The following is a 52740-nucleotide window of genomic DNA, read 5'->3' on the forward strand; positions in this document are numbered from 1 at the left end:
AGTTCGAGTAGAGTGAACTGTCTCTGAAGGTCTGTGGTTCGAGATACTGTGAACTCGAGTGACTGAGATAGAAGAACTGTGAACTAAGAACTGATAGTTCTGATTTGTAAATAGTGCTTTGTAAATATTAGTTAAGATTAACAGTTCATTGTTGTTCGTACTAGTCCGAGTAAATTGTCATTGTCGTCGGTGGAGTTTTATAACGAATATTGTGTTGAGTGAAAATCCAATTGTTGACGAGAGCGTTTAAGGCGAATTGTAGAAAGGAATTATTGTTGGAAGAATAAAACCCTGTTGTGAGTTAAATAAATTTACATTGGTGTCAGAAGTGGGATTCGAACCCACGCCCACAAAGTGGGCACTTCTGGAAGGGTCGGGAAGGTCCATTCCCCCTTACTCCGCATGCAGCAGTTGCGCGTGCACTCTCCCCTCGTCGCGTGGGCCTTTCCCCTCTCCGCCGCGCGCCGTCCCTCATGCTTCATGAAGCCCGCGCGATATGCTCTCTCTCGCGGAACGCTGGTCGTGAGTTCTAATCTCACGTCGCTGTCACACTATATAACGTCTTTGACAGAGCCGGGATCATCTGTGAAATTAGTCTCATCATAGTTGATGATTTGAGAAAATGCAACACCTTCCAGTGACATCTGATGATTGTCAAAGTATGCCTGCAAAGTTTCTCGTGTCTAAGCAGCCCTAGAGCTCTTAATATTTTGGGAAAATTTCGCTGTTAGTTCAGGATGGCGTTTCATGAAACAATGAAACCATTCCACTCCTGGTCTATTATATTTAAATCTTTTCTCTATAACACCTTTCTTGTTCAAATACTGTTGAACAATGGCTGTTATGCCCAAACTCTGAAGTGCGAACCCCCAGTTGGCACATAAAATGAGACATTCAACAAGGCAATTTTCCTCATTCTGATTTAAAACAGGTTGTCTGCCATACTGCAAAAGCTTTTGTCCTTCTTTCGACCATCTTTGAAGTGCGGTGTATGGCACCGCGTAACATTCAGATGCCTTACGGATGGACATCTCACCAGATTTTACTTTCCTTAAACCCACGTACAAATATTTCTCATTGTAATTCATATTTCCCTCAGAGCCAGGTTTTTTTAATGTAGTGTCTCGGGATGATCCGCTTTACCCTGCAATTCACAGAAAACTGTACTTTGTTTAACAACTCAAAAAATACATATCGCAATAGAAACATGTTGAGGCTATGAACTAGTTGTATAACCATGCTATAACTTGCGGCTAATGTTTCTTGTGTAGCTAGCAAAGTTTCGTCTCCACAATGCTTTGTTTTCACTCAACATAGAATTTAAAACAAAACGAACTTCGTTCAAACATTTGTTAAAAATATACTTAAAACTTTTTTCTCAAAGAATTTAACAGATAAGGATAAACCGAAGACTCTCTCTTCTAGAAATCCCTCTAAAAATAGTTTTCTTTGCATGTGTGATCCATGTGGCGCTGACTTAGCTAAGCTATACACATGTGATTCTCTTTACCCCAGTTTACGGTAACAATCTGTCTTCGCGGAGTTTTAAGTTACATGTAGCCTACGGCCCTGACCAAGTCTTCTACAGTACTGACTTGTGTCTCCGTCTCTATGCCTGTTGCGTAACCTGGACACTACACAAGGAGAAACATCAAACTTACTAGTCACTTGTCGAAGAGATGGATTTTCTCGTAAGAGAAGTAGAGCATGATACACTTCAAACTCATTTAAATGTCTCATTTTGTCAGAAGCTTTAACAGAAGCAGACAAACAAGATGGCGGCCGTACAGTTGCAACGAGCTAGGTTGCAATGTCTACAACAGTTCCCATATTTTACGGAAATTCAGAGGTAACAGAAGAAAATAAGTGCGAATGTTGTTATAAGCTGAAGAAAGAACTTCTCAGAACAAAAGAGGAACTATTATCAATGAAGGAAATGTTAATATTTTAGACAATCAGTTGAAAACCAGTGATGCGTAAATTAGGCCCACAAGTGACATTCAAAGTCAGCACGAAGACTAGTGGATAACAGTAAAACATCGCAGGAATACGACAGAAATCAGGAAAGTACAGCAGCAAGCAATTCCTGTTATTGTGAACAGATTTGTATTGCCGTGTGCAAATTCACGGGCCAGCATAAAAGAAGAAAGTCCTGGAACTTCGGGAAATTCCAGTAGGCCTAAACCAAGACGGCGTAAAATGCAAGTACTAGGAGACAGTCATGCTAGAGGTTATGCGCAGCTTATAAGGGAAAAGATGTCTAATAACTTTAAAGTTGGTGCATTTGTAAAGCCAAATGGCAGGTCTAAGGATGTTGTGGACACAGATATTACTAACATGACAAATAATTATATGGTCGTATTGTGTACAGGAATCAATGACATTGCAAAGAATTGTACAGATGAAGGACTCAACAGCATTGTTAAGTTCATTCAAGATAACAAACAAACGAACTTCTTAGTTTTGCAAGCACCTCACAGACATGATTTAGTGGAGTGGTCATGTGTAAACCAAGAGGTGAAGAGATTCAACAGAAAACTGGGCAAGAGACTTAAGTTATATGAGCATGTTAGTGTCGTGAGTGTACAGTTAGAAAGAAGTGACTTCACTAGACATGTATTACATATGAATACATTATTACAAAAACAGCCCAATTTATTTTCAATGAAATAGAATTAAGGACACATTTGCTACTATTTCAAATGTTTATAGACTCCAAAAAACGACCCATGTCAAGTGCAGTAGCCACAAGGATAAACACCAGTTGTACGGAAACAGCTGACATATGTTGTTCCATTTATTTTTATTGTTCTCCTGAAAAATAGTAATTTTGACAAGGGTTGTTTTTGTAATAATGTCTTCATATGAACAGCAAGGGGAAAAATCAGTTAGCTATGTGAAACAGTAGCAGATACTATAAATAAGGAATTTTCATCGACGGAAAGTGCTGCAATTGAATCTCTCCAATGAGATTGAAGTGACGACACGTACCACCGTAGGTGATGGTCGACCTAGCAGCATTGATGATGGAAAAGAGGAAACTCTGACTCCAGCGACCACTGAGGGACCATTGCGAGTATCGACGGAAAGTGCTGCAATTGCATCGAGTGGAGGGATTGAAGTGACGACACGTACCAATGTAGATGATGATCGACCTGGCAGCACTGATGTCATAAAAGAGGAAACTCCGACTCCAGTGACCACTGAGGAACCATCGCGAGTATCAACTAGGAACAGAAGACCTCCCCAAAAGTTGTCTTGATTTTTTATAAGTAAAGTACAGGGTGTTAATGATAGTGCAGGTATTTCTAATGAAAATAATGAGAACACTAGTAAATTTGAAATATTTCATCAAAATGTGCAAAGTCTACATAGGTAACAAGAAAGAAGTCGACCTGGTTGGCGAGTTGGAATAGTGCTGGCCTTCTATGCCGAAGGCTGCAGTTTTGATCCCGGGCCAGGTCGATGGCATTTAAGTGTGCTTAAATGCGACCGGCTCATGTCAGTAGATTTACTGGCATGTAAAAGTACCTGCGGGACAAAATTCTGGCACATCCGGCGATGCTGATATAACCTCTGCAGTTGCGAGTGTCGTTAAATAAAACATAACAATAACAAGAAAGAAAACCTTGAAATACTATTCACTGATAAATCTTTTGATTTTGATGTCTTATGTTTTACTGAGCATTGGTTAAACCAAGATGATATAGACCTCTATAAGTTTAATAATTTTTCTCTTTTATCAAAATTCTGTAGGAAAAGCAAAAAACATGGAGGCTCATGTATATTTGTAAAAAACAAGTATAGAAGCAATACCATTTACATTATTTGATCATCTTAATATTGAAGATCATTTTGAAGCTAGCATGGTGGAATATCCCCAGTTGAAACTAATTTAATCTGTATATAAGACTCCTAGCAGCAATATCCAGATCCTTATTCACAAATTGGATATAATAATTCATACTTTGCGAAAGAGAAACAAAATTATGATAATTTAGGTTGATACAAATGTAGATTTTTTAAACAATAATAATAATAATAATAGTAATAATAATAGTAATAATAATAATAATAATAATTCGAAATTACAACTGGTATTAAACACATGGTTTAGAGCAATAGTAAATATCCCAACAAGAATAGGAAGCAGCAGTCAGTCAGCAGTTGATCACATAATACTAAACAAGGATTTGTGGAACTACAGTTTTAATGTTATAACAACTGGGTTCTCTGATCATGATGCTCACATCTTGCAGTTACATCTAGAAGATAGGAGTAAAAATAACTTTAACAGTTCTGCTGTATGCAATAAAGTAAGATCTTTTAAGGAAGAAAATATTCAATATCTGAATCATCTACTTGAGAGAGAATCTTGCAACTCCATATTCAAACAAACATAGGTAAAACTTGCATACAGTGAATTCTTTAAAACATTCAATTACTATGAGACAGCATTGCCTGAAATTAATATCAAATTTACAGGGAATACAAAAAACTGGGTCACTACAGGAATACGGGAATCCGGATAAAGACTAAGATTTCTTTACTAAATATTAAAAGGGGGGAATGTCTCAAAAACGTTTAAAGATTATTATTACCATTACAAGAAAATTTATAATAAAGTAATAAGTCAAGCCAAGAAACTGCACAATGATAAATTTATAAATTGAGCCGGGAACAAGTCAACAGCTATGTGGTAACTGTTAAAGATGAACTGGGACAAAATACGAGTAGTAATGATATAAATAAATATCAAACTAAAATGTGATGGTGGAGAAATATATGACCCCAATAAAAGAGCAAACATATTTAACGATTATTATGTAGGTATTGCAGAAACTATTCTGGGGAAGTGTACATAGATTAAAAACAATAATATAACAAAACACAAGGATAATTATAATAGCATATTCCTAAATCCTACTAATGAAACAAATTACGGAAATTCTTAATGAATCTATCGACAAGAAAGAATAGGAATAGCAATTGATCTAGTGGATCACACAATTTTGTTGGAAAAATTAAAAGCTATTGGAATTGGAGGCTTGGCACACAGTTGGTTTACTTCTTACCTGGAAAACCGTGAACAAAGGACAGAGATCACTTGCAAAGAAAATGGTAAAATAATAGATTATCTGTCTGAAAAAAGTGTATAGGGTATGGTGTTCCACAGGGCTCAATTCTTGGACCATTTCTCTTTTTGATATATGTATATAAACGATTCAGAGTCATACATCAGTCATGGAGAACCAACTTTCTTTGCAGATGATACCAGTATCTTTTTATCAGGAAAAGATGTGAATACAGTGCGTTTTCTTATAGAAAAGACAATAATTCAACTAGTGGAATGGTTTGAGAGAAACATTCTGGTAATCAATAAGTCGAAAACCATAGCCATTTCTTTTCATCATTCACAAAACAATAATTCTGAATGGCCAGTCGTAGAGTATCAAAATGAAACAATTCAATATTCTAACAATACAGAATTTCTTGGTATATGGCTAGATGAACATTTAAAATTGCCCGTACAACTTCAGGAACAAAGGAAGAAATTAAGTAAAATTTGCTTTGCCTTGCGATTACTAATAAGAGCATCATCTATTGAATCTGCTCGCACATTGTACTTTGCATACTTTGACACTATTTTAACGTATGGTATAATCTTTTGGGGTAATTCACTTAATGCAATCCAAATATTTAATTTACAAAAGAGAGCTATTAGAGCCATAGTTCAAGTGTCTCAAACTACCAGCTGCAGACCATTCTTTAAAAAATTACATATCTTTCCATTACCCTGTATTTATATTTATGAAACTTTAAATTTTATCAAATATAATTTGTATAGCATTCCTAGAAATTCAGACACACAGCAGTACAATACAAGAAATAAAGATAATACTTTTATTGAAAGTTTTAACACAACTCTATATTATAACAGTTTCATTCATGTTGCTCTTCTTATGTATATAGCCTACCAAATTATGTTAAAGATATATCTGCACATCAAAAATTTAAGAAAGCTGTTTACGAAATTTTAATCAAAAACTGCCATTACAGTGTGAATGAATTTATTGAAAATTGTTATAATTGAATAGAAAAAGAATGCCTTACTTAAAAAAAAATTTACTTCCTCTTTTCCAGATCCTGACTTCGAGAAGGATGTCTTCTCATGAAGGACGCGTTGATTGAAATTGACTCCAGGCTGCTAAATGAAATGTCCTGACTTCAAGACATACTGCAAACGGGACTTACAGCCGAAATCGACTGACGTGTAGTTTTCTTCAATCAAGTCCCAAGTTTTGTATATTTGTACTTGTGTTGTTATAGTTATTACTTTTATGTATATTGTGTAATTAATAGTTTGTAAATATGGCATGTCTCATGTCATGTATATGATCAGTCGATGCAATAAATGATTATGATTATACAAGGCAATAATCAGCACTGGTTACCATAGCAATGTCAGAAAAGTTACCAATTAGAAGTTGTCAGATTTCTTATATCAGACAATTACTTTGAATTCAGGCCATGAATCTTTAAAATTCTTATCCATAGACGAAATTTATGTATCAATGTACCAGTATATATTTACCAATAATCACCACCACAGCTTCAAAAAACAATAACTATACCGGTACCTACAATTTATTATAATGTTCCCCTAATTGTTTTGAGCAGTGTACTTATAATTTCAACGAGTTTCAGAAAGCTGTACTTGTAAGCTTATAATTATTTAAAGATGTCTGTAGGTGACTTTTCTTTTGCAAAGATGAGGTGCATCTTTCGACGAATCGAGACGTATTCTTTTACCTTCGTCATAGTTACGAGTGCAAGTTTGGATTTAGTCACACGTTTCAAAACGCACCTGAGTTTTTTTTTTTTTTATTTATTTTTACTCTATAGCATCTATTAGATGATTTATGGTTGTGCTAACAGATGGAGTTACTTGTCAACAATGTGACACTGAAACATGTGTTCAGGTTACTGCCCAGCGACAGTGCTGATGTATTTTTATATTTGTGATTAATTAATATTAATTAATATTAACCCGGCACACTCACAATCACACTCACATTCATACAAATTTCCAGACTCTAGACACCCAGAGAGCCTAGCCCGGGAATCGAATTGGGGACCTCATGATCTGGATGCCAGCATGCTGACCAACAGACCACAGAGGCAGTCAAAACGCACCTTAGTGTTCTGCAGGCTTCATATTACAGGGACTTGATATTCTGTCTGATGAAAGACAAGGGTCTGGTTTCTCTTAATGTGATGCTCAGACTCCTATTAGGGTGACTGTACCAGTGGCTGAATGGTCACCAATGGATGAACAGTAACAATTTAGCTCCATTTTATAAGGTTTGGGGGAAATTTTGTATTTCCCCACAAAGGATATTTGTAATTTAAAGATTGGTGAACCTGTTCCACTATTTTCAATTGAGTTTCTTTGTGCTTTCATACTGTGGTTGTAATTTAAGAGAACACGTGCAGAATTCCTTCTTCTCACAAAGGATTAAGATTAACAAATGGTGAGTGACTTACTTTCAGTTACTATTTATTTACATTAAGTTAATTGATATTTCTGTCAATATTCCGATTCCTTTGGATACTATAGAGCTTGAAAAGCTTGTCTGCCACCATGTTTAACAAAATTCTTGTTGTATTCTTATTTAATGGGCATGTTCAATTACTGGAACACACTAAATAGTGCAGATCCAGTAATTGAACAGATGTTCATCTATTGGTGCTTTTGAAGAAATGCTCTTATATAAGTTAATTACAAATATATTCTCAGGAAAAAAGTATATAGAATCATAATTTGAGGTTAGGATGAGCATGTGTTGCTTGGATCCAGTAGTTGAACACTTGTTTTGGTGTTCAACCATTGGTGTGTTCAAGTACTGGAACCCCTCAAAAGCAGTAATAGACAACTTACAAAGCAAGCTTATAGAACTATTCTTGTTTTTCCCCTCCCACAGACAGACGAAATGGATGAATTAAATGTAGACCTAGGTCATGCCCCTGACACAGGACAAATGTTAAAGGAGAAAAAAAAACAGTTATTCCGATACTCCGAAGATACAATGTTAGCAGCAGTACAGGCCGTTAATGAAGGATTAAGTCTTCGGAAAGCATCGAGAGATTTTAATGTTCCTCTGAGCACACTCTCCAATAAAGTAAAAGGTAAAGTTCCTATGACAAGAAAAATGGGGCCGCAAACTATTCTTTCTAAGGAGGAAGAAAGTTTATTGGTGAGCTGGATTCATGCCTATGCCAAGAAAGGTTATCCTGTGAAATGACAAACATTAATTGAGACTGTTGGTGATGTAGTGAAAGAAGATGGTAGAGAAATGCCCTTTACTGATGGTACTCCTGGAAGAAAGTGGTTTTCAGCTTTTATGAAAAGGCATCCATCAGTATCTGAACATCGTGCTGAAAGTATAAATGCTGCTCGTGCCAGGGTTACTGAAAAACACATCAGAGAATGGTTTGAAGAACTACGTACTTATCTCGAAAGTGAAAATGCTTTGGACATTCTTGATAATCCAAGCCGGCTTTTCAATGCAGACGAAAGTGGCTTTCAGACATGTCCAAAGACAGGACGAGTTCTTGGACCAATATCATTCGACAATTTATATGAAATAAAGACTGGAAATGAAAAGGAAGCCATTACAGTTATGGCTAATTTCAATGCATCTGGAGAAACTGCTCCTGCAATGATAGTTTTTCCATTACAAAGAATACCGAGGGACGTTTCAGAAAACATGGACCCAAACTGGGGTATTGCCAGGTCTAGAAATAGCTGGATGACTGGGGCTATTTATTTTGAATACATTGCCAATATTTTCTACCCTTGGCTTAAGGCTAGAAACATAAAATTCCTTGTACTTCTGCTAGTAGATGGCCACAAGTCACATACAACTTACAATGTGGCAAAATACTGTTCAGATCATCAGATTTTGCACTTCGCACTTTTGCCCAATGCTACCCACATCTTGCAGCCTGCAGATGTTAGCATATTTCGTCCACTTAAATCTGGATGGAAAAATGTTATGTATGAATGGAAAAAAAATAACAATAATAAGGTTGTAAACAAAGCCATATTTGGAAGACTGTTAGCAACAGTATTTCGTGACAAGGCAACTCCAGATGTAATTAAAAATGGATTTAGGAAATGTGGTGTTTATCCTTTTGACCCCAATGCAGTTGACTATGCTAGGTGTATGTCAAGTGAAAACAGGAAATGCCCACCAGCTGTGATGACTGAGGAATCTGTAAAATCAGCAGAGTTCAAGATTGAACATCTACTTCTCTTTGAATCTTTAATGAAAGCCGGTAGAGCTGAACAGTTCAGAGAAGCTGAAAAAACTGGCTGGGAAGGACCATTAGAAGCTAAAGAATTGTTTGATGTCTGGAAGAAAATAAGGAACAAGTGTATTGTAACTGAACAGAGGAGTGACAGAATTATTGCAAATGAAGTTACTTCTGAAGTAGCAGAAAATATCAATTCCACTACCCCAACAATGAGCCTAGGAAGTAATTCAGAATTGCAGAATAATGACTTCGAGCAAGAGCCATGCTCAAGTGTAACATTAACCCCTGTAAAGAGTATGACTCCAGAGGTTAAAAATGCTCATCAAGTCCTTCAAGTAAAAAAGTCAAGGATTAGTCCTTCATTTGGCAATCATGTCACTTGGCCAACAGATTCTCCACCTGCTAAAGGAGGAAGAAAGAAGGAACGCTTGCCGCATGCAACAACATCCAAAAAATGGCTAGATTGGGTACAACAAAAGGAGGAAATTAAAGCAGTTAAAGAAAATACAAAGAAAAGAAAACTGCAAGCCAAAGAATCAGCTAAAAAAGATCCTGAAAGAGATGCACAGACAGTTCCTGAAAAAATTAAATGGAGAACAAGGAAAGAAAAGAGGAGATTTGAAGAAACAGACTCTGAAACCAGTGAGGAATGGGTGGAAAGTGGTGACAGCCTGGATGATGTTACTCTGCTTCCGTCATCTGAAGAAGAAGGAAATGAGAAAGAAGAAGGCATTAATGAAGACAGAGGTGTCTGGAAAGAAGGAGATTTTGTTCTTGTGAATTTTCCGGGAAAGAAAAATATATCATACAACTATGTATGTATCATACAGAAAGTTCTAAATGATGAAATACAAGTAATGGCTTTAAAGAACTGTGATGAAAGCTGTATGGTATTTAGAACTGATGAAGATGATGTCAGTGTTGTGGTCATCTCTCAGATTTTAAAAAAACTAGATGATCCTAATATTACAGGAACAGAAGGAAGAATTAGGTACCAGTTTCTTCACAGCATATCTGTAGGAAGACAAAACTGAAGATGAACTTTGAAGAGGACATTATGGTGATATTTTAATACTGTTCAACTAATGATGTCGTTACTGTACAACTTCTGGGACGGGTTGTTCAGCTACTGGTGAAATGTGACTTTTTTTTCTTTAACATAAAACATTTATAGATGTATTTTTGTTAACTTAAGGTTCTTACTATGCTTTTGTAGAGTAAAATTTGCTCTTTCAGACACATTTTTCAAATGTTACATTAAAATAACAATTTAAGTTATATTAAAATTTAAGTATGAAAAATGTCTTAAGTGTTCAACCACTGGTACTGCCACCCTATATGGAGAAATGGAATGTCAAGTAGTGGTTGAAAATGGAATAATTTACGATTCTTATGTACATAATAGAGTCGAAAAATCGGAATAAGTTTTAAAAACGAAAGTCGCGTCGTAATAATGACATAATGAAATGTTCTTCAATAAATCGGTGATTGTCTTCATCCAATACCAATGACCAGGAGATGGTAATGGTAATTTGCAATCTTTTTAGCCTGACCGCTTTTAATATCTTTGTTCACGGCTCCTTCGATCATACTGGATGCTGTATGTAAGTCTGAACTTGAAAGTGAGAATAGGCCATCACTAATTTTGGATTCGTTTTGTATTGTAATAGGCTACTTCATAGATGTAAGTAATATGTCCATGAATATTGCTAGTTTTGTCTTCAGTGTAATTATTGTAATAATTTCAGTTTTGTTTATCCTCTTATTGTACGAGCATTTCCACATCACAGTTTTACAATTCATGCTGCTTTTGTAAGGTCGATGTAATTTAGGCTACTATTTGTGGCAATTTTCATTGCCAATAATTATTTTGTTTTGCACAAGGTTGGAATTTTGGAGGAAGAGGAAAAGGACGGTAACCGTGAAATTTGTCCCTGAATTCTTGCAGATCGTTGAAATAGGGTTGAATTCTCTCGTGGGACAAATTTAATATTTGATAATTGTGGGGAGCGATTCCATCATCGATTTTTTAATATATTTTCTAACAACCTCTAATTTTCACCCCCCTTTTTCAAAAGAACTTAGAAAAAGAAGTAACGAGATGACCTACCTAACCTAAATTTCGACTAAGGCATCAGTGTACCGAGCTATTAAAGTAGGACAGATTGATGTCTATATCGACATTTAGGTTAAGTTATGTCATCCCCTACTTTTTTCTTAGATTTTTTTTTTTAATTTGCGGTTCTCAGAAAAAAAATCTAAAATCATTGGCGGAGTGGATCTCCACAATTACCTTTAAATGGGTTGTCATGACAATTATTGAAAATTGATTTTAAACTGTCAACATCCAGTAGACACTTCGAGTATGATTATGTACACTTTGGATCAAAATCAGTGTCCAGCCTTTAGGAAATGTAGAGCGTACATTTTGTTCTTTTAGAGATAACAGGTATGAAATTGATACTGAAGTTGGAAATGAAATATCTATCTGTAGATTAAGAAACTGAATAAGCCTAAATTTCATTGAGTTAACGAACTGTTCATTCGTATTACTAGTAATTAGTAGGCCTATATCTCTCTGACAAAAAACACACGAGTAAAAATTAAAACAAGTTAAAGGATGACTTTTGTCGTAATTAAAACAAATTAATGAATACAAAATTTATAAATGGATTATAAGAACATTAAACCAAAATATGCTTCTTTTTAAATGATTTTGCACATAATGAAGAATAGAAACTAGAGACAATGTCAAGAGTGTAGAAAAAATGTAGCTGGTGCACAGTTGGATGGATTTTTAAATTTTATTGGGTTATTTTACGACGCTGTATCAACATCTAGGTTATTTAGCATCTGAATGATATGAAGGTGATAATGCCGGTGAAATGAGACCGGGGTCCAACACCGAAAGTTACCCAGCATTTGCTCGTATTGGGTTGAGGGAAAACCCCGGAAAAATCTGAACCAGGTAACTTGCCCCTACCGGGAATCGAACCTGGGCCACCTGGTGCTGACCGTTACTCCACAGGTGTGGACCAGTTGGATGGATGGGCAATGTAGCTGGAATAAATAACTTGGCCCTGCTATCAAACAGATGTTTACAAAACTTTGTATTTTGTTTTGTTTACAGATAGCAAACTTGTTTTGTGTAGAAAGTCGGAATATGTTTGGATGGGAAAGCTACCCCTTTGTTGTTGTTTAGGCAACTATCCGGAGACAGGTCTCAAATTGATACCAACAAGACATAACTTATGAGACAACTAGGTCAGGAGATAATGGGGTAAGGTGTCCAGTTCCTTTCTGCCTCCATTACATACGTCGCCAATTAACTACATATTACATTAATCATACTTCAGATGCATACATACAATTCTTCTTCCTCTGACACATATCGTGAAGTGAGATGTACTGCCTGATAATAGACGTACATATCAGCCAGAACCTTTTAAAAGTATACGAAGATACTAACTTCTATCCTATCTAGCAGATTTTCACAATATATAGTATATTAGGCTTCCAGGTTATAAGGTCCATAACAAAATGTCCACAACTACAAATGGTCCACAAACTAAATAGTCCAACATTTCAAGTCCTACATACAATTTGTCCATGGAGTGGAAAAGCCCAACATCTATGTGGTCCACCATATTATAAAGCCCATCATATCAGAAGGTCCATCATACGAAAGGTCCATACAGAAAGTTCCAACATACAAAGTTGTTCAACAGAGATGATTCACTAACAAACCTCCCGGCCCTGTTGTCAGACAGGAACTTGCTGGAGTTCATAACGAAATTATCGTAAGTCTTAAAAAAAAAAATGCAGTAATCAAAATTGTTCCTTATCAGCAGAAGGTAAATCGTCCTCCACTTTCTCAATCAATTAGAGAAATTGACATTGTTGAACCCTACAACAAAACACTGAGGGGAGAAAACGTTATGTTCTTTGATTCAGGTGTTAATGATGAAGGACAAGTATTAATGTTTGCCACCGATAGAAATTTAGAACTTTTGGCTGCAAGTGACACGATTTTCAGTGATGGTATGTTCAAGACTGTACTAAACCAATTCTTTTAGTTTTTCACAGTACATGGCATTGTCGGAGGTTTTGTATTTCCTTTAGTATATTACCTAACTGCAAATAAGACTGAAAATACTTATCGCATAATGAGATAAAAAATTATTCAGCACATTTAAATCTCATTTGCAATCCTACCTATACAATGTATGATTTTGAAATCGCCTATATGAGTGCTTATCAACTGGCATTCCCTCAGGCAGTAGTGAGTGGTGTCTTTTCCACTTCAATCAAGCAATATGGAGAGATGTAGTCAATAGGGGTCCGAGGGCACAATATTTTGATATTGAGAACCCTGAAGTAAGAAACCAAATACAGGAAATTATGGGACTGCAGTTTATTCCGCTAAATGACTTGCAATTTGTTTGGGATTTATTAAATGAAATATTTGTGGACAATGTCTTGGACTTGCATCTTACATTGAAATTACATATATTGCTACTGGTCATCCGGAAAGAGGGCGAAGGCAAGCAGTCCCCCTAGATTTTCTCCTGCAACATGGAACGTCTATGAATTAGTAATTAATGGCAGACCAGACAACATACGAATAATGTGGTTGAAGGAGTCCACTCTCAATTCCAACGACTTGTGGTGGCACATCACGTGAACATTTGGCGATTCATTAGCCATTTGCAACAACAGCAATCGGAAATACAACATTTAGTAACCCAGGTTCTTGGTGGGCATACAAATATTAAGCGGCCAGTAAATAAACGGTATATCAATAATGAATTTTCAACATTGACGGTAATTACCAAGATTATAAAGATAGAAATGAAAGTTTTCGATATTTTACCTTCGAGCGATATCATACCATATGAAATTATATAGTGACCCTCAAGATGAAGAATAGATGCATCTTTTGTATTACATATGTAATATGTATAAGATAATTAAAATGACAATAAATTTCTCGGCACTTTCCTTGCACTTTTCCTTGTCGGACATTTTAGAGAAATGAACGAATTTATTTGTGGACATTTTTAAGAAGAGGACTTGCTGACAGTGGCCTATTCAGGTAAGGACATTTTTATGGCATGGACGAATTTTCTACGTGGACATTTGTAAATGTTGGACATTTTCGTAGAAAGGACCTATTGCAAAGTGGACCATATTTCACTTAACCTATATTAGTTAAAAGTACCATATACTTGTTTTCTGTCCCAAGTCTTGTTGCATTTGGATAAGGACAACTTACTTCTTTATAGAGGTGAATTTTTAGAAAAGAATATCTTCACTCCTATGTAACAGATTTTCACAAATATAGTACAGTGCGTATACTAACTGGCTCTGCAGTGAAGCAAGTGGCAGTATTCAACCCGGCAGCGATGTAAAGTTGGTACTGTGTAGTGCCTGTTTTGAACGTAGGAATATTACATCTCCTCTCTCACTCCCTCCCACCTTCCACCATTCAATGCGGCCAAGGTCATTGACTTTACCTGCATGATACCAACACAACTCCTCGTGTCCCTGCATTCTGCTTGCCACTTCTCCTGCAGAGCCAGTTAATGTCCGATTCCGGTCCACACCTGTGGAGTAACGGTCAGCGCGTCTGGCCGCGAAACCAGGTGGCCCGGGTTCGAATCCCGGTCGGGGCAAGTTACCTGGTTGAGGTTTTTTCCGGGGTTTTCCCTCAACCCAATACGAGCAAATGCTGGATAACTTTCGGTGCTGGACCCCGGACTAATTTCACCGGCATTATCACCTTCATTTCATTCAGACGCTAAATAACCTAGATGTTGATACAGCGTCGTAAAATAACCCAATAAAAAATGTCCGATTCCTCTGCCGCACCTTGTATTAAAAATGACCAAAAATGCCGAAAAAATATAAAAAAATGACCTATTAGTTCAAAAACGTAAAAAAATGCAATATAAGAAATAATTTTTGTATGTTTATATTAACATAGAAAGGATTTCTATATTAATAGGCATCCTTCTAATGTGAAAAATAAGATGACTTTCATAAACATCCGCCCCCTAATTATTATCATCATCATTAAACTAGTATAGTTCTCAGTTTATTTTGCCTTAAGACAATCAGTAGCATTATTCGAGGAAAAGAGTATGATTAAAAATCATTTATAATGGCCAAATAGTCCACGACTATGGTTATTTTTTTATTGGGTTATTTTACGACGCTGTATCAACATCTAGGTTATTTAGCGTCTGAATGAAATGAAGGTGATAACGCCGGTGAAATGAGTCCAAGGTCCAGCACCAAAAGTTACCCAGCAGACAATGGTTAATTATTACTGCTGAATATTGACACATATACGATTTGCATTATTTAGGTTACAACATACGCAGCAATATGATTTTAATGTTGCGCGTGCCTAGTTTAGTGTAACGTCCTCCCATCATCTTCCAAGCCAAATCAAATATTATTACGACATTACGAGTAATAAACAAATAATAATTACTACAATTGAGTTGCTCAATTTCAAAACTCACTAACTCCAAAAATGACATATCAATTCTATCTTGATCCCCACTTTTTCCCCTAAAAAAAGATGTAAAGTTTGTGTACCAAAACTCATCAATTCCCTGTCAAACTATGGATATAAAAATGGTCACTGCAACGAAACTATCCAAATCCAGTCTCTACTGCTCCAAAACTAATTCTTTGGATCCTCAGTTATTGTTCCTAAACTTTCAAATTCCATTAGAATTGTCTGCCAATAAGAACATAATGGCCACAAAACTAACTAACTCCCTTGCAGTGCACATTTCTTCTTTGAAGTACACTTAACATCTGGTATGTTTCATGGTGTGAGAAAAAAGTGCACAGTGAGTGAATTTTGAAATTCATAAGAGATCAGAAACATTCTTTGAACTATTGAGAGAAGACAGTGACAATGCCATTACGTATTCTTTTTGTTGCAAAAAGAATATAATCTTTCCAAAGATGACAGATCACTCTGCCTATTTCCTGAGGCTGTTTTATGTAAACAACTTCACAATGTGTTTGGGCTCTTCACACTCTCAACGGAGAACTGAAAACACATTTATATAGAAATGGACAGAAATGAAAGGTCAAAAAGGATCCAGTAAAATCACTTCGTGTAGGCCTATACGTCACAGACTGTCAAACACAGTCTACTCAGACAATGTTGACACCATCAGGTTATTTGCAGATGGTGCTTGTGGGCAGAACAAAAACACCATCATAATCACTGCACTGCTGAACTGGTTACTGGCAGAAGCACAAAAATATATCAGAACTATTCTGTTGCACTTCCCTGTGCCTGGGCATTCCTACATACCCCCAGATAGAGCATTTGGTCTGATCGAAAGAAAGATGCGTAAAAATTGAAAACATCATTCATCCCAATGAGTACATCGAAATCTTCAAGTAGTCCGGCACTGTCACGAGAGTGGGGTTGGATTTTGAAGTCCATGACTGGAAGACAGCAACAAGGTTGACCGTAAAGAGGCCAAGCAACGGTTTTTTCCATGTAAAAGGTTTATACTCCAAAGACGAAGAAATAATGTTGGTTTGGTGCAAGAGGAGGTGGCATACACAATAGATTTGAACGTTCATCGTTCAATAGCCAAGAAGGACCAGCGAGTTGGAAATCACTGTCCATGGACAAAAGTAAATTCTGTTCCTCTAAATCCAAATAAAGTGAAGGATGTTAAAAAGCTACTAGAGAAGCACTACGGGGACCAGTGAATGATGCTTGAATCATTCAGATACTATGTAAATCTTCCACGTGAATTCTCAGGATGTTGGTGCCCCTTCTGATGATGCTAATGATAATGTCCTTGACATGGAAAATGATGAAGACGAACCTAGGAGACGGTGTTTTGATTGTTGAAGGTGCTTATGTTATGTAAAAACTTAGGTCATAAATTCTGTAAAGTACAAGTTCATAAAAATGTATGCACCACCTTTTTATTATTTAATACTTATTGTCTGCATTACTATATTTCTATCTATTTTTCCATACGTGTTTTCAATAAATATTTCTATAAAGTTTGATTCTGAAACTCAACTTTTCAAAATAATTTTACAACAAATTGATCTAAATCCTCTATAAACTTTTTCAAAACTCACCGAATCCTCATTCCTCTTCCAAAACACTCCAACCCCATATTTTATCTTCATTTTTCTCAGTTTGTATTAAATATTGATCTACAATGCTTGTGGAAACTCAGTGTTATGCTTCCCTGGAAGTATTAACACAAAAGTTGAAACTAAAAAGTCTGTAGTCTAAGCACAGCAGTTATGGAAAAGTTATGCTTTGTGAGTTGGCGAGTTTTGGAAGTGAGAAACTCAATTATTCGTTGTGATAAAGTACAAATATCACTGCATGGTGTACAGAAGATTTTACTTTATGTTTTCATTAAATTGACATGTCATGAGTGACGACAGAAAACAGCTCACGGAAGCGAGATGCAGACATTACTAAAAATAAATGTGGATCGCGGAGAGCAGATGCGCATGTGTCTATGGGCAACAAAATCCTTAAAAAAAAAAAAAAAAAAAAAATCGTCCCTGAGATTCCTGAGATATTTGTTTATGTTTTGGGAAATCGTCAAATGCAGAAACCATTTCTAATCACATATATTGCAATATTGCAGACTAACTTCCTAAGTAATTTAATTCTAACTCCTAATTTAAAAACTGTTTACACACACTAAAATGGCATAGCATTTTCTATTACTATCCACTACAGGTTAATCAGAAGGCCTATTAGATATTTATTTCACCACTGCAAGGTGTGCAAGAAAAATCGCAGAATTGTATAATTATGTATTGTGACTGCACTTTGCATTAGTAAATATCATAACACTTCAACTTCAATATATTAAAAAAAAAAAAAAGAGAGAGGGAAAAGTTAGGCCCACTTACAAATGATTAAATTAACAAGTCATGGAAATGGAATTTAATAATAATAATAATAATAATAATAATAATAATAATAATAATAAATACGCGAAAAGGGTAGACTACAGTGTTCATGTAAAATGTATTAAAGTTTCTTTCATTATTTCCGAAAAGGTAGTGTGTATGAATTGAACAACAGGAAGTTAGTACCTTAGTTTATAATATGTAATATCTTTTAATATCAAGAATGACAGTCATTCATTTTAGTATAATTGAGACGCAGAAGTTTTGAAATTACGTCTATTGACCGTAAAATATTGTACGAAGCAATTAATAAGCAGCAGCGAGTCCTTTAAATGTCAGTGTCATTTAAGACGTGTTCTGCTATGAATATCTAGAACCGAACAGCGCTCCGAGCGGCGGAATTGGCATTACGCGGGAACCACTTTTGACCCGTATTTCAAGCGCTATGCACCAGCTTGTATAATCTCGTAAGCAACGCTTTCACTACTCCCACTTTTCATTCTCTCACCTTACACACTTCACTGCACTGTCTTTCTCACATACTTCTGTCTTTTACCCTCTGTCTACTTTATTCTACAAATTACTCCATATTAAATTGAAATACACAACTTACCTTCGAATGCGCCGGAATTCGATCTTAGGACCTTTCGTGTAGTGAACCACCATCATACCCATTATGCTACGAATTCGTTGATGAATAAACCCTTAAAAATTATACTTAGACACAATTAACATAAAATATTTTCAAACGCATTAAATATGCAACTCCATTATTATATAATGGAACTGAATTCATTACTTTGCTACTAACTTTCTTACATTAAAATATAAAAATAGTCCACACCTGTGAAGTAACGGTTAGCACGTCTGGCTGAGAAACCAGGTGGCCCCGGTTCGATTCCGGATTGAGGCAAGTTACCTGGGTGAGGTTTTTTTTCCGGGGGTTTCCCTCAACCCAATATGAGCAAATGCTGGGTAACTTTAGGTGCTGGATCCCGGACTCATTTCACCGGCATAATTACCTTCATCTCATTCAGACGCTAAATAACCTCAGATGTTGATAAAGCGTCGTAAGATAACCTACTAAAATAAAAAATAAAATATAACAAATAGATCACTAACTATTGAACTTATTATACAAAAAAAAAGTAATATCATAAATATCCAAAAGATGGCGTTACTCCACTTAATTGTCTTGTTATAGGTATATTAAATCGATACTATCTTGACTACACCCTGTAGTATTATGATGGGTAGTGCATCAAATATACATGTGCCACCCGCATCACAGAAGACCATAGACTTCGCGAATTATGCAAAGTCATCGACACAGATAACGAAGATGTGTAAATTGGTGCATCAAATAAGGCTTAATTCCAGATAAAACACCAAAAAACATGTACTATTGTGGTGCTGCAGAAAAAGAAGTATGGCAAGTAAGATCGAAATATTAAAATTTTCCGTACTGCCTTAAATGTAAACAGTATAAAACACAGTGTACAATAACAACAGACACGTGGTTGTTCGAAAACTTTAAAATCAGTATCTTACGTACTTTAGCATTAGTTTACTTTTGGTTAATGGGTGTGCAAAACAAGCTGATCAAATGTTTTTCGACTTCATAAACAACATTAAAAAAGCATATCCCGGCTATGGACAAACAGCATTAACACCCAGAACTTACACCAACACAGAACAACAACACTGAGGTAAGTTAAATTGTGAAAATTTTATGAAAACAATTTTTCCTACTTGCAATATTGTATGTAGATACACTGTGTGCGATGCTAAGAACACGTCCTGGGCAAACTACGTGAATTCATTGAAAAAGAACGTCCCAGCTAACATCTAATGGGACAAAGTCCGTCGAATAATGGGGAAACGTAGTTCTGTAATTCTGGGCCGTCTGAATAATTGCGTAACGACCACCAGTCCCATGGAAATTGCTGAAATATTTGTTTCTACTTTTGCACAAATAAGCAGCTCAAAGAATTATGTCCCGGAATGTCTAAAAATGAAAGACGCTGGCGAAAAACGAAACCTAAATTTTAGATCTGATAACACTGAACACTACTATGCATCGTTCATATCCGAGGAGCTGGATGCGGCACTAGACATATCCCCTGAACCCTTTCCTGGGCTTGACATCATCCATAACAGAATGCTTCGTCATCTGTCACCAGCTGGCGTCCACACCTTTGGAGTAACGGTCAGCGCGTCTGGCCGCGAAACCAGGTGGCCCGGGTTCGATTCCCGGTCGGGGCAAATTACCTGGTTGAGGTTTTTTCCGGGGTTTTTCCCCAACCCAATATGAGCAAATGCTGGGTAACTCTCGGTGCTGGACCCCGGACTCATTTCACCAGCATTATCACCTTCATCTCATTCAGACACTAAATAACCTAAGATGTTGATAAAGCGTCGTAAAATAACCTACTAAAAAAATAATAAATAAAAAAAGCCACCAGCTGGCAAATCTTTCCTGCTAAGAATGTACAGTAGGATCTGTAATCCCAGTCCAGAAACCGGGAAGGGATCCTTCTTTACCTGAGAGCTATAGGCCAATTTTTCTGACCAGCTACGTATGCAAGGTTACCATAAAGATGATAAGTAAACTCCTGATTATGAGTGCTAGAATCGGAAAACCTATTATCTAATAAATGTTATGTTTTATTTAACGACTGCAGAGGATGTGCCAGAATTTTGTCCCGCAGGAGTTCTTTTACATGCCAGTAAATCTACTGACATGAGCCTGTCGCATTTAAGCACACTTAAATTCCATCGACCTGGCCCGGGATCGAACCCGCAACCTTGGGCATAGAAAGCCAGCGCTATACCAACTCGCCAACCAGATTTTCTAATATCCAATGTGATTTTCGTAAGCTCAGGTCAGCTGCAGACCATCTTCTTTGGCTGGAAACAGCTGTTAGAAATGCTTTCTTCAAGAAGGAGCATCTTGTGGCGGTCTTCTTCGATCTAGAAAAGGCTTACCATATCGCATGGCGGTATGGCATTCTGAAAACTCTACACGATTGGGGTCTTCGTGACAGTCTACCAACGTTTATTGCGAAGTTCATGGCAGAGCGGTATTTCCGAGTTCGAGTAGGCACCACACTTTTTAACGAACATCTCCAAGAAAACGGCGTTCCGCAGGGGTCTGTATTAAGTGTTCTTCTTTTCTGCATTGCGATCAATGGAATTGCCCAGTGAGACCGAGTATCTTCTCTGTTGTACGTTGATGATTTCAGTTTGTATTACAGCTCCCGATATCTTCCATCCATCGGTCGACAGCTGCAACTGGTTATCAACATGCTATCAGAATGGGCTGTTCGCAATGGCTTTAAATTCTCCACTCTAAAAACGTAGTGCATCCAGTTCTATAACCATCATGGACTGCATCCACATCCTGAACTGCGTCTTAATGGAGTGGAGTTGCAATTTACAGACACTGCGAGATTTTTGGGTCTTATCTTTGATTATAAATTAACGTGGGAAGTGGATATAGGTGACTTGAGAAGGCGTTGTGAAAAATCGTTAAATATTTTACGCCGTTTGCCAGGGGTTTGCTGGGGTGCAGACCGCATAGTGCTCTTACCTCTTTATCGTGCTCTTATCTGGTGAAAGCTGGATTACCGCTGTTTTATTTATGACTCAGCAAGTAATTCGAAGTTACGTGTCTTAGACTCTATCCATCATCATGTGATACGAGTCGCTATGGGGGCTTTCCGAATGAGTCGAATAGAAAGCCTGTATTGCGAAGAGAGAGAACCATCACTGTATCGGCGACGTAATGTCTTGCTGTGCTCATATGCGGTTAAGCTCCTCTCACAGCCCGAGCACAATTCTTACGACTCCTTTTGCAATCTGTCTCTTTACGGCCGATTGAGTGAAAATACACGGAGACTTCGTCCAGCAGGTGTGCGATTTCGTGAACTGCCCTCCTAGCTCGACATCCAGGTGCGAACAGTTCATACACTGGAATATACGACCATTGCACCGTGGATTATGCGACGTCCCGTGTTTGATGTAAGTCTCAAGCGAAGTTTTAAGAATTTGGACTAGCTTTTGTTTATAGACTTCGTTAGTGAACTTATAACACAGTTTCCAAATTTATTCATTAGCTTTCACTGACGGATCCTGGATAAATGATTATGTTGGTTGTTTCTTCGTTACAAATGGAGATATATTTAAATACAGACTGAGCCAATATACTAGTGTTTTTACCGCAGAACTATATGCTTTTTATAGAGCTTTATTGTTTTTAATTAGACAACTCTGGGACAAATTCCTTATCTGCTCCGACTCTTTAAGCACCATTCAGACCCTCCAGCGTTTGAATACTGATGATCCTCTTGTGTTGAGAACCCAGGAACTTTTCCACACCTTCCTAACCTCTGATTATGAGATTGGAGTAGTGTGGACTCTGGGTCATGTTGGCATCCCTGGTAACGAGGCAGCAGATGCTGCAGCAAGGGACTGTGCTATGATTGGATCTGAGGTGTACTGGCGTGAGAGGTGGCAAGATATTCAAAATTACCTGAAACGTAGAATATCGTGGCATTGGGAAGGAGAATGGTCTGCAGAAGAGGGAAATAAATTACGTATAATAAAGAATATTGTTCCAGTTTGGGATTCGTCCACAAGAGCGTCAAACACGAAGAAGTTTTAGTCACCCAGTTGGCGATTGGCTACTGTTATCTGACACATGGCCATCTCCTACATGACGAGCCTCAGCCGCATTGTGGAAAATGCCATGCTCCTTTTACGGTGAAACATTTTTTATTGTATTGTAAGAAATATCACTGTGTCCATCGGCAATATGGAATTTGGCCGATTCTAAGTGATGCTCTTGGAAATGATTTTAATTGTACAAATGCAGTTCTGAGAATTTTATGGAATACAGGACTTGGCAGGGTGATTTAGTTTTTTATTGACCCGTTTTACTTATCCTCTGGACCCTTTACATCTGGAAGTTACATTGGTTTAGCATATGTTTTTAATAAACTTGACATTCAGACCTATTACTCCGAGCATTTTAGAAATGCGCCAGATATTTTATTTCTGATGGCATTTGTTTTTTTTTTTATTTTATTGTTTCTTTTGAAATACTAGCTAGGGTCTGAGAAGTGCTCACTTTTATGGTTTTTATGCATCACCTTGTTGAAACTGCATTTCTGAACCTCGTTTTAACCGTGACCAACGCTTTTTAGTTCTTTTTAGCATTCTGGTTCTTGTATTGTGTTTCTGTTTTGTGAAGAATTTTAGATAAGGGCGCAAATAGCCATAGTAGCTGATGCACCCTCTTTAAACCCCACTAGCTAACTAACTAACTAACTAACTAACTAACTAACTAACTATCTATCTAACTGTATTACACGGATTCCTATTGAAGGTAAGCAGGTCACACATGTAGCTAGATTAACAGCAACCGGATAATTTTCTGACATTGTTCTTTCAGTTCTAATGAATGCTATCAAGACAGAATCTGAGGTCGACCCTCTGGCAGTACAGCTATGTGATGACGTTATTAAAGAAGAGGAATACTCTTCACCAGATGTAAGACCATTTTTCTCTCCCCCTTGTACTGTTTCATTCCTGTATTACTAATTATTTTTATTTATTTGGCTGCAGTAAGTTAACAAAGTTGAATTACAGCATTGACCTCTGGTCATTTAGCTATCATTCACTTACAAACACAATTTTATACATACATGCATAGGTCTGCTTAAGGTTGTGAAACCTTACTGAGCCTTTTGTACCGTGCTGCCAATGTGAGCACACGGTTGCATGTTCGTGAACTTAATTGTCATGAAATGCACAGGGCCTTGATTAAATGTTGCGATGATGTGCCACAAATAAGTGATATTTCTCCCATTGCACTTGATCGCCAATAGCATGTGTTGGGATTTTTCTTTCAGTCGAAATGTGCTTTATAAATTTACTTCAGGGTCAAGTTGAGTGCCAAAATAGATTGTCCAAATTGAATAAGAAAACATTACAGTCACTGTAATGAAAATATTTTATCTTTTATCGGCGTAATGTGAGCTGGACTCCATTACAGTTTTGGCTCCATTTTATTCATGTTCATAAATGAAGTATTACCTTCTCTTCGACATATTTTGCTTTTAAAATCTGTTATCCAATTTTTTTCAATTAATTGCATAATTTCTCGCCTGTGCTGCAAGTAGTATTGAAGCACTGGTATGCAGAGCCAGAGTGCAACCTGTAACACTTGTGATCAGCTTCTGTCATGTTGTTGTATATTACTAAGTCAGAATGTGTCTGTGTTCTGCAGGAAGGGAATTTATTGGATCTGCACGTGACTAAGATAAAGGAAGAATACTTGGACGACAGATACAATCACACACAAATAAAATTTGAAGAAATGATATTGCCCATTAACTTTCCCGTGGTGAAGTGTGAAGCCGAGGTGAGTGGAGCTTATTGGTGTGCTGGCTCTTCTTTCCAGTGTTTAGCTTGTATTCTTTTCGTCACAGAATCTTCTCTATACAACTATGGAGATAGCGAATTTTAATTGACAGTGGGGACAGTGAAGCTATCTGCATGTTACTTATTGTTTATTTCGAAATAGCTTAAATTTGAATTGCGATATGGGTCTTACGCTTAAGCAGTAATTGTCCACACCCGTGGAGTAACTGTGAGCGCGCCTGGCGGCGTAACCAGGTGGCCCGTGTTCGAATCCCGGTCGGGGCCAGTTACCTGGTTGAGGTTTTTTCCGGGGTTTTCCTTCAGCCCAATACGAGCAAATGCTGGGTAACTTTTGGTGCTGGACCCCGGACTCGTTTCACCGGCATTATCACCTTCATTTCATTCAGACGCTAAATAACCTAGATGTTGATACAGCGCCGTAAAATAACCCAATAAAATAAAAATAATGCAGTTATTTTTGGTAAGGAATTTTATTTTTATTGTATTTATTAACATTCCATGGTATTCATACATAGCTTTACAGCTAGAATATGGAACAAGTCAAAAAACAAAAGTCTTAATTTATAGTCACAGTCTAGATGAAATATATATACAGACGAGATTTGCAATATAGTCTACTAGTACAACACAAAGTAGGAAGGAATTCAAAATCAGTTTTATGTACGAAATGGAAATATAAATATTGGAGATTTATCCTTCGAAGAGGTGGAAAAATTCAAATATCTTGGAGAAACAGTAACAAATGTAAATGACACTCGGGAGGAAATTAAACGCAGAATAAATATGGGAAATGCCTGTTATTATTCGGTTGAGAAGCTCTTATCATCCAGTCTGCTGTCCAAAAATCTGAAAGTTAGAATTTATAAAACAGTTATATTACCGGTTGTTCTATATGGCTGTGAAACTTGGACTCTCACTCTGAGAGAGGAACATAGGTTAAGGGTGTTTGAGAATAAGGTGCTTAGGAAAATATTTGGGGCTAAGCGGGATGAAGTTACAGGAGAATGGAGAAAGTTACACAACACAGAACTGCACGCATTGTATTCTTCACCTGACATAATTAGGAACTTGAAATCCAGACGTTTGAGATGGGCAGGGCATGTAGCACGTATGGGCGAATCCAGAAATGCATATAGAGTGTTAGTTGGGAGACCGGAGGGAAAAAGACCTTTAGGGAGGCCGAGACGTAGATGGGAGGATAATATTAAAATGGATTTGAGGGAGGTGGGGTATGATGATAGAGACTGGATTAATCTTGCACAGGATAGGGACCGCTGGCGGGCTTATGTGAGGGCGGCAATGAACCTTCGGGTTCCTTAAAAGCCATTTGTAAGTAAGTAAGTACAACACAAAGTTTTAGTATCAATATCATGAAGTGTTATAGAATGTCATGAATTCACCTACAGAATAGCAGGCGTGAGAAATTAGGTACTTTTTTAATTTGATCCTAAATAATCTTATGTTTTGAGTTTCATTTTTTATATCGATAGGGAGGCTATTAAAAATTTTTACTGCCATATAACGCACTCCTTTTTGATAGCACGATAGACTTGCCGATGGAGTATGAAAGTAATTTTTTTGACGTGTATTTATGCTATGAACTGTTGAATTAGTTACAAAGTTTTCACGATTACATACGAGAAGACTATTAATGAAAAGATATACTGACAAGCCATGGGCATTATTTGTAGTTTTTTGAAAATAGTCCTACACGATTCTCTAGATTTGGCACCTACTATTATTCTAATTACTCTTTTTTGTAATAGAAATATACTGTTACTATCTGTAGAATTTCCCCAGAATATTATTCCAAAACTCATTACCGAGTGGAAGTATGCAAGGTATATTGTTTTTAAGGTATTGATATTTACTATCTTTTGCATAGATCTAATAGCAAAACAAGCTGAATTTAGTTTGGGGGTAATTTCTTTAATATGATTTTTCCAATTTAACACATTATCGATTTTTAAGCCAAGAAATTTGGTTGTCGTTTCAAATAGGCATCTGTTGTTAATTATTGCGCTAGAAATTTGCGAGGTTGAATTTGCACAGGATTTAAATTGAATTATGTTAGTTTTGTTAGAATTTAATACCAATTTATTGAGTGAGAACCAGTCACATATTTTGAAGAGAATTTCCTCTGTTCAAGATTGGAATGTGTTGGAGTTATTGGCTCTAATTACTGTACTTGTGTCATCTGAACATAATATGGGATGACCTACATCTTTTATTAGGGGGCAAGATCATTTATAAGCACTAGAAAAAGTAGGAGACCTAATGTTGATCCTTGAGGAATTTCCATTATTAATAGTTCCCCATGTCGATGCAGATTTCATAGTTGTATTGATTTTAACTTTGTTTCCTATCTATGAGATATGGGTGAAACCATTGGTGTGCAACACCTTTAATTCCATAATAATCTAATTTATCTAGCAGCATTTTGTGATTAATATAAGACAAGGAAAAAGACAGAAATAGAAAAGGAAAAAGAAAGAGATGGTAGGAAGTGTTTGAATTTCCTTGCACTTAGTATGGATAGAATCCAACTTAATTAAAACTCAAGGTCAAGTTTTCAAGTTGACGAAATGGTTTAACGAATTTTCTAACCAATTTTGTCCCTAAGATATAATTGTGTTTATGTTCGTAGGAAAATAATCCCTGTGTACTGCAGCTTTAGTCTAATAGTCTAGTTCTTAATTTAGTCTGGCAGAAATTATGGAGTTAAATTCGAATAAATTAGTCAGTAATTGTTACCCGCATATGCACAAAAGTAAGTGATCAATTGAATATGTTTGCTAACTGCTTGGATTATGAGCTTAGAAATGCTACTAGAATCCAACTGAAGAAGACCATTATACAGGGGAAGGTGTTGTACAAGAGACAGTATATACATTAGTGGCAAAAAAAAATTGGACCGACCCGTGTAGCCGATTTCAGAGCCTTGTTCACTCCAGAGCATGATAGACTGGTAACTAAGACTTTCGTGGTTCGAATCCTGCAGGAAACTTTTTTTTTGTTCCTTATTCATATTTATTCCCAATACTTTTCGATTGCAGCGATATTTTACTACTTAATTAACTTATTATTCCCAGAACATGAATTTTACCAGCAATCTAAAAGTATTGGGAATAAATTTGAATAAAGAACAAAAAAAGTTCCATTCCCAGGCAGGATTCGAACCATGAAAGTCTTACTTAACAGTCTATCGTGATCTGGAGTGAACAAGGCTCTGAGATCAGCTAGAAGGGTCGGGCCGGTTTTTTTTTTTTGCCATTACTGTACCAGGGGACAGTAGTAATTCCAGAGATAATAGAGTACACAAAAATTTTACTCCCTCTTCAAGGAAGGATATTTGGTGTGACATGTTGGACATTCTGTGCGTATTGCAAATAGCTAGTCTACGGAGACCGATTTTGTATTTATAATTTTTTTCCGGGAAAAAGTTTGTATTTCCTAATAGTAAATGCAATTTTTTTATAATAAAGAGCATTTCTTTATTAATTTTTAATATACATATTTTGTGAGTTCTAGCCTAAGTTCTTTTAATATTAGTAATTATTTGTCTTACATTTTATACATTTTTACCTCCATGTGCATAAATTTGTACAAGGGGACAGTTTGAAGTGTCCCTTTTACATAGCAAAATACGAGGCGTTCAGAGCTAAAGTGGATCAAGTCACAAATTTTAATAAATCGAGTTTTAAATCATTTTCTGATTATCTGAAGTTGGATCTTTTCCGAGCAGTAATGGATAAAGTCTTAATTCCAAGCATTCGCCGATAGGTGACACCAGTCACTTTTGGCTCAGATTATTTGTTCACGACGTTCTGAGCCATAGTGAATCAAGTCACCAAAGGGTTGCATCAATTAACATCACAATTGTTTATATTTTATAAATCTGGAATTTGAGAATTGAGCAATAAAATGATTGCTAGTGAAATTAGATAATGCACTAGAGCCAGTTAACTGTAAATCCTATTATCTCAAAACTACGTCTCATGGACTTGATCCACTTTAGCTCTGAACGCCTCATCTTACTTCACTTTGTACTTAATATTTCAGAATAAGATTAGGTAACTACTTTAATCCTTTTATAAATTTTGTGATCCTAATATATCCTAAAATATACTTTTGTTTAATTAGGCATGCTAAGAAGTTTATTAGAAAGAAAACGAGAACTTCCGTCCAAAGAAAGCACTGAAAGAGCATATATTATTACGATGTACCGGAGTAGGCCTACATATGATATTTCAGTGCAGAAAGATATTCATTGAAAGTGCAGTTAATGATGTTATTGAAGGAAAATTGTCAATACAGTCTGCTGCAAGGGAATATGATGTAGCAAAATCAACAGTTGCTCGTCATGTACTTTCAATGAAAAACCAGAATTCAAAATTTTCTTATGAACCAAAATTTTATGTACATAATTTTTTTTTTTTACCTAGGAAGAAACTGAATTGGTGAAATACTTCAAACAATCTGTTAGACTACATTACGAATGACAACTCAAATGTGAGAAAATCAGTATATCAATATGGGAATGAAAATGGGAAATCTCCTCAAAAATGGGAAGAGAAGAAGATAGCATGAAAAGAAAGGCTTCCGTATTTCATGCAAAGACAGAAGCAACATGTTTTTCTTGCTCCATGGCTTTCAATAAGCTTAGAGTGTCAGAGTTCTATCAGAACTATATGAGACTGTTGAAGCGTAAAAATTACCAAGCACAACAAATATGGAATTTGAATGGAACAGGTTAGGTTATTTTACGACGCTTTATCAACATCTTAGGTTATTTAGCGTCTGAATGAGATGAAAGTGATAATGCCGGTAAAATGAGTCCGGAGTCCAACACCGAAAGTTACCCAGCATTTGCTCATATTGGGTTGAGGGAAAACTCCGGAAAAAACCTCAACCAGGTAACTTGTCCTGATCGGGAATCGAACCCGGACCACCTGATTTCAGGGCTAGACGCGCTAACCGTTACTCCACAGGTGTGGACGAATGAAACAGGTTTGCCAACTGTGCAGACTCCTCCATAAGTGATTGCACAGAAAGGAATGAAATAGCTGGATAGCATGACATCTGCTGAAAGTGAGGAAAATGTCACTATGATTGCTGGAATAAATGGAGTTCTTAACAGTGTTCCACCACTTTTTGTATTTCTGAGGGAACATTTTAAAGACTACATGCTAAAAGATGCGCCAGCAGGGTCAGTAGGTGCAGCAAATCAGACTGATTGGTCCAATGGAGATATTTTCCTGCAGTATATGGAACATTTTATTAACCATGTATAACCATTAGAAATTAATCCTATTATTATGATTTTTGGCAATCACGAAAGCCGTATCTCAGATCTTGTTATCAACAAGGCTAAAAGTTCTCATATGGCCCTTCAAACACTAGCTCCTCAGAACAGCCACAAGCTGCAACCATTAGACAAGTCTGTGTAGGGATCAATGAAGACATACTACTTCACTGCCATGACTGATCATTTAAATTCACCTGGAAATGCAGGAACATTTGTGACCATTTATGATGTAGCAGAATTTACTAACTGTCGTTTAAACTCAAAAATATTGTTAATGGCTTCAATTCAATTCAATTTATTAAGCCATTGAACATACAGTGATAGGCTTCGTCACAATATAGAAGGGAGGAAAAAAACATACATTTGAAAATACATGTACAATTGAAAACAGTAAAGTTTAATTAAAATGGAAACACAAAACATTTTGCAACTCTAAAATTAATGAAAACACTTCACTCTTAATGTAATAATTGTAACTAAATGTAAATAACTTTATTTATTAAAAAGCAATTTCGTATGAATTTATGTTAAGGAACTCATCTACAGAGTAGAAAGGATTAATTAAAAGCCAATTATAAAATCTAGCTTTGAAACTATTGGTTGGTAACTTATAATATTGACTGGGAAGCTTATTATATAATTTCATCCCCGTGACAGAAAAATGTGTACTAGTTTTATGTAATCTATAGTACGGAATATTAATTTGTTCACTATTTGTAATTTCATGATGATGTATATTGGCTGTTAATGAGTAATTGTCTATATTTTGTCGAGTGTAAAGGACTTAATATCTGTGATTGTTTGAAAAGAGGTCGACAATGTTCAAGATAGTTTAATTGACATAGAATTCTAATGGCTTTCTTTTGCAAAATCAAGACAATCCCAATTTTGCTACCATTTCCCCAGAAAATTAAGGCATACCTAATTGTCGAGTGAAAGAACGAAAAGTAGGCACATATTAAATAATTTTGAGATACACAAGTCACTAATTTCTTTAATAAATATATAACTCTTGATAATTTTGTGCATAAATATATTCGATATGTTTTCCCATGTTAAAGTTGAGTCTATAAAAATTCCTAGAAATTTTGTACAGTTTTGTATGTTGTCCTTTTTTATTACATGATTTAGGGTAAAAGTTATGTTGATAGTCTTTTCTTGATTAAGCAAAACTAGATTCAAACTATAAAGCCATCTGTAATAGAATATCATTGGTTAGAGGATGTAATTCATTCAGAGTAGAGCTAGAACATAAGAATGTTGTTGTTGTTGTTTTCTAATGCCAGGCGTTTGACAATAAAGTCATTTGACCTCTTGCACTCCAATATTTTTCAAAGATATTATCATGACCAGCCACTGAAGCACAGATTTTGAGGTAGAACATAAGAATGTAGTGTCATCAACATACATAACTGTTATAGGTTTAATGAATTTAGGAAGGTCATTTATTGCTACTAAGAATAGTAGTGGACCAATTATTGAGCCTTGTGGAACACCATAATGTATACTGGAAAGAATTGACCAATTTTCACCTGTTGAGACTAATTGCTTTCTGCCGTGAAGATAGGTTTTGAAAATATTTAGTGTATTCCCTCGAATACCATAAAATTCTAATTTTGATAAAATTAAGTTGTGATCAACGCAATCAAACGCTTTGGAGAGATCACAAAACACAGCATTAACTTGTGACCTATTTTCAAAATTTCTTAAAATTTCGGTTATTATTTCAAAGCAACAGGAATTATTCCTCTCAACATAGACATCTGCAATGGTATGGATTCTCTCCCAGCATTCGATATTGACCATCCAAATCCATCAACACCATCTAATACTAATAATGTACATCCCAGTCCTGTTGAATTCACACCATCTTCCTCCACTACACCTATGAAGAAGATTACACGAGATATGATCCCACCATTTCCCAAAGCAGGGGAAAGGAAAAGGCAAAACAAACGAAGGAAAGGGAAAATTCGAATTCTGAGTGACACTCCTGAGAAAAATGAGATTGACTGCTACAAGAAATCAGCAAAAGAAAAACCAAACCAGATACAGAAGTGGAGGAAGCTCTTTAAGAAGACGGAAGATGAGGATAAAAGCTCTGAGCAAGAAGAGGAAACACAGTCTGATGAGTATGATTTTGACGAAGAACTACGGGAAATGGAATTTGAAAAATGATTAGCTGATGAGATCATTCTGCTAGAAGGCTGAAGAGGCGAAAAAGCAAAGAAACATTTTGTGACTGCGGTAATTGAAACAAAAAGTGAGAGTGAGTTTGAAGTTCACTACCTGGGTCGTAACTAAAATTGGAAAAGTAAAACTGACAGTAGTAGTGAGAAAGTGAGTCCACAGCTGTCAACTTTGATTGAACGTTACCATTCAATAAACACAGTATAAGTGTGCGAGCGGCAGAGAATAGAATTATTAATCAGTAACCTATAGTTAGAATATCATATTTAACTTTTCTCTATGAAAGAAAATATATCATGCATTAAATCACCGCCATCTTAAATTATAAGCCATGATGTTGATAAATTTGGCAATGCTGTGCAAAGGCTGATGGAAGTGTAAACATGCATTGTCTATTGTTGCTAATTGCATAATTTAACAGCATTGATCAAGATGATATGATATAAATTTGCGGTTGCTTAATGCTTCGGTAATGTGATAACTTATTTGTTGTCATCGAACTTTGAGAAATCTGTAACAGTAAGTATTCTCGGTTTAATAATATATAATCTTCACTGAAAATTACAGCTGATACGATTTTTGTTCCTTTTGTAACTTGCTGTACCATTTTTGTCAATTTCAGATGCCTAGAAGTCAAATTATGACACCAGTGCAAGTCAAATTATGACACCAGTGTCAGATTAAATGGTAGGCCTACTGTTTCTATGTTTTTTTTTCCCCAAAGAAGAGAGACTAAAACAAGCTTGGCTTCGTGCTATCCCACGAAAATATCGGCAACCAACGTCATCATCAGCTGTTTGTGCCAATCACTTCGATGAAAAAGACATAATTCTATATGAAAACTGGAGAAAATAAGATGACACAATTTCAAAATTAGTATTGAGACTCCCTAAATTAAGAGATGATGCAGTGCCCTGCAAGTTTCCGAATTTGCCATCGTACTTAAGTAGTAGCACACCAAGTGAACGACGAGATCCTGATTCCCGGAGAGAAGATATTAGAAAAAGAAATGAACAAAAAGTGATGGAATTGGAGAAAGAAGATATAGTAGGTAATTGCAGTGCGTTTGTTAGCCATTTCACTGAAAAGTTAAAACTTTGTTAGTGGCAGCACAAGCAAGGTGATCAGTGTTGTATGGTTTTACATATTGAACATTGACATAAGTGAGAACGTCACTTCCAAGCTTAGTGTTATACAGGGTGTTTCAAAAATACGGGGCATAATTTCAGGTATGTATTTCCCACATGTAGACAATCAAAATAGCTCATTACAACATGTGTCTGCAAATGCTTTATTTCCGAGTTATGGCCTTCACAACATTGAAATTCACCGCAACGTTTTTCTTTCCGCAGGTCGTTGCCGTCAAAGGAGACATTAAGAGGGCACTCTGACAGTTCATTCCGAGGCGAAGGCTACATTCATTGTTGTGATCGATTAGTTGGACCCCATGTACTTGTAAACAGACTTACGGGGCAGGCGTACACAAACTTCCTGGAAAACACCATACCTCATGTTTTAGAAGACACTCCACTGATCAATCGTCAACACATTCACTTCTTGCATGATGGCGCTCCTGCACACTTCAGTCGTACGGCTCGCCGGTACTTGGATCGAAGGTTTCCTGATCGATGGATAGGTAGAGGTGGCCCGATTGCTTGGCCTCCACGCTCACCTGATCTGAACCCTCTCGATTTCTACTTGTGGGGCCATTTAAAATCATTGGTTTATTCGTCTCCGGTGCCTGATTTGGAATCCCTTCGGAATCGAATTGTGGCATGTTCTGAGGACATACGCAATACACCTGGAGTTTGGGATCGTGTTCGCAGTTCAATGAGACATCGATGTGAGGTCTGTATTCAAGCAGGAGGTGGACATTTTGAACATCTTCTGTAATGACAACGACCAGCGGAAAGAAAAACGTTCCGGTGAATTTCAATGTTGTGAAGGCCATAACTCGGAAATGAAGCATTTCCGGACACATGTTGTAATAAACTATTTTGATTGTCTACATGTGGGAAATACATACCTGAAATTATGCCCCGTATTTTTTAAACACGCTGTATACAGTATTATGATAGATAAGAATTTGAATTTGAGGGTATTTTTAAAAGATAACGAAATTCCAGTCCTATTTGCAGGGGCTCCTATACTAAGTAAATGGACACAACTAGACAGGTTACTTTTGAAGTATTATAACCTTAGTATACAGTTCGTAGAAGTACAGACAATAGATAATGCGCTTTGAGCAAAGCAGTGGAATTAGCCGAGCTTGAAGATTTTCCTAATAAGACAACATTGCAACTTGTGAGTGACCAAGTGAAACTCGTATCAGGTACCAAGAAACAATATTCGTCTGTATATGTAGACAGTGAATTAATTAACGATTTTTACTCAGTCTTGTCAAGTAGCTGTTTAGAAAATTATGAGATATCAAATAGCTCTGAGGTGTTGTATGTATGTGCTTATGTGTCACATAGTGTCTGTCAGGTTTTGAATTGTGAGCTGTGTGTAGATCTGCTGAGAGAGGAAAAGGGAACTGAAGTGAATGGTACTTATTTTGACCATTTACAAAAGGGAGGGCTATCTGTGCCAATAGATTTGGTTGCTTGTATTTTTTTCCATGTGGCCTCCATGTCCCAGCACATTATTAACTCTCCAGAATTAGCCACCAAATTTTTTGAAGTAGATGAGCAAAGAAATATCCTTGTTAAACTATCAAAATTGAGCTTGGAGAACAAAGCTGTTTACAGTGACATAGATGATGCAACTGTGGTCAGAATGTGAAGGACTTAATTTCGGAAGTTTGTGAATATTGTGTTAAACAATTGTGTAAATAATGAAACTGAACAAAGCAGCAACAAAAGAAAACTGCAGCCCCTAGGGTATTAGAAGATACAGTATGCAATACCTTGTTTAAAATTATGTATTAATATACCTCTAAGGATTTGAGATTTAGTTTTTTTTTTTTTTTTTGTCTTATAAAGTTTTACATCATTGCAATGTTGTGATTTATACATGGAAATATTTTTTCCTCTGATTTGTTCATTAGAATTGTCGTTTGGTGTAGGACTACCACTTGACAGCTCTGCTGTGTTGCCACATCTATGAACATGGCTTGTTAATTTAAGATGACAGTGATTAAATACCTTAGCAAAACATATACCGGTAATGAGAATTATGTTTTCGTAGTTCCTAAATAAAATTAAGTAAACATGCATAATACCATCATTATCACGCAAATATTGCATGGCAATAATTTTCTGTCATTCAATTTTAAATTTATGTTATAAACTTCAAATAAAAATACAAAAATTGTGTTAGTGCAATTTGTGAATACTATGCATTTTTCTTCTCGTCAATTTTTTTTTTTTTTTTTGCAACATGTTGACTCAAAAATAATGCACGTAAAATTGAAGATTTTTGAGTTTATATCGTGTATTAATGCATTTATATTTATCTCATGTATTTTCTATTTTATACACCTCATTCGCTCCTAAAAACCCTCAAAATGCCGCTTCTGAATAGGAACAACAGATTTACATTATACCAGAGTTCTGTGGGATTTTAAATTACACCTTCATTGTGTCACATGTTGAAAAAGGTTGAAAAACTCTGTTCTGTAAGGAAAAGAAGTACCCCATGAGAAAGCTGCCCGAAGAATTGACTTCTGTTAGCTAAAATTGTACTAGGACCAAGTGCAATTTAAACGCAGTTCTGTGGCATCTAAAATCTGCAAATGTAAGTTGTGCTATCTGTATGTTTTGTTTGCTCTGTATTTTTAGGAAGGGCAGAGTGACTTGGTCACAGTGAATGAGGAGCCAAAGCTGGAAGCAACAGCGGAGGATTACGAGGTTTTCACCGAAAGGTGAGTGTTATGTGCGAGTTTTCACATAGAGAGTTCATTGTGTTTGAAATTACCGTTTTCTTTATTGCCAAGAAGCCCCTTCAGCTCCTTTTGTAATAGTAAATTCCATTGTTCCAAGTCTTTAAACCGTTGTTACTAGCTTAATATTCGCAAAACAACAAATACGAAGTTACAAATGACACCAATAGAAATTTTGTCATGATAATGCTTATTAATAAATGGTATCAGTTACGTTCCACTGCCAAGTTTTTCTAATTTTAAAGCGAGAAAATAAACAAACTGTATATAGCATAAGAATAAAGCATAAAATAATTTATACCACATTTTCAATTCATACTTGGGAACTGTCTCACAAAATATCACGATGGGTTAATAATTTTTTATGTGGAGTAACGGTTAGCGCATCTGGCGGCGAAACCAGGTGGCCCGGGTTCGATTCCCGGTCGGGTCAAGTTACTTGGTTGAGATTTTTTCCGGGGTTTTCCCTCAACCAAATATGAGCAAATGCTGGGTAACTTTTGGTGCTGGACCCCAGACTCGTTTCACTGGAATTATCACCTTCATATCATTCAGACGCTAAATAACCTCATGTTGATAAAGCGTCGTAAAATAACCTACTAAAATAAATAAATAAATAATTTTTTATGTAGCTTATTCTCCGCCTAAGGCGTTGCTCATGAATTTTCATACACTTGTTTTCCTGTTTCTAAGAAGGAGAGTGTAATTTTGAGATGAGAATGTAATTTCAGACTGCCTTACATTAATTAATTCTTTCTGCCTTTGATTACACAAGGTTGCGAAATTAAATTTGGTTCAAGATTTTTAATATCGAAGGTTGATTTTGATTAATTGTTGGGTTCTGTTGAAGGATATGAAGTCAGATTTGTCTGTCAAGTATGAAAAAAATTTGTATAATGATTTGAAGAACTGCCATATTTATAGTTCCATTCATGTAATATTAACACATTTAAACACATAAATCTAGTAATCTTTGAAAATGTCTATATGGTAAACAAAATCAAACATCACTATCTTGTTCATATTCACAATTTAGGTTCAAGCCATTCCAAATCTCATGCAGACACTTCATTTTTTCAATACCGCTTCCTCTTCATCTAGAAGTTCTGGCTTCGAGATTGTCTTCTATACATTGCCTCTTTTCATAGACAAACAGTAGTCAACCATCATCCGACCTGCCTTGATAACGCTTTTTTATTTCTTTCATGTCTTGATGAACCCATTCTTCTTGTTCTTCACTGTAATCTCCAAGCTAATCAGGGAAGAAGTCAAGATCGCTAGGATGAAGGAAATGGATTTCAATGCTCATATTGCATCCTACATTTTTCACAGCTACCAATATATTTTCTATAATGTTTTTCAAATCTGGGTGTTTCCTATTCATCAAGGAGTTATGAACCACATTGTTAAATCCAGTCCAACCAGTCATTCTTCAAGAGTCATTCAATTTTCAATGTATTCATCTTTTATCTAACTTATGTTGGGCCCAACTAATATTTCTTCTTTAATTTAACCTCATAGAGAAAGGAAAATGTAAAACTTATGTATTTAAAACAATCACCATCTTTATGCTGTGCATTTACTGTTTCATTATTCCCAGTTTAAAGTGAAGAGGCGCCAAGATGATCTCTCTTTTCACCAGATATTCTCTAATGATAATTTTCTACCCAGCATTCATTGCTTTTCTAGCAGGCCATTCTCTTCTAACCCAATGTGATGCACGAGCACGACTGTTCCAGAGGCACAGGAAACTAGGGAACTTTGTAAAGCCTGACTGTTGTCCCAACAGCATTCCTCTGACTTTCAGGTTTCCACATACTACCCATTGGTGTTCTGTATAGTTTAATGCCTTCAACATCTCCATGTTTTCATAATTTTCCTTTAAATGCACAGAATATGCTACTGGTATATAAAATTACGCGAACTTAAGAAATTGCATAAAAACTGTGACTGTTTGACGAAAACTGATTTTATTTTTACAGAGAGCTGAAAAGATCATTCAAAAGGACTCTTTGTCATGTAAAGCGCCAAAACATGGCAACCGTGTGTTATAAGTATAGCCTACTGTTATTCAAAGATAAACCACACATGTTGGGCCAATTATACAGTGTTCATAGATTTGATAAGAAACGTAAAAAATATATATTACAGTTATATGAACACTAATAAACAGGGAACGGATTTATATGGACTAAAAATATATGAAATATGTAAATATATATGTAGTTATTTTTACCAAAATATGGAATTAAATATGGATTTTTACCAAAATATGGAATTAAATATGGACTTAAAATTATAAAAAAATGACTATGTACGTTAAATATTGGTACATTTTAATCAAACTAAACAAAAAATATAATGGACGTACCTTATCTTCCAATGTAGTTTCAACAAAACACAATTTTTATTGTCTGTTACCATAACAATAGGTTACAAACATTTCTTTCAAGTGCTGAAAAGTGAATCTTCTTCTATTGTCTCTGAGGATAGATTTATACTGACTAAAAGAGCGTTCGACGTCACAAGAAGTAACTGGTACATAATTCAATTTCACAATGTCTGCTGGGGATAAGTCCAAGTTAATCTTCACTGTTGATTCACCACTCATCACAGCAACAACCTTTTGTAGTTCTTCATATCCAGGGTTTTTTGAAAGTACAGTGTCCACCTTAGCTCTTACTGCATCTGCAACTTTACCTCTACCACGATTCAGTTGTTCCACAGTACTATTTATAATTTCAAAACTTTCAGATAGTGAAAGGTGCCTATTTTGGAGACTTTTGAGCGTTTTTATGATGCATGAAAATGTATGCTGAATGTGAGCTAAGTCATTCTTCACACTTATGTCACAGGTAACTGTTTTCGCAGTATCAATTGAGACTGCATCTTCAGAGTCCAATGCAAGGAGAACATTGTTAATAGAGTCTATATGTTCGGCATAATATTCAACTGCTTCTAGCCATGTACCCCATCTAGTTAAAATTGGCTTTGGTGGCAATGGAATTTCAGGGTACATTTCTTTCAACACGTTAACTCTACTGGGAGCTTTGAGAAATACTTTTTTCACTGATGAAATCAACAAATCTACTTTAGGGAAATTGTCTCTGACCACTTCTGCCACACGATGAAATGCATGCGCCACACAAGTAAAATGAGTCAATTTAGGATATACAACAGATAATGCTTGTCCAGCTTTGACCATATAAGGGGCAGCATCGCTAATAAAGAATAACACATTATCGTACATAATACCCTTTGGCCACAGGATACCCATAGCTTCGTTGAACAGTTTAACTATAGTTTTGTTATTGCACTTTTCTAGAACATCACAATGTAAAAGAATTCGTTCAGAATATTGTTCACTTAACAAACCGATAACTACATTACCAACAAGTCTACCTTCTTTGTCGGGAGTCTCATCAATGGAAACCCAAATTGAACTATCTTTAATTTCATCTCTTATCTTCTGTATTGTCTCATCGTAGATGGATGGAGCATACGTCTTCCTAAGTGTTGACTCATCCGGGATTGTATGTTGAGTATATTTTTCAAGGAATTCCCTGAAGACCTTATTCTTTAGTTTGTAGAGAGGAATATCAGCAGAGATGAGAGAACGGCACAGGTCGATGTTAAACTCAGATCTTACATTCGATGTTGTTGGTTGTGTTAAAAACAATTGTCTCTGCTTGGAATTTAGTTGTTTGTTGGCCTGATGTTTACTAGTTGTAATGTGTTGTTGCACCAGGAACTTTTGTGTAGATGATACTGCACACTGACACAAATTACAAAATAATATTTTATTGTCAGTTGATAAATCATCTTCTTTAAATTCTGAAATGTAACTTGTTAGTTTTGATTTTAAATTGACTGAATGACGTACTTTTGGCATATTTACCGTCTTTATAGTATGATTTACAAAACTGAACCTATGTGTACTCTGACTGGCATTTAACTGTTGAGCTGCACAACTGAAGTCTGTTAAAAATTTTAAATTAAATTAATACAGTTTTGTAACTTACTTTCCCATTGTTGATAGGACTGCTAATTTTCAAATAACTCTGATGTTAAAGGGATTACTGAACATGTGTTTAAATCTCTATTGTTGAAATGTATTTTTAAAAGTTAATGGAATTTTGTTTTGTTTTATTGTTAAACCTAATATAATATGGACTGTTTTATATGAAATATGGAAAATATATGGAAATTAACGAAAATATGTACTAAACTCTAAAATATGGAAAAATATGGAAAATAAAAGTAGGATTTTTCAACCCTACACATTGTGAAACATAAAGATAATGCAAAATATAAATTATATTAGCTTTATAAGTAAATATGTATTTACATATAAATCCTTTCCCTGCTAATAAATATAATATAATTAGTAAAAAATAGTAAAAGTCAGACAGGTTTCGGAGATGCTTCTCCATCCTCAGTGACTTTACCACGATGGCTGGTTAGGGTGATCAAACCGCGTTGTTGCTTGGCTTAAAGGAGACATCTTTTTTTTTTTAAGCAATTTCAGAATCTAAGACAAGTTGTTGAGTTGATTTAACATAGTTATCATCCAAATTGTACTAATGTCCATTCTTTAACAAATTCGTTTCATTATCGTGAAGGACAACATGAGACAAGTTAATTATTCTTTCGTGAAAGGAGTATTGTGACGAAAAACTTTTATTGGCTTTTTCTTTTTTTGGTCTTTGAGTAGAACGTAAATTTTGAAGTTTCTTTTTTAATTTAAGAAATTGAAATCTAATTTTCTTACTTATACGTTGGAAGATCTCTTTCTGAAGTAATTCCCATTTTACGGGATGTACAATATTAAATATATTTAAGTGACCTTTGTATAGTTTCAAATTAAGTTCGTCTTTCTGTATGTAAGTAGTTTTGATCTCATTTTGTATCCAAGTTTTTGTACATTGTTTAACAATATGTCTAGAACCTCGAGAATCTGTGTTCGGTTGAATATTGACATATTTAGGTTTCAAGGCCTCCTTTAAGCAGGATTTATTAAACCTATTTTTTTTTATTTAAAAGTTCTATTTTAAGACGCACGTCGTAGTAAAAGTTGACCTATTTTTCTTCACTAGCTTTTTTCATATTCAAAGATAAACCACACATGTTGGGCCAATTATAGTGTTCATAGGTTTGATAAGAAACGTAAAAAATATATATTACAGCTATATGAACACTAATAAATATAATTATTAAAAAAAAAAGATCGGTCTCCTTTAAGCCAAGCAACAACGCGGTTCGATCACCTGAACCAGCCGTCGTGGTAAAGTCACTGAGGATGGAGAAGCATCACCGAAACATGTCTGACTTTTACTAAATTTTTAATAATTATATTATATTTATTAGTGTTCATATAACTGTAATATATATTTTTTACGTTTCTTATAGCCTACTGTATTTAAAAACAATAATTGTGTACATGTCAAGCGAAATGGATGGTGACTTTGAACAGAAAAGTTTCGTAACGAAATGAGTCAACTAAGAGTTGACAGACGTGATATTTTCCTCATAAACATTTATTGTATGGGTCAAGGTCGAAACGTTGAGACAATTTTAATACTTCCTATATCACTTATAAATTATTTAGAAGGTTGTATCTTAAATGGTCATGTACCTCCTGATGAAATATGTTTGTTTTAGTTTGAATAATCAGTTAATGAATATATATTAGTTGCCACTGTTTTATAGACTGATAGTATATTTTCGTCAGAATTGCAGCTACCAATGAAAGGACTGTATCATCAGAATTCGACGGTATTGCACATGAAGAGAACCAGGCCGTGTGTGAGATTCCCAAGAATTTAGTTTTCTTGGGATCACCTATTCGGATTGATGAAGATGAGAAAGAATTAGAATTCGAAGTGTCTAAAGTATGTCTCTCGAATTCGGCAAAACTAAACAGGCGTTTACGCAAGCACGTAAGCAAGAAACTTTTCAAATGCAATGTTTGTTGTAAGTGTTTCTTTGACTCGAATACACTAAAACGCCATGAACGCCTCCACACAAACGACAAACCTTTCAAATGTGATGTTTGTGGTATGTATTTCTCGCAGTCGGGTAACCTGAAAATCCATGAACGCCGACACACAGGCGAGAAACCTTTCAAATGTGATGTTTGTGGAAAGTGTTTTTCGAATTCGAGTAATCTAAAAACTCATGAACGGCGGCACACAGGCGAGAAACCTTTCACGTGTGATGTTTGTGGTATGCGCTTCTCGCAATCAAGTAGCCTAAAGAGACATGACTTCATACATACAGGCGAGAAACCTTTCAACTGTGGTGTATGCGGTAGGTGTTTCTCTAAGTCTTGTAGTCTAAGAACTCATGAACGCCTGCACACAGGCGAGAAACCTTTCATATGTGATGTATGTGGCATTTGTTTTTCTCAATCCAGTACTCTAAAAAACCACAAACGTCGGCACACTGGCGAGAAACCTTTCAAATGCGATGTTTGTGGTAGGCATTTCTCGAAGTCTAGTAGCTTAAAGAGCCATGAACGTTTGCACACAGGCGAGAAACCTTTCAAATGTGATGTTTGTGGCATATGTTTCTCGCAATCGGGTAGCCTAAGATACCATGAACGACAATGTGATGTTTCTGGTAAATTTTGCGAAGTTGACTAGCTTAAAATTCCATGAACCCCTGCACAGAGGCGAGAAACCTGTCAAACGCGAAGCTTGTGTTGAGTGTTTGTTGAAGACAATTAGACTAAAAGACCACGAATTCCGCCACATTGTGGAATGTCTTTTAAATATAATGTATGTCAGAAGTGTTTCGTTGGTTGCTCTAGCTTAAGTAGTCATGTACTTAAAGATTAGATGTTTGTGGTAGGTGTTTATCGCGATCCACATGCCTAAAAGGCCTGAACACCTCCATGCGAGTACCCTTTTAAATCTGAATTCTGTGAAACTTGTTCCTCTTGCAAGACTATTTTAAATACTGTACTGTATATATTATTCAGAAGGAGAATAACACAATCCTGGAAAGTATTCTGGGCGCTACAGTTTATACTCCTCGACAGGTCCATAAACCGCACACTCAGACTAGATGCTCTTAACTCCTGTGTATTCCCGGTGCTAACATACGGTTGCCAAACCTGGGCCCTCACAGAGAGGCAAAAGACGAACGTAAAATTAGTTATACATGCTTTTATGACTCCACATTTAATAATATAAGGTTTTAATTCTATATATTCTTAGTATTTTTATTGATTTTATTGTGATCATCACCTTATTGGCAACAATATATTTGAGATACCCATACAAGGGGATCTACTTTATATAACTATGTAAATTCACATTGTTTCAAATTAAATTTGTTTTTAAGATTTTAACAGGACATTTAATGTTGGTATGGATAATATTGTAACCATGTCATATTTTATTCTAGTCATGGCATTTTCAAATGTAAAACTTGTTTGTAATTGATTTTAGATGATGCTTATATCTTGTACCTGAAGCAGTGGCGTATACTGGTTAAAGGGTTTGGGCTACCACTGACCCTATTATTACACAAAATATATCTAACAATTACTTTAATTTTAATTACTGTGGTAAAACTAATAATACAAAATTATTACATTATGTTATATTATAAACTTTTTCTTTTGTAATTTCCTTGGGCTACCGCCAGTAGCCCGCAAAATACGCCCCTGACCTGAAGATGCCCCACTAGGGGCGAGAACATTAGTATCAAGATAAAATAGGATGTAATACATCAATAGTTTTCGTTCATATGTAATTCATTGCTTAAACCATATTGACGGAATAAATAATCAATCATATGTTGATATATGTTATTAACACGAGACTTAGCTGAAAAATTCCCAACATGAATTATAAATTTGACTCGTGATCAACAGACAAACACTGGATATCCTCGTAATATGGTACAAGATGGCCTGCCTGCCAATTAAGCTATTTCATTACCCTACTCGTATAGAAGAAAGACAAAAACACTTTTTAATTTTTTTTTTTTTTTACTAATGGCGGGTACTTGACTTACATCATTCACCCATATGTAGACAAATTTATCGACAGAGCTGTTGCCCAGGGTGTGCCATAAGAGGCTGGTCTACGGCACATGAGCAATGAGATGAGTTGATTATGGAGATTTCCTTGAATGCCACAGGAGAACCGAAGCTACCCGGAGAAAACTCCTGTGTTACCTGCACTGCGGACTTACCCAACACAAGTTATAAATTGGGTACACCAGATATCGAACCCGAGTCCACAGGATTATAAGTCCAGTGCTATAGCCGCGAAACCACCATGGAGTCTAGTACAATTATTAAAGACTTTAAATTTATTGTCGGAAAAGTAACAAAGATAATTCTCTGGGGGGGGGGGGGAGCTTTTTTTTTTCTAGGACACATGTTTTTAATCATACAATGTGCTCAGTAACATTTTATTAAAGTAATAATAACTTTACATATTTATCATGTTAATTATTATTCGCACTCATTCAAAACATGTAAAATATTACTAATAATCAAACAGTGTGAAATGTTGCTTTGTGCTACAAGATTACGAAATATATCGAGCTGTGTGAACTATACTGTACTGAGTATAATGATTGGAACAATATGAATGTGAATATGAAAACAGTTTATTTTCTTCAGCTTTTACATACGAAAAGTAATCTGTAATTATTCAATCAGGAATAAACTTTTCTTAACCTATTAAAGACCATGCTATGCAGTATCAGACACAGTGAAGCCTCCAAATTAAAATTTTCATATATTTACAATTCGGCGGGAATGGGTGTTTAACCTGTTTTCAAGAATGTTGTTACTACAATGACTACGAGGTAAGCCAGTAATGTCTAAGCAAGCGCATTTTTCTGATCTTGACGTCGTGAGCGGGCAGCAAGCGCTAAGTATGGAAAGAGGAAGGGTTGTGTATATAAATAAGCAACCTGTTGGATTAAGAAAACAGTGGTGCACAAACTTCAAATGGAACGTGAAATTTTATGTCGTTATTTTTATATGCCTTCTTTCTGTTTAATATTATCTATATTGTGTGTAAAACAAAAGTACTAACACTGATTTCTTAATGTTGCACTTGTGTTTTAAATCTTAACATAATAGAGAGTTAAGAAGGAATATTTACTTAAATTCCATAGTAGTATAATATTATACTGTATTAAGTGGATGAAACACATCATTCATAAAGAAAGTGGCATTCCAAAGAAAAGGACTATGACATGATAAGTTGGAATTTATATTGATGGTATCTTTAGCCTTACAAAAGTAATCAATAAACTAATTAGAATAATATTACAGTACAAAGCAAAGTTGCCTAGGTACTGTATCTGTTTTGAGTGTAACTAATATTAAATAACAAAGCTTATCGCATTATGCTTTTAAGGCGATATTTGTGAGCAACTTCCTATCATCAGAATATTAAATTATTTTCTCGAAATGTGCTGAAGCTATAGAGCTGACATTTTTACAACACATGGGCACGTATCTTTTGCTTATGATGTAACAGTAGTTGCTTTGTTAATTCATTTCCTTACAAACAATTTCCATGCGAATATTTTCAAAATTTTCAATACACTATCTTCAGTAATACATATATACGGTATATTAGATTTACGAAAACATTCTGTAAGGCTACTAAATAAATATGCCTATACCTGAAAATGTCATTTTTCTATACGAAAAGCGAGAAAATATTTCTTTTGAATAAAAAAATCAAACTTGTGAAAAAATGAGCATTAAAATTAAAACTTACATTCTTATAATACACTTATACTTCTCAGGCAAATCTAAAAATTAACATGGATGCAGTTTTAATAAGTTCTCTTCCCTTTATCTATTGAATCAGTGCTGGCCATCCCTGAATATAGCTCGACGAAGCGGCATATACCACTTCTTTCGTCTGTCTCTTTCCTTTCCGCTGTAAAGCACTCAGGCTCTCCTGGGCTCTAAAGCGCGCGCTTGCTCCTGTGGGCATCAATTGACATGCCTGGGGTAAGCTATAAAAATGTCTATTTCTTTCATATTACTTACACAAATTTTTAAATTTTAGTATCAACTGGTTGTTTTATGTGTAAAAAAACATTTTATCTGCTGTTCCTTGTCATTAAATTTTATGCCCAAATGTGTTGTATAAATTTTAAGGTATGATACGTCATACTCTGGTCAGTAGTGTGATCTTACGTAACATGATGATTGTTTGCAGTTCAGGTACGGAACATGTATTGAAATGGCTTAATGAAATGAATGATAAAGATAACGGCGAAATTTCTATAAATATAGACGAGTAGTGAAGCAGTGATAGTTGTCATTCCACCGAAAGATGATTTGGACAGTGACCATGATGACGCAGATCACGGACTTGAGAAGAGGTATTCTACTCAGCAAGGTAAGTACAGGACTAGAGCCATCATCTTCAAAGCGTACTTATAATGATATTTCTGTCATAATTACGAATACAACATTAGATTCTGTTCCGATAGCTACTCATTGCATTCAGTTCCGTGAGGAGAGAAAGTTGTCAGTAAAAGTAAAAGATTGAAAGTGGTTCACGAAATTGAATGGTTAGAGGCATAAGTAACGCCAAAGAAGATAATATCAAATTACGGGTGTTTGACTTCTATAAAAGTTGTTCTGAAATTATGCGCTCATATCAAACTAAATGAGACTAAACCAATTGCATTATTCAAAATTATGTTTGACGTAGATATAACGATACACATTTGTAAAGAAACTACGAAATCTGCATTTTCTGTAGGTTGTACTAATGTTCAGTTATGTATTGATGAACTATATGCATATTTTGCAATAGTACAGCTTTTGGGCTATCGGTATGTCAAAATTTCGAATCGAAGGATGTATTGGGAACTACACAAAACAATTTCCTAATAACCAATTCGATATGATAAAGGATGGGTGAAGCAGAGAAAAATTCTCTCCGGCACTGGGACTCGAACCCGGGTTTTCAGCTCTGCGTGTTGGCGCTTTATCCACTAAGCCAAACCGGATTCCAGTTCCGATGCCTGATTGAATCTTCTCAGTTTAAGTTCCACCTCATTGTTTTCCTTAAGTGGCAACCCTCATGCACTGTCTCACAAATGTGTGACATGGCATAATGTCCAACACACTAATGTCCAGAGGTGCACGCATTACAAGTGACTAAGTGGCTGGGATCGGACGGAATGAGCGCTGTCTGATATCACAAAGTGATTATTTACGCATATCATATTATTGTGATGTACCGAAATACATGTGATATCTCTGTACATGAATTCTGCATTGCCATTGATGAAGGATGAGTAGAGCGTAGAAAGCTCCAGCATATAAAGTTGAAAACCCGGGTTCGAGTTCCAGTACCAAAGAGAATTTTTCTCCACTCTAGTCCACACCTGTGGAGTAACAGTCAGCGCGTCTGGCCGTGAAACCAGGTAGCCTGGGTTCGAATCCTGGTCGGGGCAAGTTACCTGGTTGAGGTTTTTTCTGGGGTTTTCCCTCAACCCAATATGAGCAAATGCTGGGTAACTTTCGGTGCAGGACCCTGGATTCATTTTCTCCGGCATTATCACCTTCATCTCATTCAGACGCTAAATAACCTAGATGTTGATACAGCGTCGTAAAATAACCCCAAAAAAATAAATTCTTCACTCTACCCATACTTCATCATAGGTAATGCAAAATTTCTGGGCGGAAATATCATATGTACTTCGGTACATCACAATAATAAGAATTCGATGCCAAGAAACAGATTTGAGCAGAATCATAGGTATCTGCATTTCAACAACAATTCCCTCATTGGTAAAACTGACAAAATTTATAAACAGAAGCGATTCATAAGTCTACTTGCTAACAAGTTAAAAAAATTATACAGCTGTTAGGATTGTTATATTCTTTAGATAAGGCAAAGAAGCCGTATTCTGGCCATAATACAATGAAACATTCCATTAGAGAGGAACCCATCACATTTAGTTATAAATTTTGGTGTCTTTCCACACCTGAAGTTTACCTGGTAAAATTTTTCGCTATATACTGGGAAAGGCATCTACATATAGGGAAAAGCAATCGATTCGTGAGTAATAGAAAAAAGTGTGTCAATTTTATGCCGCCACATAGCTGTATTTACATAGACAATTTCTTCAATTTAATAGACTTACTGATTTCAATGTCAAGTCACTGTATATGAGTCATTGGTGCAATTAGAGAAGACAGAACTCAGAAAACATCCTTGAAGGATTTAGCAAAGAAACAAGAACCATAGCCTACATGCGTTACAGTCTTCAAATAAAAATATTACTCTGGTTAGATGGCAGGACAACAATCAAGTTACGATAGCGACGAACATAATGGATGCTGACATCTCTTACCCACAAATACAACAAGAGTGTGGGTGACGTAGATTTGTTCGACCAACATCATGGTCTGTTTTAGGATTTTGCTTGAAAGGAGCAGTGGTCAATATGTGCTTATTGTACAGAAAAGTTATACATGATAGCATAATATATTTAGGGCCGATTGTATAAACCATTCAATCTTAGATCAGAGGTTAAATTGATCCTCGTTCTAGCTGACCTTGGAATTTTGTGTTGTATAAAATCTAATCTGAGATTAATTTGTCTTAAACTAAAGTCAAATTTGACTGAAGAAATTTCTCCGATTAAGTTAGATGATTCAAGTTCAGTTATTTCTTTTCTGTTTGAAATATACGAGTGACAGATTGTGCAAAAAGAATAACCATTATTATTCATATTAATAGACATGGTAGGTACAATTATATATATATATATATATATATATATATATATATATATATATATATATACATACATACATACATACATACATACATACATACATACATACATACATACATACATACACAATTTCTTGCCATAATACACAAATATTCTTATATTTTTATGAGGCATTATCGTGTTCAGCAGTATCAAATGACATAATCTATAATTATATTATATTTATAAAAACCATTAATTATTAATGGATATGATACGTACATTCATAAATTTTCAATTAGATGTATTACTAAACGAAAATTGTCGTTTTATAAAGGTTTATTGTGTTTAGCAGTATCAAACACCATAACATAACAATTTGGAGAACGGTCAACCTTCTTCTTATTACCCGCCATTATTTACAATGCACAAAACAAACCAGTGTCTCCAACAGAGTGTACGGAAAGTCGCCAAAAAGTAATTGGAAAGTCGTTAGATTTTTCATTATCAACAAAGAAAGATTAAATTTTGTCACTATGGGGTGCTAAAGAGGTCGATAAATCCCCATTTAAGCCATATAACAGTTAAAAGAAATTGTCGTTGAAAAAGAGTCAAAGTCGCTAAATTGGCAACACTGAACAAACCTGCACAACTTCGCCCGTGCATCACATACTTCACCTGTTTATGCGATGTTGCCAAATCCTTTTCACGTGAACTTAGATTGCATTTGAACCAAGGTACAGAGGTGTGAAAATTATTAGAATAATCTTAATCTTAAAGGTTCTTTAATAGTTCCTTCACAAATATTCATTGAATTGATGAATATTGGTATACATGTCTATACTGATGTAGGCTCTATTTACTACTAACAATGCCGGAAAACATTGTTGTACATTGGTATTTTTCTTATTTTACAATTGTTATGGGAATTCAGAAATTATTATATTATGTTGGCGGAATTGGAAACATAAATAATTATATGCACAAAACAGATGTATACGTTCATTTGAACCTTCACAACAATGTAAACGCAAATAACAATTTGTTTAAAGCGTTTCTTAATTATTTTTTTATGTTTCCAATTCCGCCAACATAATATAATAATTTCTAAATTCCCATAACAATTGTAAAATAAGAAAAATATCAATGCACAACAATGCTTTCTGGCATTGTTAGTAGTAAATATATCCTACATCAGTATAGTAATATTATATACCGATATTCATCAATTCAATGAATATTTGTGAAGGAACTATTAAAAAAGGAACCTTTAAAATTAAGATTATTCTAATAATTTTCACACCTCTGTAATTTGATCGCAAAAAAGTTTTATACAATAGAAGAAGTGTCTGAACTCGGTTCACTTTCCGATCTTCGATCAAAGTTGATCATTAGTCAGGGAGTTTTATACAATTGGGCTGTGCTATCATAAAGTATTTTTGTGCCCCGAAACTGGTATCGCCTCTTAAAAACATGGTAAATTATTTTGATTATTGATCAGCAGGGAAAGGATTTATATGTAAATACATATTTACTTATAAAGCTAATATAATTTATATTTTGCATTATCTTTATGTTTCACAATGTGTAGGGTTGAAAAATCCTACTTTTATTTTCCATATTTTTCCATATTTTAGAGTTTAGTACATATTTTCGTTAATTTCCATATATTTTCCATATTTCATATAAAACAGTCCATATTATATTAGGTTTAACAATAAAACAAAACAAAATTCCATTAACTTTTAAAAATACATTTCAACAATAGAGATTTAAACACATGTTCAGTAATCCCTTTAACATCAGAGTTATTTGAAAATTAGCAGTCCTATCAACAATGGGAAAGTAAGTTACAAAACTGTATTAATTTAATTTAAAATTTTTAACAGACTTCAGTTGTTCAGCTCAACAGTTAAATGCCAGTCAGAGTACACATAGGTTCAGTTTTGTAAATCATACTATAAAGACGGTAAATATGCCAAAAGTACGTCATTCAGTCAATTTAAAATCAAAACTAACAAGTTACATTTCAGAATTTAAAGAAGATGGTTTATCAACTGACAATAAAATATTATTTTGTAATTTGTGTCAGTGTGCAGTATCATCTACACAAAAGTTCCTGGTGCAACAACACATTACAACTAGTAAACATCAGGCCAACAAACAACTAAATTCCAAGCAGAGACAATTGTTTTTAACACAACCAACAACATCGAATGTAAGATCTGAGTTTAACATCGACCTGTGCCGTTCTCTCATCTCTGCTGATATTCCTCTCTACAAACTAAAGAATAAGGTCTTCAGGGAATTCCTTGAAAAATATACTCAACATACAATCCCGGATGAGTCAACACTTAGGAAGACGTATGCTCCATCCATCTACGATGAGACAATACAGAAGATAAGAGATGAAATTAAAGATAGTTCAATTTGGGTTTCCATTGATGAGACTCCCGACAAAGAAGGTAGACTTGTTGGTAATGTAGTTATCGGTTTGTTAAGTGAACAATATTCTGAACGAATTCTTTTACATTGTGATGTTCTAGAAAAGTGCAATAACAAAACTATAGTTAAACTGTTCAACGAAGCTATGGGTATCCTGTGGCCAAAGGGTATTATGTACGATAATGTGTTATTCTTTATTAGCGATGCTGCCCCTTATATGGTCAAAGCTGGACAAGCATTATCTGTTGTATATCCTAAATTGACTCATTTTACTTGTGTGGCGCATGCATTTCATCGTGTGGCAGAAGTGGTCAGAGACAATTTCCCTAAAGTAGATTTGTTGATTTCATCAGTGAAAAAAGTATTTCTCAAAGCTCCCAGTAGAGTTAACGTGTTGAAAGAAATGTACCCTGAAATTCCATTGCCACCAAAGCCAATTTTAACTAGATGGGGTACATGGCTAGAAGCAGTTGAATATTATGCCGAACATATAGACTCTATTAACAATGTTCTCCTTGCATTGGACTCTGAAGATGCAGTCTCAATTGATACTGCGAAAACAGTTACCTGTGACATAAGTGTGAAGAATGACTTAGCTCACATTCAGCATACATTTTCATGCATCATAAAAACGCTCAAAAGTCTCCAAAATAGGCACCTTTCACTATCTGAAAGTTTTGAAATTATAAATAGTACTGTGGAACAACTGAATCGTGGTAGAGGTAAAGTTGCAGATGCAGTAAGAGCTAAGGTGGACACTGTACTTTCAAAAAACCCTGGATATGAAGAACTACAAAAGGTTGTTGCTGTGATGAGTGGTGAATCAACAGTGAAGATTAACTTGGACTTATCCCCAGCAGACATTGTGAAATTGAATTATGTACCAGTTACTTCTTGTGACGTCGAACGCTCTTTTAGTCAGTATAAATCTATCCTCAGAGACAATAGAAGAAGATTCACTTTTCAGCACTTGAAAGAAATGTTTGTAACCTATTGTTATGGTAACAGACAATAAAAATTGTGTTTTGTTGAAACTACATTGGAAGATAAGGTACGTCCATTATATTTTTTGTTTAGTTTGATTAAAATGTACCAATATTTAACGTGCATAGTCATTTTTTTATAATTTTAAGTCCATATTTAATTCCATATTTTGGTAAAAATCCATATTTAATTCCATATTTTGGTAAAAATAACTACATATATATTTACATATTTCATATATTTTTAGTCCATATAAATCCGTTCCCTTTTGATCAGTTATACAGTAGAATATAATTTGGAAAGAATCATTTTCATTTATTTAATTCTATTGTACTCAGCTGTGGTCTACATAGCCCATCAGTTGTTCCTCGCACCTAGAGCGACAAGTTGCTTTGAAGGCCATTATCAGAGATGGCAGGAAGGCAACTTGAAACACTGTGAGAAGAATCGCGCACAGTGCTGTACCACTGTTCCGCCGTGAGAAACCCCGCGTAAGCGG

The 52740-nt window shown here is 35.5% G+C and overlaps 1 protein-coding gene across 1 annotated transcript; it reads left to right on the forward strand.

The window, feature by feature from the left end:
* The first annotated feature begins 10902 nt into the window (after window positions 1-10902).
* LOC138693352 (zinc finger protein ZFP2-like) lies at window positions 10903-43989 on the forward strand. The gene is made up of 5 exons (XM_069817269.1): window positions 10903-11005; window positions 23711-23808; window positions 24548-24682; window positions 35983-36065; window positions 41815-43989. Exons 2-5 carry the CDS (start codon window positions 23716-23718, stop codon window positions 42725-42727), a joined length of 1224 nt encoding a protein of 407 aa, XP_069673370.1. The 5' UTR covers window positions 10903-11005; window positions 23711-23715; the 3' UTR covers window positions 42728-43989.
* The last annotated feature ends 8751 nt before the right edge of the window (window positions 43990-52740 follow it).

The sequence above is a fragment of the Periplaneta americana genome, chromosome 17 (genome assembly GCF_040183065.1).
Source record: "Periplaneta americana isolate PAMFEO1 chromosome 17, P.americana_PAMFEO1_priV1, whole genome shotgun sequence".
In the NCBI taxonomy this organism is placed as follows: domain Eukaryota; kingdom Metazoa; phylum Arthropoda; class Insecta; order Blattodea; family Blattidae; genus Periplaneta; species Periplaneta americana.

Bases quoted from the DNA above. Each gene is read 5' to 3' on its own strand.
- LOC138693352 (XM_069817269.1), top strand. From the start codon at position 23,716: ATGAATGCTATCAAGACAGAATCTGAGGTCGACCCTCTGGCAGTACAG. The intron at 23,809-24,547 runs GTAAGACCATTT...TGTGTTCTGCAG, and splicing joins AGGAATACTCTTCACCAGAT to GAAGGGAATTTATTGGATCT. The intron at 24,683-35,982 runs GTGAGTGGAGCT...CTGTATTTTTAG, and splicing joins TGGTGAAGTGTGAAGCCGAG to GAAGGGCAGAGTGACTTGGT.